This window comes from Leiobunum rupestre, chromosome 2 (assembly GCF_980474605.1).
Source record: "Leiobunum rupestre chromosome 2, qqLeiRupe1.1.hap1, whole genome shotgun sequence".
NCBI classification, from domain to species: Eukaryota; Metazoa; Arthropoda; class Arachnida; order Opiliones; family Sclerosomatidae; genus Leiobunum; species Leiobunum rupestre.
Genome location: NC_143385.1, coordinates 88,442,523 through 88,507,045, shown reverse-complemented (window position 1 = coordinate 88,507,045; position 64,523 = coordinate 88,442,523). Strand labels below are relative to the sequence as shown.

Genomic DNA, 64,523 nt, shown 5'->3' with positions numbered 1-64,523 from the left:
GAGGTTTAAACATACACCATTTCAGTACATTCTTAACTTATTCCATACGCTATTTAAAACACATGCGATAAAGATAACGAGGAAACAAGTTAACTCTGAACATATATGTTATGCTCTATACGTGAAGGATGTTGTAAGCTTAAATTCATAATGGTTAATGTGTAGTATTTTTCTACCTTTTTACATTTTATAGTATTTCTTAATCTATATTTGTGTGTATCGGAAATGTATTTTAACGTATCGAACGTAGAGTAAATTTTTTTTTATATTTTCTTTATATATTTGCGTATCAGAGTTGTGTGTTGTCGTATTAAAAGAAGAAAAAGGAACTTTTCATAGTGTTATTCTACCTATTTACATATCGGAAATGTATTTATATTTTACCGTATTTAAAATATAGGTAATTGTTTTTATTGGCTTGACTTAAATAAAGCGTGAAAGTTATTAGTTTCAAAATGATATTTACAAATCTTATCCACACAAATTTAATTTAATTTTAATTTTAGTGTTTTATAGTATCTTTCTGACTATATTTGTGTATAAGAATTATATTTTACCGTATTTAAATAGTAATAAAGCGAATTGAAAGTTTGAAGAAAATATGAATTAAGTTCGTAAATAAAATCCTTTTATAGTACTTTGAAGGACTCTTAATACGTTTTGAACTTGAATAAAATTAAAAACAATAATCTAAGATACCCTTTAAAGTTAAATTCCTTTAGAGTTTATCAGTAAAACCACTTTAAGTATTTTTTCAATCCTTATACCTATATTTACATATTGGAATTGTTACTAAAGGCTCTTTTAAACGTAACTTAGTACACTAATTAAGTATTTTTAATTTACCGTAATTAAAATATAGGTAAGTGGTTTTTATCTTATTTTATACCTACGGAAGCGATAAATAAATTAAAGCAATAAATTTTTGGAGTTTGGAGATGGGTGGAAAAAAAAGGCTCTTCGTTTTTCCAACTGCTTTTCTGATGCACCCAAAAAATGGACCAAAATAGACCAAAAGTACCCTTAAAACGACCAAAGTCACCATTTTCGGCCCTATGTACCGCATTTCGGACCAAAAGTACCCCAAACTGGACCTATTAGCTTTATTGTAATGTTACACTCCCATAGAGATTCCCCTAAAAGAAAAAAACTTGCGGTCCAATTTTGGGTACATGAATTATTTCGGAGAGGGAATCCATGTTTTAAATTCAAATTAACCGCGCGCCCGGGCAATCCGCGCCTCCCAGGTAATCCGCGCACGCGCGCGCTATCTTCCTGCCTAGGTTATTAATCATACAACTTACATAATTTCCACTTATTTCGTACGATAAAACGCGATCGAGATATTCGTTTTAAGAAATACTCGTGAGATTGGTTCAAGTGCCAAGCATATTTAAGTACTACAATGATATTAAAATGAAGTTTAAAAATATTTCCATTCTACTTTAACAACGAATATTCCATGACGTCAAAACACTCTTAAATTCAAATTAACCGCGTCCCCCGGGGTAATCTGCGCACGCGTCGCCTAGGTTATCAATTTTTACATCATTTCAACTTATTCCGTACGAAAACACTTGATAAGATATACGTTCAAGTATCTTTCGAGATAAGCGTAGATAAATGAACAAGTTGGCCTGGACATAATATGTTTATATATGAGAAAACAAATCGTCGCGAGAAATACCCTAAATACATTGACTTTTCGACGATTTAACCCCCATTTCACCCCTTAAATCCCGGACCCCGATCCCGAACCTGACCCCGACCCCGGGATCGATGCCACACCCTCACTTTCCTTCTACTGGCCCCCCTGGACTTTACAGTTTCGCCTATTGAAACTCCGTCTTTTATTGCAACGCCAAACATACTTGTCGGTGGTTCTCGTCTGTTTGCTAAGAACCATTAAGTCGTCGCACTTGGGACACGTTACATCTTTCGCAATTAGGTTGAGGCTTTGCAGCCACTCGATTAGTTTTAAGATCGTGGATTTCATACTGATTAAAGACTTTATTATTATATGTATATTGCGTTAAATAACGCTTTTAATCACTCTCCTCGACGCCAGAATTAACAGAATTAGAATCTTCCGAACTTAAGGAACTACGCGAAGACCCGGTATCGGACATGGTTAGCGGAAAATGAATACGGTTTGCGAAATGTCTCTTTCCTATCTGTATAGTAGCCCACCTTAATTTTAATCATTAACAAAAGGTTTGTTTCGGGCACCGTCAAGTTAATCCTTGTTACCCAAAAAATATGCCTGTAAATTTGTGCCTTACTTCTCTATTACACTATTACCTTTGTTTAACCTATCAATAAAAACAGGCATTTTCCCACAAAATGTTAAGAGGGCGGTGATTTCACCAATTTTTAAAAATGAGTTTAGGGACGACCCCGCCAACTATCGGCCAGTTATGGTACTTTGCTCCCTAGTCATGGTATTTGATTATATTATGCAGGACGACTTATATAATTGGTTTAAACGCTTTTTGCCGGAAACCCAACACGGTTTGTACAAGGATAGATCGGTTGAAACAAACTTGCTATCTTTTGTAAATTATGTAGAGCCTATCATCGCTAATCGAGGCCAAGTCGACACAATAGACAAAGCGTTTGATCGGGTTTCTCACCCACGATGTGTTCGAAATTTATCAGCATATGGATTATCTGGTACCGTTGTTGTATATTAAGTGTAATGGAGTTATATTGAACTCCATTATAAGGGTAAATTTGAAAGTAGGCTACATTTTGAGAAATAGAGCTAAAATAATGTTGCGGGAGGCAAATTCGCTCCCATCCTTCGAGAGGTGGAGATCGTACTTGCCAAGGTCGAACTCTGACCTTCAAAGTTGGAGCTTCGTGACGATAACTATTCCAAGAAATTTCCATCCCTCCCTCTCTTGAAGGGAACAGATGGAAATTAGAAATCTCGGAAGGAGGAATGAAATTGTTACTCCCAAATGGAGAAAAGTTATTAGTAGGCCCCAAATAGTCAACGCAAAATAGGAGTTTAAATTTAGTAAAATTAAATAATAACTTCGCAAACAAGAGGTTTTATTTCAAAATTAACACGACAATATCTGAAGTGGCAAAGGTAATAGGTTTTTCAGTCGGCCGGTTACCTAAACTTAGCTATCTCAGTTATCCCCTATTACGAATTAACAATTGCTATACTTCAAATACACCACCTGCTATGAAATGAATAATGTCAAACTTTCACAAATATGGTGTGGACAATATTTACTTTGTAAAAACTACCTCTCTTTAAAATATGTAGAAATTACAAATATTCAGTAGCTATATTATTTAAACATTTAATACTTCAAAAAGAGGTTTTTATTCAAATTTAGTTTTTATAATTGTTTTCTAAACGATAACTTAATCCTATGCTTGAAGTGAAATTGATCTAGTGGTAAGTTATGGATAGCGCGAAAATATTCTTTGTGTTCAGATATCTATGTATAGAAATTTTCATGGCGATCGGTTGTACGGTATAGAAATTGATGCGCTGCAGCGCCATCTATTGGCGAGTTAAAGACAAATGGATAGCATAAAGACCTTCTCTATGAAAAAAAATTTGAATGCGCCAACTTTTATTGTGATTGTTCAAACAATGTTCGAGTTTATCAATCTTATACATAATACAACCATTCATTTGTATATATAAAATAACACTAGGTAATTGTTTGAAATTTTGTAACAAAGTTATTTCATACCGAATAATTTTTGGTCACTGTATACCACACGCATAACTTGTGTTCGCCAACCAGGGCCGTAACCAGGGGGGGGGGGGGCGGTCGGGCCGTGCCCACCCTGGACCATATGGTTGTATGTACAATTTTTTATTTTTTTTTATTTGTTTCCATTGCGTGCCCACCCTGGAATCAAATCCTGGTTACGGTGCTGTCGCCAACTAATTATATATATGTATGTAGCCCATAATACGTATTATTACCTCAATATAATTACTGTAAAACATTCTGTAAATATATAGAATAACACCGTTTCACGGATTTCAGAGGTTGGATTTGTCATTTTTGAAGAATGTTATAAAAACTACCGTTCGCCTGCTAAGCATTTCTGAGATATTAACAGTTTAAAATCGTTAATTGCAAGTTACAGAAATATTTTTGTAAGAAGTACAATCCCATTGATAAAAGTTACAGACGTACACTGTGTATCGTTAAAACGATTTAGCTGTTTATTTTTCTTACAAAAAACACTTAAAAGGTTCTTACAATTGAATGTTTCAATATTGTAAAAAATCAGTAAGAAGTACAGCTATTTAACTCACGACGTCAGTGCAATGGAAGGTCATAATATATCTCTATTTATTTATATTTACATAAACCCATAAACTATCGTCACAATATATCAAACTATACATTATTTTTATATATACACCTTTAATCACATTTAATAATATACTTTTTCAAAATTAAATAAAAATCAAATTGAATTTCATATTGCCAAAACATATTATCATAAAAAAGAGACATATGACCAAGTCTTAAAGGACTTTTAGGCCTTGAACCCGACAGATATCGGCTTTCGTGTTACATTTATTTTATACTAGCCCTCAGCTAGTTGTGTGTTTCGAGGCACTTCACCCCACTAAGCCCTCCCTGCCTTTTTTCCCCATTCCAGAATTACCGGGGTACCCTTTTACCCCAGCAAAAATAACATAAAAACTCGCCTTTCTCTCTTTCCTCCCCCCAATGAGGCACCCCTCCCCCCTTTTTCCCATGCTGGCAGATTTGCTCCCCCTCATAACGAACAGAAACAAATACGCTCGTCCGTGAGCCCCGATTCCCCTCTGTCCGGCGCTGTTTATAGTCGAACCACCTCAGTAACGAAGAGAAAGTCAGTCACGGTTTCCCTCTGTTCCGCGGACCGCTGTCTCTTCGCCGCCCCGACTTTGGCTTCATGACAGACTAAGCCCGATTCCCCTCTGTCCGGCGCTGTTTATAGTCGAACCACCTCAGTAACGAAGCGAAAGGCAATCACGGTTTCCCTCTGTTCCGCGGACCGCTGTCTCTTCGCCGCCCCGCCTTTGGCTTCATGACAGACTAAGCAAACATTTCAGAAAGCTCGGACGTACGACCGAAGTACGAAGCCCTCCTTATATTATAGATATATATCACTAGTAAAGAATACATTCTTTCAAAACAGACTCGTTAATAAGTAGTACATATCGTTTAGTTTGAAAAATTCCGTAATTAATGTTATATTAACAATTTAAATTTAAACTGGTTAAAGTGTTATATAATTTAATGCCAGTGTAAAATAAAGAATTAATTTTTCTTAATGTGTTTGCCGAAGATACAATTAGTAGATCATTTGACCAAAGGTTATATGTATTGGTAGGGGCGAATTGAAAGATATCATTTTCTGGTTGGTTTAATCTAGGAGCAACAAACACAACAACCCACACAAGGAGAACGCAACCCGTCAAAAGTCGTGGATTTTCTTGCGTCTATTTTTCATTGGCTAGACGCTTTAGCACCTGCTGCCGTCGGAAGGGGAAAATTCGGAAATTGTCTTCCCCCCGCCCGTAAAACGTTCATCGTAAAGGCCCGTGACGCTCGTCCAATGAAATTCGTACACAACCCTTCGTTAGCGTGTTTAAAGGCTAGCTGCGTTCTCCTTGTGTTTGTTGCTCCTAGGTTTAATGAATTAAAGATAAAAATTAGACAGGTATATTTATATGGCTCTCTGATATTATACAATCCAAGTAATAAGAATATATTTCTAGTTGGCTGGTGGTATGGTTTTTTTATTGATTTTGACGATTCTTTTCTGTAGTTTGTGGATTCGGTCTTGGTTTACGTCTGATGTATTGCCCCAAGATGAAATACCAAAGATTATATGAGGATATATTAAGGCGTAGTATAGTTGCGTACTTAATTTTTCACTAAAAACATTACGGTTTTTGGTGATAGTGTACATGCTGTAAGCTATTTTTAGGGAAATCTTATCAATATGTACATTCCATGTGAATTTTCCATCGAACCAAATTCCGAAATATTTATACTTATCTTCTCTAATTATGGCTTTGTTTTAAATTGTGATATTAATGTTTTGAGGTATGATTTTGTTTTTGTTACAGAAAACCATATAGACGGTTTAAGTTACATTTAGTTCTAGAGCGTTACAAGTGAGCCATTTATAGATTTTATCTAATTTAGTGTATATATTATTAATTAAAAGTTTATTAATATATTTTTAAATAGCTCTAATAAATATTAATCCGTATTAGGTCAGGTTAATCGTATTGCTCTTGGTTTTCTTAAGCCTTGACTTAAATTAGTCTTACGTGTAGGTCTATTGCAGGGACCACTAATTTGGCCTGTTGCATTGATTCTAAATATATTCAATTATTGAACTTTGGGATACCAATGTACTACCCTGCAAACATTTTTGGGAAGTAGTAGAATGTGAAATTTCAAGGTAAAATTGTTGATCTGAACACAAATCCAATCATGAACCCTCTTAAATTTAGAAACAGTATCAACCCAGTCAAGTTACTTGGAGGTTGTGAAGAATGTTCTTTTTAATTAGAGAGAGCTAACAGAATTACAGAATGAAGCTGCTATTGCTACCACTCCCATAAAAACTTGTCTAGGTTAACGGTAATAGTTAGTGTAGGGAGCTGTTGGTTCGATCTCGTGGCATGCAGGGCTTGCCACCACCCTCCTACGCATTGTAACCCTCCACCTAAATTAAAAGGCTTTAAAAGTCGCTCGATGACTTAGGCCTAAGGTGGTGCCTTGGGTATTAGCCTAGCTGATTATTATTATTATTATTAGAGTTAGCGTTCTATCTAAATTTTCACTCGTTCCTCACAGCTCAGCTCAAGCTATCTGAAGGATTTTCCCTTCTTACGAACCTTACAAAGTGAAAAGAGACTTAAAACGGTTTTAAAATTCACAATTTATTTATTTAAAAAATCCAACGTTTCGGAGGAACTGTTCCTCCTTCTTCAGGGATTTTTACCAGTCTAGTAATGTGCTTCTCTCCTCTTCAACCTTACAAAGAACAACTACATTGCCGAAAATAAAAGTATATTGAATGAAAAAGATATGGAAATAGTTTTCATCCAAATTATTCAAGTATGACGTTTAAAAAATGGTTTTTTATATTTGATATTTGAATCTAATAAAAATCACTTTTTCGGGATATTATACCAAAATCCACCACAAAATATAATTTGCCACACTTGGCTCATTCTGTTTTAAGTAGAATGTTCGACGAAATTCTATCCTTGGCGTCGAAAGAGTACAATCAATGGTGTAAATTGCAACCTGACGTACATAAGTCTTCTTTGCCTGTTGATATACAAAAATAGATGATTAGAAAAGGATCGAGTCCTTGTTGGATTAGTCGTCATCAATAGATTTGGTTTTCTGGACATTTTTATCAGTTTCTTTTTAATTTTTGGTGGTTTTAATGAGATGAGGAGCATCAGAAATGAAATATAACCGTCTTTCTTCGTCCCTGGCAATCTTGTTATCCATAAAATCCTTCGATTTACCATTCATTTGGAAAAATTTGCGGTTAGTGGATGCTCCATCCCCAACGATAGCCAAAACACGACAACCCATTCCTTCCAACAGTTCAACTACACCCAGCAATATATGGTCAAGCATATCGGAACTTAAATTGTGTGTAGGGAAAAAAGCCAATGGAAATTTTATAGTTGATGATATTCCTTTCACCATTACTTGAAGCACGTGAGAGAGAAGGGTGTCTATCCGGTGAATGAGAATTTCATTCTCAATCACCGGATAGACACAAAGAGCTTGGCTCCCGCCGTTCACCCGCGCCTCTCCCGTTCCTCCCCCACCCGCGCCTCTCTCTCAATCACCAGAATTTCTAATCACCAGAATTTCTAATCACCAGAATTTCTAATCACCAGATTCTCCCGTTCACGGGTTGCTTTCCCCCAACCCCCATTCACTGGATACTTTATCTCTCGTTCACCAGCTCCTTTCCCCCATTGCTTTCACCCCTTCTAATCACCAGTTGCTTTCCCCCAACCCCCATTCACTGGATACTTTATCTCTCGTTCACCAGCTCCTTTCCCCCATTGCTTTCACCCCTTCTAATCACCAGTTGCTTTCCCCCATCTCTAGGCAATAAAAACAACCATAATTGTTATCTCTCATACTATCGATCCCAATCGCTAGAAATTGGCTTTTTCCCCATTCGCTATAAATCGCAGCAGTTTGCCAGAATTAGTTTTATCTCTCCGAAATAATTAATGTACCCAAAATTGAACCGCCAGTTTATTATTCTTTTTAGGGGAATCTCTATGGGAGTTTAACATTACAATAAAGCTAAAAGGTCCAGTTTGGGGTACATTTGGTCCGAAATGGGGTACATAGGGCCGAAAATGGTGACTTTGGTCGTTTTTGGGGTACATTTGGTCCATTTTGGTCCATTTTTGGGTACATCCCTGCTTTCCCCCATCCCCATTCTCCAAAATTAGTTTTCCTCGCGCAGATATCTGGAGATTAGATTTTTACCCGTTTGCTTATCGCTTTCGAACCCCTTAATTTCTAATCTCTAGGCAATAAAAACAAGTTATTTACATTTAATTTTTTATTTTAGAACTTTGTTTTACATGTTAGTAGGTACTATCAGATATTCCATTAGATGGTTATCTTGTACATTACACAATTAAAACAAATTAAAGTAGTTAAGTTTACAGGCATTTAAATGGGGTGAAACGATCTCCTGCAACTTAATTTAATTAAAAGTTCTAACTCACGTATTTGTAGTGTTTAGCAACAGTATCGTCTGACATCCGAGGGACAGTTACAAACGTCTTCTTCTGGTACAGGTGAGAAGCTTTTGTCAGGGACCGTAGTTGCTTTTGGCGTCGGGGGAATGTCCCATTCTAGCGAAAGGTACTTTTTTTCCGATGGTGAAATATCCCTAGCCGGACAGTTTGGAAAGAATCTAGCATGTTCAAGTTCTGGTACGTCTCCTGATTTCCATCCTTCTAATACGCCATGGCATTTGTAACATCGTACTTCATCGCCCCGCTGAATATAGTAGAATCCAGCCTTCGCTAGTTGCTCCTTAGTGACGTGCGGATTTTTCCAGTGACGAAACGTTTCAAGTCGATACACTTCAATGTCCATAGCTGATCTAGACCAAATACGTTCTATAGTTTCAAATGATACATTCTCTAAGCCTACATTTACCCCTAAGTCTACTAAACCTAATTTTATCAATATGGTTAAATTTCTACGCTAAAATTATCAATATAAATGCTTTTTTCAATATGCAAATTGTTTTAAATATGTCTAAAAATATAGTCTATTACCAAGAAAAAATAGTTACTTACTTTATGGGTAGAAATCCTTTGTCAAGCTGTAGAAAAGACTGAGCGAACCGTCAGCAGGTCTTTACTCGTCAATGTGCCGTAGAGAAATGACGCACGGAAGATTAATTTATTCCTATCTTGTTGAGAATAATTCATCACGTGATCTAAACTTCAAATAACCCTCAAATTCTATTGGCTGTCTCTCTCTGACAGTTTAAACTGCCTCTAATGATTGACGGCACATATTAACCCACTTGAGTATTTGGAAAAAACCCTTTGCTACTCAAGGAGAGTTTTGGAAATACCACGTTGACGATATCAAAATCGAGCTCTCACTTGAAAATGTTTACGGAAAACAATCCTCTTGGAAAATTGAGTTACGTAGAAGATTGCTAAAAAATGGCTATGTGTTAAGTTTTTTTCAATAATGAGTCTTATTTTTTACATTTTAAAGTATTTATTAAGAGTGAAAAATCCTATGACTACACTGACGGCATATCTTAAGTACCGGTGGAAAAATCCAGTGCTCAAAGTTCAGTTATCTTATTAAACGTGCGCGTGCACAGAAAAATGAACGAGTCACGTGATAGTAACTTAATTTCTACGCTAATCTTACCCCTACTAGACCTAATTTCTGTCTAATACATTTCCAATATATATATATAAAAGAATGCCTAAAAATTTCATTTTAAATATAATAAAATAGCCTAGCTGATTATTATTATTATAACTTACTTTTCAGCGTGACCTTCAATGACTATTCCCAATGCTAAGACTCTTTATTGAGATAACTAAGAATTGATTCCCATGACTACCCTGACGGCATATCTTAAGTACCAGTGGAAAAAAAAATCCATTGCTCAAAGTTCAGTTATCTTATTAATCGGGTGCGCGCGCACAGAAAATGAAAGTCACGTGAGAATCGGTACGTCACTGAAAATAGTGGAAGTGTCATCACTAGAGTTCTTTTATCAATATATTTAATTAAGGATTATTTCAAAGTTTAGATGGCGCCATGGTTCTCAAAGCAGTGATATTAAAAGATCTCAACGGGTGGAATTGGAGAAACGCTAAAAATATTATCGACATATTCATTCTCCCTAAGTATAAATAAATAAATAAATAAATAAATACATTCTTGGCATAGTAGTAGGATTTTAAGAAAAAAATTAAATACGGAAAATCAATTATTTTATTTTAAAGGTTTTGTGATTTCTCACCAAACAATTTCAACATCTTCAATGTAGGCTATCACATCAGGGGCATCTCAAAAATCTTTTTCCTCTGATCTCCTAGTTTCTGCCTCTGTCTTTAGTATTTATAAATATTTTCCTATCCATAAACCATTTCCTAACTGGTGGACATTGATAACACTAAAAGTTTACTTATAATAATATGCTGAAATACATTTTCCAATACGCAAAAAATTAAAGCTAGACCTAAAAACCTGTAAAGTGTAAATAGTTAAGACTAAATTTCTAAGCCTAGCCCATGAAAGTACATTTTCCGTAAATCATATCCTAACATGAATGCATTTGTTTTTTTTTAAAAATATGCTAATTAATTTCGTAAACAAGCATAAATTTTAGTTCGCCCTTCCTCCAAAATATCTAATAGAGCTAGTACATTCTCGATAAATATACATGTTCTTGGGGAATAAGAGACGTTTTTTATCAAAGTAAGCCAAGTTTAAAGCTTATTGTCATTGGTTCCATAACAAAAACCACATTCGGATCAAAATAAATTTATTTATTTTATTTTTATACAGATTTTTTTTCATTTTTTTTGCCTTAATTTCAATTTTGGGAGTCGGTACCCGTTTCACCGAAGATGAAGATGCTTCGTTTTATTCAGCGTTGGGTAAATCGCCGTGTAAAAAAAACATCTAGCATTGCATTAACTTTTTCCTCGTCCTCGTCCGAGACCCCTACAATACGTCTCTCGATCTATAAAGTAAAGAAATCAAAATAATAAGCTAAAAGATAATCCATACCTTCTATTCACTAGTTCAATTTATCACTGTCTCATATATCCACTATCGTACATACATACATTCATACACTAACTTACTAACGCTTTAGTCTCCGCAAGTTTTTATGTTGTATAATCAAAGTTTTGAATCGAATAATAATAATAATAATAATAATTAGATCAAAACAAATTTCAAGCTTACGTTAATGTATTCCCTTGAGTGAGGGCCCAATCTTTGAAAAATCTTCTCAATGACGACATGGGTAGCTAGATGGACGTCGATGTAACCTTCGTCCTCTTGCAGGTTCAATTCACGTAAATACCAGTTTTTATATTTTCTTAACATTATTTCTAACGTTCTAAACGAAAATTGTTTTTCGTTTGGCATATCAGGCTTAAAAGAAAACCTAAGAACTGCTTTAGTTACACGCATATCCACGTTATTTTCCATAGCTAATATTTAGCCCTTAAACTTGCTCGTAATTACGAAGAATGTAAAAATGTAGAATGCTCGCTCCTATATTTATGCCAAATCAGAAATCACTTGAAATAATAACTTCATTTGGTACTTAAAAAACGGTGAGAGGTGGGAGGAGGGGCTTGGTAATTTATAAATTTTTATAATCAAATGTACCTTAGCAAAAGTATATAAATAATACAAGAAGTGCACTAATTATTATTTTCGCTCGCCAGGTAATTTCGTTTGATTTCCGTTTCGCACGGACGCAGATAACATGGTAACGCGACTACAGCGAACCGATAAAGCTAATTAATAAAATATTGTCAACCATTTGATATTAGAAATGTTAAAATAAAACTTTTACAGATAAATCTAATTTATAAAATATTGCCAATTGAGGGTTTGCAAGTTAGTTTGATTATAGGTTTTGAGTGTTAGAATAGAAATAACGCTAAATACAGGGTTAAATTCAATTCAAAATAAAAGACCATGACAATAAAAAATAACCTTTAAAATATAAATCGCGAAGAAAATGAAGTAACGCGACTTTTAAAATTAGTATAAAATGTTTAATCCCTCTGAAAACGTGAAAATTCATATAGGACAAAACCCAAATACATGTTTACTGAGCTTAGCACTCTACTTTTTCAATCCTCTATTCTCAATGGTGGCCTCTATTTTTACCATCGTCTGCTTCGTAAACTTTATGGATGCATTGGAAGGGCTCAAATTAAGCTAAGTGGGTACACTTCTTGTTTAATTTATATACTTCTAACCATATTAAAGTATCAATTTTAATAAAAGGAATTCAACTTAAGTGTTGTTTTGCTATCTGAAATTCGAAAACAAAGAAGGTAGTACAGGGGTACTTAAGGTGATTTTAATATTTTTTTTAGAAATAACTTAAGTATACAGCGAAATAATTATTAGTGGTATCTAATTTTTTAAGTGCCCACATACTTCTCATCTCGTATAAAAGAGGGTCATTTTTGTACTATAAAACCATTCCATTCCTGAAATCCGCTACAGGAAAAAAGTTGATTAAGCTAAGCAATTTACGAGCGACGTCCTAGCGTACTTGTAATTAAGAAAGTAAGTACTTAGTTTTACGATTTTGCTTAAAACTATGATTTTAAATCGATAAAGTGAAACACGTAAAGTGTCCCTGACCAAAATTGTTTCACAAACATCTGTACCGTTTAATAAGATACGAGTATGATAACGATTTCTAGAGCCCTATGTTCGATAATGATTCATTAGGAAAATTTGAATATAGTTTAAATTTTTAATTACTTATTTTTTGGTTTGACTACCAATTTGGAGGACTACTGTTTTGATTTTGATAGAACTAAATTTGATTGGTTTTCGAAAAGTTTTCTCTTCTACCCCCGCCCCCAGTTTATAATTATGATGTCAGTTGTAAATTGTTTTTTTCGAGTATAAAAAGGGTAAACAGAAAAATTGAGAGATAGTATTAAGAAAACAGCCAATTCGAATTGTTTCGGAATCGGCTCGAGGGACTAAGTACGTAGATATACGTCAATTGTAAATTCTAAACTTTGTATATATATTATATTCATTCATTCATTCTTACTAATTTTATAGTAATGGATCCTATTTCCATAACTTTGGCCTCGGGAAATGAGTACGTCGGTACGACAACCGAATCTATGGTTTGCTTTCACTGCGGCGAATGTACGGAAGAATTGGCAGTAAGAGGCGGAGGACTCTTCTTTTGCTGGGGTCGAGAGTGCGCGCATTATCAAATGGGAGTAATTTTTCGAAATGGTAATGTCTATACCAAACACATCCCAGGGCATCTTATAAAGGAGTTCCCGCCCCATCTCCGCTGTACGTACTGTGGAAGAAGAGGGTCGAAGAGAAGCCGTCGACGGGAGGAGTGCTCAGCGTTCGATTTCATGGGATGCTGTCATTACCCTAAGCCTCCCAGAGACCGAACTGTAGTTCGTTTTATAAATAGATAAATAAATAAATAAAATTGCGAATAATTTACAAATAAATGTCTATTGACTTTTCTTCATCCTATAATATAAGTTTATTCCTAAATTTTTAAGCTTATTACAATAAGATTTCTTTAAGAGAGAGAGAGAGAGAGAGAAAAGAATTGCTTAAATTAGGAAGTAATAATGAATCTATTGAATCCAATGTAAAGAAAATGCATCAAGATATTAACTTGGAAAATCCAAAAGATGATTCACCAGTAAGCACTATTCAGTTAATTAAAAATCATAAACAAAAACCGACTGATTACGGTGCATCAAGATATAATATTTGTATATCTTCGAAAAAAGGTGAATCATTAAACATCAACAATGCGGTAATTTACTTATAATATATTTTATATGAAAATAATTAAAGGTTTTATAAATGATAAATTATATTATAGATTATAGGTGGATCTAATAGCAAAATAGTATACGTCCAGGTAAAGTATTGTTTTATTTAGAAGTTTAAATATTAAGTTAATGGTTTATTTTAGAATAACTATATGTTAAATGATTTATTTTAGAATAGCGTTGATACATATGGTGGTAGGACAACATTAGAAAGTAGGTATATTGATTTAAAAAAACTATCGATTAATTAAACATTTTAATAATATTTTTACATAGCTTCGATAGTATCCAGAGATTGTACGATTGTTATTACGAAATGAAACTAATTTATTTTATAATAAATATAGGTAGTAAAATGCTGCAAAAACCTCTGACTCTACGTTCAATACGTTAAAATAGATTACAATACGTAAATATAGGTGAAAAAATACTAGAAAAACACGCATACTATTATTTTTTTTAATTTTTGGAAATACACAACATCCACCAGTTACTTCGCAATGACGAACTGGCTGCTCTCTTTGTCCCAGGAGACATGACCAATGAGTTGGCAAAGTACGGAAAAGACTCGTACATCCAAGAATTGGCAACAGGTGGCGCAAAAATTTTTGCGCCACCTGTTGCCAATTCTTGGATTTCCAAAAATTAAAAAAAATAATAGTATGCGTGTTTTTCTAGTATTTTTTCACCTATATTTACGTATTGTAATCTATTTTAACGTATTGAACGTAGAGTCAGAGGTTTTTGCAGCATTTTACTACCTATATTTATTATAAAATAAATTAGTTTCATTTCGTAATAACAATCGTACAATCTCTGGATACTATCGAAGCTATGTAAAAATATTATTAAAATGTTTAATTAATCGATAGTTTTTTTAAATCAATATACCTACTTTCTAATGTTGTCCTACCACCATAGGTATCAACGCTATTCTAAAATAAATCATTTAACATATAGTTATTCTAAAATAAACCATTAACTTAATATTTAAACTTCTAAATAAAACAATACTTTACCTGGACGTATACTATTTTGCTATTAGATCCACCTATAATCTATAATATAATTTATCATTTATAAAACCTTTAATTATTTTCATATAAAATATATTATAAGTAAATTACCGCATTGTTGATGTTTAATGATTCACCTTTTTTCGAAGATATACAAATATTATATCTTGATGCACCGTAATCAGTCGGTTTTTGTTTATGATTTTTAATTAACTGAATACTGCTTACTGGTGAATCATCTTTTGGATTTTCCAAGTTAATATCTTGATGCATTTTCTTTACATTGGATTCAATAGATTCATTATTACTTCCTAATTTAAGCAATTCTTTTCTCTCTCTCTCTCTCTCTCTCTCTCTCTTAAAGAAATCTTATTGTAATAAGCTTAAAAATTTAGGAATAAACTTATATTATAGGATGAAGAAAAGTCAATAGACATTTATTTGTAAATTATTCGCAATTTTATTTATTTATTTATCTATTTATAAAACGAACTACAGTTCGGTCTCTGGGAGGCTTAGGGTAATGACAGCATCCCATGAAATCGAACGCTGAGCACTCCTCCCGTCGACGGCTTCTCTTCGACCCTCTTCTTCCACAGTACGTACAGCGGAGATGGGGCGGGAACTCCTTTATAAGATGCCCTGGGATGTGTTTGGTATAGACATTACCATGTCGAAAAATTACTCCCATTTGATAATGCGCGCACTCTCGACCCCAGCAAAAGAAGAGTCCTCCGCCTCTTACTGCCAATTCTTCCGTACATTCGCCGCAGTGAAAGCAAACCATAGATTCGGTTGTCGTACCGACGTACTCATTTCCCGAGGCCAAAGTTATGGAAATAGGATCCATTACTATAAAATTAGTAAGAATGAATGAATGAATATAATATATATACAAAGTTTAGAATTTACAATTGACGTATATCTACGTACTTAGTCCCTCGAGCCGATTCCGAAACAATTCGAATTGGCTGTTTTCTTAATACTATCTCTCAATTTTTCTGTTTACCCTTTTTATACTCGAAAAAAACAATTTACAACTGACATCATAATTATAAACTGGGGGCGGGGGTAGAAGAGAAAACTTTTCGAAAACCAATCAAATTTAGTTATATCAAAATCAAAACAGTAGTCCTCCAAATTGGTAGTCAAACCAAAAAATAAGTAATTAAAAATTTAAACTATATTCAAATTTTCCTAATGAATCATTATCGAACATAGGGCTCTAGAAATCGTTATCATACTCGTATCTTATTAAACGGTACAGATGTTTGTGAAACAATTTTGGTCAGGGACACTTTACGTGTTTCACTTTATCGATTTAAAATCATAGTTTTAAGCAAAATCGTAAAACTAAGTACTTACTTTCTTAATTACAAGTACGCTAGGACGTCGCTCGTAAATTGCTTAGCTTAATCAACTTTTTTCCTGTAGCGGATTTCAGGAATGGAATGGTTTTATAGTACAAAAATGACCCTCTTTTATACGAGATGAGAAGTATGTGGGCACTTAAAAAATTAGATACCACTAATGATTATTTCGCTGTATACTTAAGTTATTTCTAAAAAAAATATTAAAATCAACTTAAGTACCCCTGTACTACCTTCTTTGTTTTCGAATTTCAGATAGCAAAACAACACTTAAGTTGAATTCCTTTTATTAAAATTGATACTTTAATATGGTTAGAAGTATATAAATTAAACAAGAAGTGTACCCACTTAGCTTAATTTGAGCCCTTCCAATGCATCCATAAAGTTTACGAAGCAGACGATGGTAAAAATAGAGGCCACCATTGAGAATAGAGGATTGAAAAAGTAGAGTGCTAAGCTCAGTAAACATGTATTTGGGTTTTGTCCTATATGAATTTTCACGTTTTCAGAGGGATTAAACATTTTATACTAATTTTAAAAGTCGCGTTACTTCATTTTCTTCGCGATTTATATTTTAAAGGTTATTTTTTATTGTCATGGTCTTTTATTTTGAATTGAATTTAACCCTGTATTTAGCGTTATTTCTATTCTAACACTCAAAACCTATAATCAAACTAACTTGCAAACCCTCAATTGGCAATATTTTATAAATTAGATTTATCTGTAAAAGTTTTATTTTAACATTTCTAATATCAAATGGTTGACAATATTTTATTAATTAGCTTTATCGGTTCGCTGTAGTCGCGTTACCATGTTATCTGCGTCCGTGCGAAACGGAAATCAAACGAAATTACCTGGCGAGCGAAAATAATAATTAGTGCACTTCTTGTATTATTTATATACTTTTGCTATGGTACATTTGATTATAAAAATTTATAAATTACCAAGCCCCTCCTCCCACCTCTCACCGTTTTTTAAGTACCAAATGAAGTTATTATTTCAAGTGATTTCTGATTTGGCATAAATATAGGAGCGAGCATTCTACATTTTTACATTCTTCGTAATTACGAGCAAGTTTAAGGGCTAAATATTAGCTATGGAAAATAACGTGGATATGCGTGTAACTAAAGCTGTTCTTAGGTTTTCTTTTAAGCCTGATATGCCAAACGAAAAACAATTTTCGTTTAGAACGTTAGAAATAATGTTAAGAAAATATAAAAACTGGTATTTACGTGAATTGAACCTGCAAGAGGACGAAGGTTACATCGACGTCCATCTAGCTACCCATGTCGTCATTGAGAAGATTTTTCAAAGATTGGGCCCTCACTCAAGGGAATACATTAACGTAAGCTTGAAATTTGTTTTGATCTAATTATTATTATTATTATTATTATTCGATTCAAAACTTTGATTATACAACATAAAAACTTGCGGAGACTAAAGCGTTAGTAAGTTAGTGTATGAATGTATGTATGTACGATAGTGGATATATGAGACAGTGATAAATTGAACTAGTGAATAGAAGGTATGGATTATCTTTTAGCTTATTATTTTGATTTCTTTACTTTATAGATCGAGAGACGTATTGTAGGGGTCTCGGACGAGGACGAGGAAAAAGTTAATGCAATGCTAGATGTTTTTTTTACACGGCGATTTACCCAACGCTGAATAAAACGAAGCATCTTCATCTTCGGTGAAACGGGTACCGACTCCCAAAATTGAAATTAAGGCAAAAAAAATGAAAAAAAATCTGTATAAAAATAAAATAAATAAATTTATTTTGATCCGAATGTGGTTTTTGTTATGGAACCAATGACAATAAGCTTTAAACTTGGCTTACTTTGATAAAAAACGTCTCTTATTCCCCAAGAACATGTATATTTATCGAGAATGTACTAGCTCTATTAGATATTTTGGAGGAAGGGCGAACTAAAATTTATGCTTGTTTACGAAATTAATTAGCATATTTTTAAAAAAAAACAAATGCATTCATGTTAGGATATGATTTACGGAAAATGTACTTTCATGGGCTAGGCTTAGAAATTTAGTCTTAACTATTTACACTTTACAGGTTTTTAGGTCTAGCTTTAATTTTTTGCGTATTGGAAAATGTATTTCAGCATATTATTATAAGTAAACTTTTAGTGTTATCAATGTCCACCAGTTAGGAAATGGTTTATGGATAGGAAAATATTTATAAATACTAAAGACAGAGGCAGAAACTAGGAGATCAGAGGAAAAAGATTTTTGAGATGCCCCTGATGTGATAGCCTACATTGAAGATGTTGAAATTGTTTGGTGAGAAATCACAAAACCTTTAAAATAAAATAATTGATTTTCCGTATTTAATTTTTTTCTTAAAATCCTACTACTATGCCAAGAATGTATTTATTTATTTATTTATTTATTTATACTTAGGGAGAATGAATATGTCGATAATATTTTTAGCGTTTCTCCAATTCCACCCGTTGAGATCTTTTAATATCACTGCTTTGAGAACCATGGCGCCATCTAAACTTTGAAATAATCCTTAATTAAATATATTGATAAAAGAACTCTAGTGATGACACTTCCACTATTTTCAGTGACGTACCGATTCTCACGTGACTTTCATTTTCTGTGCGCGCGCACCCGATTAATAAGATAACTGAACTTTGAGCAATGGATTTTTTTTTCCACTGGTACTTAAGATATGCCGTCAGGGTAGTCATGGGAATCAATTCTTAGTTATCTCAATAAAGAGTCTTAGCATTGGGAATAGTCATTGAAGGTCACGCTGAAAAGTAAGTTATAATAATAATAATCAGCTAGGCTATTTTATTATATTTAAAATGAAATTTTTAGGCATTCTTTTATATATATATATTGGAAATGTATTAGACAGAAATTAGGTCTAGTAGGGGTAAGATTAGCGTAGAAATTAAGTTACTATCACGTGACTCGTTCATTTTTCTGTGCACGCGCACGTTTAATAAGATAACTGAACTTTGAGCACTGGATTTTTCCACCGGTACTTAAGATATGCCGTCAGTGTAGTCATAGGATTTTTCACTCTTAATAAATACTTTAAAATGTAAAAAATAAGACTCATTATTGAAAAAAACTTAACACATAGCCATTTTTTAGCAATCTTCTACGTAACTCAATTTTCCAAGAGGATTGTTTTCCGTAAACATTTTCAAGTGAGAGCTCGATTTTGATATCGTCAACGTGGTATTTCCAAAACTCTCCTTGAGTAGCAAAGGGTTTTTTCCAAATACTCAAGTGGGTTAAAATGTGCCGTCAATCATTAGAGGCAGTTTAAACTGTCAGAGAGAGACAGCCAATAGAATTTGAGGGTTATTTGAAGTTTAGATCACGTGATGAATTATTCTCAACAAGATAGGAATAAATTAATCTTCCGTGCGTCATTTCTCTACGGCACATTGACGAGTAAAGACCTGCTGACGGTTCGCTCAGTCTTTTCTACAGCTTGACAAAGGATTTCTACCCATAAAGTAAGTAACTATTTTTTCTTGGTAATAGACTATATTTTTAGACATATTTAAAACAATTTGCATATTGAAAAAAGCATTTATATTGATAATTTTAGCGTAGAAATTTAACCATATTGATAAAATTAGGTTTAGTAGACTTAGGGGTAAATGTAGGCTTAGAGAATGTATCATTTGAAACTATAGAACGTATTTGGTCTAGATCAGCTATGGACATTGAAGTGTATCGACTTGAAACGTTTCGTCACTGGAAAAATCCGCACGTCACTAAGGAGCAACTAGCGAAGGCTGGATTCTACTATATTCAGCGGGGCGATGAAGTACGATGTTACAAATGCCATGGCGTATTAGAAGGATGGAAATCAGGAGACGTACCAGAACTTGAACATGCTAGATTCTTTCCAAACTGTCCGGCTAGGGATAATTCACCATCGGAAAAAAAGTACCTTTCGCTAGAATGGGACATTCCCCCGACGCCAAAAGCAACTACGGTCTCTGACAAAAGCTTCTCACCTGTACCAGAAGAAGACGTTTGTAACTGTCCCTCGGATGTCAGACGATACTGTTGCTAAACACTACAAATACGTGAGTTAGAACTTTTAATTAAATTAAGTTGCAGGAGATCGTTTCACCCCATTTAAATGCCTGTAAACTTAACTACTTTAATTTGTTTTAATTGTGTAATGTACAAGATAACCATCTAATGGAATATCTGATAGTACCTACTAACATGTAAAACAAAGTTCTAAAATAAAAAATTAAATGTAAATAACTTGTTTTTATTGCCTAGAGATTAGAAATTAAGGGGTTCGAAAGCGATAAGCAAACGGGTAAAAATCTAATCTCCAGATATCTGCGCGAGGAAAACTAATTTTGGAGAATGGGGATGGGGGAAAGCAGGGATGTACCCAAAAATGGACCAAAATGGACCAAATGTACCCCAAAAACGACCAAAGTCACCATTTTCGGCCCTATGTACCCCATTTCGGACCAAATGTACCCCAAACTGGACCTTTTAGCTTTATTGTAATGTTAAACTCCCATAGAGATTCCCCTGAAAAGAATAATAAACTGGCGGTTCAATTTTGGGTACATTAATTATTTCGGAGAGATAAAACTAATTCTGGCAAACTGCTGCGATTTATAGCGAATGGGGAAAAAGCCAATTTCTAGCGATTGGGATCGATAGTATGAGAGATAACAATTATGGTTGTTTTTATTGCCTAGAGATGGGGGAAAGCAACTGGTGATTAGAAGGGGTGAAAGCAATGGGGGAAAGGAGCTGGTGAACGAGAGATAAAGTATCCAGTGAATGGGGGTTGGGGGAAAGCAACCCGTGAACGGGAGAATCTGGTGATTAGAAATTCTGGTGATTAGAAATTCTGGTGATTGAGAGAGAGGCGCGGGTGGGGGAGGAACGGGAGAGGCGCGGGTGAACGGCGGGAGCCAAGCTCTTTGTGTCTATCCGGTGATTGAGAATGAAATTCTCATTCACCGGATAGACACCCTTCTCTCTCACGTGAGGTGCCAAATCAAGCCCGATATTTTTTTACAAAGGTTTATTTAGTATTTAAACCAAAATAACGAGCAATAACGATCAGTCTGAGTGTTGCATATTCGCAATGCCTGTGTATTTTGCTGAACAGCGCGCTTTCATGGTCGAATTATTTTATGGTGAAGCTCATCAAAACGCTCGTAGGGTATGTCAACTTTTCAGAATGCGGTTTCCAGAACGATTTCCCAGTCACAACACTGTTCTCGAGATTTCCGGAACCATGGTGATGTCAATCCAAGATACCGAGGAGCTGGTCGTCAAAACATCGACGACGAAGAGCTCGTTTAAGCGTCCTTCTCGGCATATCCTCATGCAAGCATTCGAGGTGCAAACGTCGAGTTGGGTGTACCCAGAGCCCACATTTGGAAAATCCTTCACGCGCACAATTTCCATCCTTATCGGGCAACACTTCATCAAGCTCTTCATGACGGGGATATGGATATAGGTTTGAATTTTGTAACTGGTTGTGCAATATGGAGCGCGAATCTCTGGAATTTTTAAACTTACTTTTGGTGTCCGATGGATGTTCGTTCGGGAGAGCAGGGCCGTTTAATCACCATAACAATCACACGTGGAGTGATGTGAATCCACGATAGGGATTTCCTAACCACCACCAACAACAATTTCGGTTAAACGTGTGGGCGGGTCTGGTCGGAGATCGAGTCATCGGCCCTTTTTTTTTGCCTCACCGTTTAAATGGGCAGAGCTACTTAGCTTTGTTACAGAATGACGTCGCGGGCGCATTAGAAGACATTCGTTTAGCCAACTACAGACGACTCTGGTTCCAGCATGACGGTGTGCCTCCACATAAACCTAGAGCAGTGGTAGACTACCTTTCCGCTATGTGAATAAGCCTTGGTTCTTTGTATCGGCGGCGGCGGCGTTTAGCGGCGGCGCAAGCCTCTACAAGTATCGCGGCAGACGGAGGAATTATTAAACCCTTCTTGTAATGTCTCAACCTTTTCTTCGTTAGAAGTGATTAAAATGCTTTTGTGTGATTGGATAGAACTTTTTTATCGTTCTCTCATTTGTTAAACAACCCTTTGGCCTGCTATGGCCAACCTGTTTTTTCCTGACCTCATTATCTAGGAATAAAATAGGTCGATTTCGATCAAACCAACGCTATTTGTAGGTTTTCAGGTAGGCTCTTCAAATTTATCATTGAAATGTTTTTCCTACCACCTATCGGTCAGAAAATAAATTTTGAAAAAAAGGGAAAAGTAATTCGATTTACAATTTGAAACGTTCCCAACGCAATTCTCATACCCTGAAAGTTTCAAGATCATATCACAAATAGTTGTTGAGAAAAATGCCTGGTCAGAGCAAATTGGGCCACCCTGTATTTAGATTTTGTTAGACTTATAACTTCTTCTCCGTTTGAAAAGTAAAACTCTAAGTTGAGAACGGAAAACTATACAAAATTTGCATCGATTGCCCTTAGAAACGGGTGAAAATAATTGAATGCCCTTTGACGACCTAACAGCTTGTGTAACAGCACAAATAAATCCTTGGATAAATATTCACTTTTTAAATGCACATATGGATTTCCACAGCAAACTCGCCATTTATTAACTTCACTCAATATGTGTTTTAAAGCTTCCTGCGTTCTGATATTTCGTAATTTTTGTTTTGGAGGGTGATTTCCATCTATTTTTTCATTCAGAACATTTTGTGAAATGTAAAACTGTTCATAGAAATTGTCATCCCCCCTTCTCCGAGTTTGATAAATTCAAACTTAGAGGTTTAAAATTTTTTAAGCAAGCCTACAGGATATTCTTTAATATCATTAAGTTCACTGAGAGCCTTAGGTTCCTTCAGTTCTGCTGATGTTGTAAGAAGGTCCTATAAGGAGTTACCTTTTGTAGGTTTGTCCGTATCTATAAGTTCGATAGCCTCCAGTGTTTTTGGTGCTGCTGATAGCGTGCCGATTTCATATCCAGTATCCAGGTTTACTTGTAAGTTAGATATTTCTGTGCGTAGTTCCTCTTCCCTCAAAATTTGTGGTGATATTACCAGCTCACTGAGCTCAGGTTTTAGTTTTGTGCACACTACCACGTTCAAGTCAAAATGATTTGTGATCTCTTGTCGAGTACCATTTAATTTTTGGACCAATATACACATGTACCACTGTAGCACACGGGAGTCGGTTACGGGTCGATCTTGGGTGGGAAAGTCGGTTTTAGGTCCATGACCAAAAGCCGACTCCAAAAGTCTTAATCTTTTTCTAATAAAAAAAAATATGTACGTTTTTCAGTACATATTGTAGTGCAATTTCCGACTTCTTATGAGTTTCATGAACCCAAAATATTACAAATAATACTAAGCTAACTTTTTGAAAACGTATATAGATAAACGATTAAATCAATAAAATTTACTGTGCTAGCTTGTCCTATTTTGTTTATTTTAAATAACATTTATTGAAAAAGTTCTATGCATTGTCAAATTGCTTTACTTTAATCGCCTACAAGATTATAGATAAAACGAGTTGGTGACCGCCGTGATCGAAGAAATGACTAAAAATCTCTCACAGCTTTCGACTGACTTATTTTTCTTTAATTCTTAAACACTACTCGTCTGGTTCTAACACCTTAAGTAATTTTTGGGTTGAAAATAAGACTTATTACCTAGTCGGCCCACCGATGTTTCGGGGTACATACGACGAACATTTAGAGTCGGCAGAGGTCGAACATACGACGTCGGACCGACCCTAAAATAAGTAGGACATTTCGACCATAGATAGTGCAGTGGGCCAACGTCCACTCGACTCAGCGAATTACGTCTGCCGCCAACATCGGCCCGACTCCGATTTGCTTGACAATACAGTCTCTTATTTGCTGGTCTGAGGTTAACCACGTGCTCAACTCCCTTGTTCTATACAAAACCGAATTAATTTCTTGATATAAGTTTGTATTTGTAACAGAAATTAGAGAGGCGCGTGTATTAACAACTGTCAAATATTTTAGCGAATACAGACAAAACCATAGAGTAACTCACTCGCATAGCTTACTCTATGGTAAATGTTCTTCCCTTTAAGGTGGGGCTATTTCTAAGTATCTCAATTTTTGCATCGTACGTTTATGCTCTAAAAATTAAATAGCGTCTTGTTCCGTTCTTATAGGGGCCCCTTCTGTAGGTTAGCTTGTAAAAAAGTCAAATAACATATCAACGTGATTACGAAATAGATCTTTAAATTTTTCTGCTAATTGATCGGGGGTCTCTGCTTCACTATAGTTGCCAAACGTTTTATTACAATATTATTTCGTCTGATAGTGATATCCAGGTTTTCGAGTTTAAATCGATTTTTTCTATTTTAGGCTAAATCATTAATTTTATTCATTTTGAATTTTAAAACTGAAATAACTTCAACAGCTTCTTCTAACTCACGGTCACCAATTAGTTTATTTTGTACCGCCACGAGTAGTGATTCTCAATTTTTAACTTTTGTGTTGTTAGTGTCTATTTGCGCTGATATTGTAGTTAGTGCGTCATTTGTCATAGTGAACGTAGAGTCTATATTTTCGTTGAGTTTTCGGATTTCGGTGAGTATACAGTAGGGTCCATCGTTTCCGAGGGTATATTTAAAGTCGAGCCGGAGAGTTTTTCACACTAGCCAAAGTTTTCTCACCTAGAGACAAAATAAAATCCAGTTCGACAAAGTGAAACGATTGTAGTTGTTGTATGAACTCTGCCAGAGTGGAGGCGTTGATCACTTTACACCCTAATTTATAACTTCGGCAGATTACGTAGAGCCAGGTCATATGTTGAAACGTTTTTGGTAGAGTGATGATAAAGATCGAAAGGTTAAGATACTATGTATCATATACAGGGTGTCTTCATTTGATTCGCCCAGGCATTTTTCTCAAAAACTATACTTTCTAGAAATGTGAAATTTTCAGTATGTACTTTCTCGGGGAGATCGTTGCTATTTGTAAATTTCTGAGAAATCGTGAAATTTTTCACGGTTTTAGAAGTGTTAGTTTTTGAACGCTACGTGGTAGACGAAAAGTTTAATTTTTTTTGGTTTTTCAGGACCAATTATTTCAATGACGAAATGTCCGATTTCCACCATACCAATTCCATTATAGGTTTTCGAGTATGCTCTACAACTAGCTTATAGACACTTTTCGTCTACGACGTAGCGTTCAAAAACTAACACTTCTAAAACCGTGAAAAATTTCACGAATTTTCTGAAATTTACAAATAACAACGATCTCCCCCGAGATAGTACATACTGAAAATTTCACATTTCTAGAAAGTATAGTTTTTGAGAAAAATGCCTTAGCCGATCAAATGAAGACACGCTGTATGTACTTTGATTAAAATGATACGGCATAAAAGTCGGCGAGTGAATTGGCTTAGTACCTAAATTAAAATCTGAGGAAACAATCAATATACGCTATTATTTTAACACTTACGAGTAGCTTTTGAAGAGTTCCTCTTACAAAATATTGAAGATTCTTACAAGATTCTGAGAGACTCACTTACTACCAAGTCACTATATGTGGGTTCATGTGAAACTGCCGTTTACGTTAACGATCAGCATTTACTGGTATTTCCCAAGAATTAATATATTTTTTAACTAAATATTTCCTTTTTATAACGAGAATTTCATAAGTTATTAAAGTAATTAAATTTATATTGATTTTAATATTTCTATATTCCATAACATTACATTGAAATAATTTTAATTGAATTCGTGATTCTTCATAGTAATTTGAATTTTAACCGTAATACAAATATTAAGCAAGTGGCTAATAACGTTACGATTGTTATTCCCAATGTTATCCAAATATTTACGTAAACGTCGGTCTAGAAAGAAAATAACACATGATATATTTTTAATAAAAAAATCTTAGACAAAGCATTTAACGTGGGCCTAACGAAAACGAGATAAAACTAACAATTGTGTTATACAAAGAAAATGTTTTAAGGTTACCGTTTATATCCATTAAAGATTCACTAATCCATTTAAATTTAAAATAATATTCTTACTGATTTCATTCCGTAGCTAGCCAATATTTGTGTTCCAGAGACTCCACATGACCTTCTAGTCTCGTTGGCGCATTCTAATGAAATTATACATGAAAAAATATTTAATTTTGTGAAATAATACTAAGAAGTTAAGAAATTCTATTAAGGTGATATGATAAAGGTGGTGTTTTCTTTGCTACATTATCTGCATAAAGGAGGCACTAGCAGAAACCCCTTATTTATAAATTTTTGAGATTTTGTGAGGGCCGTTAACGATACGTTTTACTTTGAAGATTTTAAATATAAATTATCCGAACGAGCTTAAATTAAATGCGCAAAACATCGGAGATAAAATATTTAGATCGCATTAAAAATCTGTGTATCAGGAACTGACCGATTTTGTGAATCTGTTCCATTGCGCTGAATCCCATTCGACCAAAAAAAGCCGGACTTTGGCGGATTTAGGATTCGGTCTAATGGGATTGTCCCATTCGACCGAAAAACCCGCACTTCTCCGGGTTTAGGATTCGGTTTTATCCGTTTCAGCATCTGTCAGAACAGCATGCAATGTTACCTAACCTAACCTAACCTAACCTAAAGAAGTAGAAAGAAAAAGTATTTTTTTGGCGGTCGCTCAATTGTGAATATTGCGTCGGTCGATTAGAAAAATACAAAACCCGCCTTTGGGCTAATTTCATCAAAAACATTGGCGGAATTCGGTCTACTGGGATTCGGCGCAATGGGAAGATACCGATTTTGTAGCTTATAATTTTTTTTCCCTTTTGGAAAATAAGAAATTCATCATACGTTTGCTTAATTTGGTTTAAACAATTTAGTGTCTGAAAATTTAATTTCGTGTAAACAATACAAAGGGGAACAAAGTTACTCATACTTCCCAAGACTTTAAAATGACTCCATTGATTAGAAAACAGTCCTTGAATCGCGTAGTAGTCGATTGATATTGATTGAAAAAAATTTCCTAGCATATTGGACTCTCTACATCAAAGTAAATGAAAATTCTTACTTAATGCTTAAGTGGATAACACACAAGTAATAGAATGAATTCGGGGAATGATAGTCTGTCGAAATAGGAAGTTTCCGAACAGGAAACTCGTCCCTTCCTACTCTTTCCGTTGGCAAAATAGTTGGTTAGTTTGATGGCGAGAAATACGAGCGTACACGCGTTTAGTTTTGAAATTCGAAAAATAAACTATACTTCTGAAAAGCAGCGAGGGTTTAAATAGTTATTTTTATCTTCCGATTCAATAATTCATCATTATTTTCCAAAAGTAAGCGTTATTTACATTTTTGAAAGCATTTCAATTTTCAATAGGCCTTGAGTGAATAGGAAGTGTCATACTTATTTTATTAGTAGTAATGTGAAAGGAAAGTTATCAAATCGGGAAGCGCAATCTTTGTACTTGCCTGAAACGAACGAGAAACCCCGCCAAAAGCAATTTGAAAAAAAGAACAGAAGATAAAAACGGTCTCACGTAGGCTGGGTTCTTCACAACTGCAACACCCAAAATTCCTAGAATTTGTTTTTGAAATTAGGAAACACTAAAAAGGATTATGTAATTTCTGCATGATACGATAGATGTCGTTTAGGAGCTATTGGTTAAAATTTCAAAAATTTATTAACTTATATTTGCAACGGGGCATGTGACTTATTTATTCAAGTTCTAGTCTGATGACAGAGGCGGAGACTACACTCTTAAAAACATTTGTTCCTGTACAGCCCTCTGGCGTGATGGGCACCGCCTTTTGCCAGAATAAAATACTTTAGAACTTTAGAGTAACCCACTCGCCTAGAGTGGAAGGCCCTATGGAAGAGCGTGAAACAATAATCCTCACGGGCCCACTGATTTTCGAGGCGTTAATAAATATAGTCCGAAGAGCGATGGAGTTGTTTTTACATTTATTACAGCATAAACTTACCTTTGAAAACAAGACGTTGCGTATGAAAAGTATTAACAAGTTTCGCTGATAGCCTTCTACTCCACGTGAGTGGTTTACTCTATGCTCTCGGCTTGGAGTGTGTAGACGAAGAAGTGATTTTAGTCGCGACTTTAAAATATTCCGAAACAACTATTAGTCCTTTTGCCTTTCGCAATCAATCTATTGAAAGTGTATGTAAATGTACGATTCAGCTCTTATGAATATTTATATGACTAGAACTTTTATTCAACGACATTGATCGGATAAAGCGATTTGAAAGAATGCTCACCAATGAAGGAGGCCCCTCTGGTTCCAATCCATATTAAGAAGAAAAACAGAAGAAATGATTCCGCGCTAGAATAAAGTCCTGTAAAAGAGATTTCAGTATTTAAAATTTTTGTCTTCAACTCATTTCAACAAACAATAACAGGCCAGTTTTTGAGATTTATTTTTATGCTATATAAACTTGAGCTCATTTTATTCTGAAACATTTAAATTGATTAACTAGATTTAACTTGAAATGAAGTAATTTTCAACGATTGACTGTACACTATAGCACACTTTATTTTTAATCTTGAATTGTAGAAACGTTTGAGAACGGCGGCGTACTCGCCTAATAATGCCGAAACATGTAATGTAAACCTCATAATTTTGTTTTTAAAAATAAAGTGTGCTATAGTATACCGTAAATCGTTGAAAATTACTTAATTTCAAGTTAATTATATTTACACTAGTCAGAGTGATACAATTACAACTAGATTTAAATATTTAGTAGCCCCTAAGAAAATTGAACCCAATAATTCCTGTTAAAAATCATTTTGTTTCAATAAATAACAATAAATATTAATGATGACGTTGTAGTGCCAAGTAGAGCTCGGGAAAACGGAAAAATTAATCCCCAAAATTCGATTAACTGTTTATTTACTGATATTATTCACGACTGTTATACGATTTATTATGCAACAAATAAGTTTTTATTCGGATAATTTTCGGAGTTGGGTATAAAAGAAATGAACGGAAACTTTATTAACGGAACGCCAGACCCTAGTGCCAAGTCATCGCGCAACCTTCGAAATTCGACGTGGGGCGGAATAAAAACACAAATTTTAACCACAGAAACCAACTCTTGAAAGAGTTTCAGAGATCCTGCTAAGTTCTAATGAGAACCGAAAGCGGTCAACTGTTGGAACCTAAGGCTGAATTTGTGACATTGGTTGTAAATTAAATGGGTTACGTTTGAAAACCATACATGGCCATGATTTAAAGCTAGGCGTATTTATAAATAAACATGTTTTATGAATACGAATATGAAATGATTAACTGGTTGCGTGTAACTTCAGCATAACGACATATTAACATAACTAAAATCTAGACATTAACAACCCTAAACTTACGGTTCTGAGCATAGAGTAGCCCACTCGCATACCTTGGAAGGCCCTTTGGAAGCGCGTGAAACATTAATCCTAACGGTCCACCTTGTTTTCGAGGCGTGAATAAATATAGTGTAGTTTTTACATTTTTTACAGTATTAACTGACTTTTTAACCGGATATTGTACATTACCTTTAGGCCAACTTGTTTATTTCGCGCCTCGAAAACAAGACGTTGCGCACGAAGAGTGTTCACAAGTTTCGCTGATAGCCTTACTCTATGGTTCTGAGGTTCTGGCAATAGTAACACCATATTGACTAAAATAAAAATACCTTTGGTCTTTGTATATTGAAAAATGACTCACCTACTCCCCAGTAGAATATCGAACAATGAATAAATGTCAACATGAAACTGGAAAATAGCTTCGAATCGTGTTTTCGATTAGAAATAAATTTTTTCATTAAAAAAACTATACCACACTATATTAGCATAAGTAACATAATGTTATTATGTTACTTTAACTTATGCTATTAGTTATGTAACTCCGAAAACTGGTGATATCAGTAAATCTAATATAAAACTATTTTGTCCTATACAGGGTGTTTTAGAGAAGTCTGGCACAAATTTATAGGCGTGTTCTTTGGGTAACATGGAGTGAAAAATGTCCTAAGAAAAGATTTAATAAATTGGCCGTCAAAAATCGGCCTCCAAAACGTCGAAAAACGCGTAAATGCGCAGTTTTTATTTATTCCTTGGACCCAATTGTTTCCTTTCACTAAGCATTGGTTTCTTATCATTTCGATAAAATAAAAACGAGCATCAAAAGTGCGTTAATAAAATAAAAGAAATAAGCTACGTGTAGAAATACGTTTTCACAATAGCAAGGTGTTTCTAGGTGATTACGCATATTAAAAAAAGGGAATACTAGACTCTTGAACGCGCCTTCCCAATCGACCGCCATTACCTTACAGTCTACGGGGAGGGTGATGAAAAACCGGTTTTGGGGGGATGAAATTTCTGCGGTAGAGAGCTTGCTCGTTAGTTGTCTGTACGATAATGGCGGCGCCCAATAAACGTTTCTGAAAAGAGTGTATAGAATTTGCTTTTTTAATCTTCTAATGCCATAAGTAGGGCTTCTAACGATGATCTGAATGAGGCAATCTGATACTATTTATCATATAAGATATATCGCCGATAAAAAACCTGAATTCACTGGCTACCTGTTCCTTTTTTTATCTGACCCGCGGCAATCTAGTTTTGTTATCTCGTTTCGGAACCGACGAGGCCACAAATATAGAAAGCAGTTATTTTATCTGATAAGCGCGTAGATAACTGTCTATATGATGTCTACTTTCCGACATCTAGTTGAATGTTTTTTATTCTTTTAAATTTTTGTATAGCAACAAAAAAATGGCTTAGTTCCAAGAAGTCAATATAAAGATATACTAAAAAAGTATATCCGCCGTTATCGCGGGTTAAAGATACAATTTAAAAAACAGATCAACCCGTGAAAGTCATATAGGCTTGTCAGACAAGCGCAAAAGCGTATCCGCGTACTGCCGTTAGAGTGAAAAATCTGTTATCCGCTAAAGGTATCGGATTAAAAATAATCCAGTTCATCTGTGAAAGCATCAGACACCAGATCAGCGTTAGAAGCCCTAGCCATAAGGAAGTACAAATTTAACACCGTCAAATCAAATACGTTTTCTAGAGGTACGACACCCGAATTCACCCTTCACTCAAGTATGGTGTTTAATCAAACAGAAAGACCAACTGAACAGAAGCAACTTTTTAATAATTCGAGTGTTCTGTCAAAGAGCTATCCTACAAAAAGTGGTGCTTCATAATTGTATCTAATTTTAATTTTTGTAATCATAAAATCTAGTATAAGAGAAGTGTAGGAGTGGTTAGCAATGCCATATATCCAACGCCGCCGTCGCCAATCTTTTCTCCCGCACCGAACCGACGCCGCCGAGTCAATTACTATTCGGTGCGCCGCCGATATATTTTATTCCCGCCGCCGAAAATTTTGAGTTGTCCTACGTAACTTTTTTTTAACATTTTTGAAATTTTTTCGGAAGATAACTTTATATAAATATAACTTACTTCGATTCCGGTGCTTGCCAAAAGGAAACTCAGTGAATGATACAGTCCGTTATGGCACTCTCTTTCAACTATTGGCATTACCTCCAACATATTCTAAATAGAAACGTTACAGTCTTATGCAATTATGAATAATATAATCTAAATATAAAAAGTTTTGGGCACTAGGCAAACATATTTATTATGGAACAAATGTTTTGCGACTCTTAAATTATTGAATTATTATATAAAAAATAAATTTTGGTCGTTCATCTAAAAGTAAGATTTAGGGACGTCCACATGGTCCCATATTTCCCGAGTAATTTTTTTTTAAATTTTATTGACTGCTTATATCACAATAAGATAATCTATAGAAAAACTTGTAGTTCATTTAACAAAATCTATTTAGTTGAATTGTAGCAGTTCATATGCATATAGATTGGTAATACGCTACCTGTTATACAGGGTGTTTCAAAAGGTGATGCAAAAATTTGAAGGAGTTGTAGGGGTGAGTTGAGAAGGAGGCCTGTGTTTTCCCATATTCCTACGATGAGTAAAAAGAGGGCCAGGGACCTTCAAAGTGTGGCCTATTAGCCCCTGGAAGTAGGTTGCAACACCAAGCAGCAGGGACTTTAAATATTGTTTAAGTTTTTTTTACGCTGGTTACCTCGATTTGTTTACAAAGTCCTTTTTACCCAGCACACGAACCCAAATCTTAATGTTCGCATTTCCCTGCTGCTTGGTTTTGCGCTTGTTACAGCCTACTTCCATGAGCTAATAGGCCACACTTTAAAGCTCTCTGGCGCTCTTTTAACTCATCGTAGGAAAATGAAAAAAAAACAGGCATACTTCTCAACTCACACCCTACAACCCCTTAAAATTTTCTTAACCTTTTACATTCTGTATAATTACTCAAAGCTCGCAAAACGAGATTTGACGAGGAAGAGCGAAGTTCAAAATATTAGTTTGAAACGGAAAACATTTTATTGAGAGCCTAGAAAGGAGATCGGAAAAAAGTAGGCCCGCGAAATCCTGGCCTTGCGTTAAGTAGAAAACTAAGCGTTATAGCGCGAATTACTTTCTGTGGCTATTTCGCGCCCGTTTAATCGGTGGCGTTTTCTCCCGTAGACTGTAATTTACAGAGAAGCCTAAATAAGGCGAAAGCGGTGTGCTGTTAGAAATTCTATCTGGTTTCTATAATTTTGAATTCGCTTACGATTCGAAGGCCAGATTGGCCCGAGTTTCACGTCTCTCTTTTATTCTCAGATTTACCATAGCTTTAAATTATCCTTCATGCCCAGGGCACGATGGACGTTTCTATGCCTGGTTGGTAATTCTTTGATCTCAAGTCTAACGTATAAACATAACACAAAAATCCGCGGAAAACTATTTTAATCGAATGACTTTTTGAGTGGAAAAATATTTAATGTGCAATTTTGCAGAATTTTGCTCGTCGATTAAGGGCCCGATGCAGAGACGTTTTTAAGAATCGCAAAATAGCGATTCCTCGCTAAATTAACAAAAAGGGGGCGTGGTTTCGGAAAATCGCGAACCTCGCGTGAAATCTAAGTGCAGAGACATATGTCTATCCCAAAAATAACAGCAAAGCGTTCTGCTTATTTAGCGAGAGGTCAAGGGCAGTCGCTAGCCGCCTAAAAGCTCGCAAAGACAATGGCGGATTGTGGTACGAAAAGAGCTCAGGAAATTTATTGAGAAGTAAAAGCTTTTTACCTACTTTAATAAGGTAAATAATACAACACGATAGGTCAGAATCTTTTAAATTGTTAAAATTTTAGTCACTTAAGGAAAATGTGTACAAGATTCGGAATCAAGGAATCTTAGACTTGATTCTTGTTGATTCCAAAGATTCGTGATTCCACGTTGATTCAGCGATTCTACTCTGATTCTATGATTTCGCACTGATTAAGTGATTCCGTTATTCCAGCAAGATTCGGTATGATTCCAGCATGATTCGGTATGATTCCATGATTTGGGTATGATTCCAGATTCGGGGATGATTCTAGCGTTGATTCCGTGATTCGAAGTTGATTCGCTTATGATTCCATGATTCGAACACGATTTTTTGATTCGCTTATGATTCCATGATTCGAACACGATTTTTTGATTCGCTTATGATTCCATGATTCGAACACGATTTTTTGATTCGCTTATGATTCCATGATTCGAACACGATTTTTTGATTCGCTTATGATTCCATGATTCGAACACGATTTTTTGATTCGCTTATGATTCCATGATTCGAACACGATTTTTTGATTCGCTTATGATTCCATGATTCGAACACGATTTTTTGATTCGCTTATGATTCCATGATTCGAACACGATTTTTTGATTCGCTTATGATTCCATGATTCGAACACGATTTTTTGATTCGCTTATGATTCCATGATTCGAACACGATTTTTTGATTCGCTTATGATTCCATGATTCGAACACGATTTTTTGATTCGCTTATGATTCCATGATTCGAACACGATTTTTTGATTCGCTTATGATTCCATGATTCGAACACGATTTTTTGATTCGCTTATGATTCCATGATTCGAACACGATTTTTTGATTCGCTTATGATTCCATGATTCGAACACGATTTTTTGATTCGCTTATGATTCCATGATTCGAACACGATTTTTTGATTCGCTTATGATTCCATGATTCGAACACGATTTTTTGATTCGCTTATGATTCCATGATTCGAACACGATTTTTTGATTCGCTTATGAGTCCATGATTCGAACACGATTTTTTGATTCGCTTATGATTCCATGATTCGAACACGATTTTTTGATTCTGAAAAATTTATGATTCCCGCCTAGATTCTTTCGATTCGGAATCCAGGAATCAGGGCCTGTACATGATTGCTTGAAGTGAGGACCCCTCGTCATTATCGCTTTCCGAAAAATGTTTTTGTCAAATTATTGTCAGAACCAAGGCCTAATCACGATTAACGAAACACTAAAATAATGCAGCCACTCTTAGCAACTTTACAGGTAATGATAAATTATAATATAGGGAATCTTATACATTACTACTTTGGGTGTATTCTAAGCCTTGGTTTATTTATAGATCCTTATATGCTAGTAGTGTATGCAGTGGGTTTTAACTAATGAGTCAGCAATGACATCGGGAATTTGTTCCGTGTATCAAAGATCTTTAGCTATCAAACAGCGTTTATACCGATTCAAACAGTTTTCATCTACCCAGAAGAAACCATTCCTAAGGTAGACTAGGAGTTTCGATAAATATTGAAATATTCCAGTATATTTGTCATGAATCAAGAGCTTACCGAGCCAATTGGATGTATTACCTTAAAAAGTGTTACTACGTTAATTGCACACGCTTATCATATTTAAATGCCAGATAATTAGGTAGAACAGCAGGACCATTGTCTTACGTGTGATCAATATAGGATATGTAGCTGGAAATTGCTTTAGACAATTACCAATTTTTGTACACTCTTGAAATTGCTGTTTTTTTATTTATTGATGTATGTTATAACTAGATTTTTTTTTAATTGCTATCAGCTAAGTTTTGAAATAAATATGTTCCCAAAAACCAAATGATATGGTTCATTTTCTAACAGGAGAATTCTTTTCGGAAAATGTTGCCTTATAATAGTAATGAAACTTATTTTCATTGGTTTTTTTATATGCGTACAAACCATATCATAAAAGTATATTTTTAAAATAACAAAACCATTAAAAACTGTGTAATAAATGCAATAAATCTAATAAATAATAAGAGTGAGAAAATTCAGAAGAAACTAATTTTCATGCACTATTTTATTGCTTTAAAAAAGATTTTGGATAACCTCTCATTCTTCAAAAACTGATGTGCTGCCCTACGTGGCTATATTATATAAATATATTTTAAAAAATAACGGATTTAACTATACAAATTCTAAAACCTAATAATCAAATTAGAGTAAGAAAATTATTAATTGGAAGAGTCAGGCTTTCACTGTCAATATGCAAGCCAACCATAAACACGTGATAGCTTTTTGCATCAAAAATCGAGCTCTGCTATTGGTCCGTGACTTTGGTATAAAAATTCGGAAAAATAACAGCGTCGCCGATTAACAGGAATCGCTAAAACGTCTCTGCACCGCGATTTCGATTGCGAGGATCGCAAAATAAACAGCTCGCTAAATCTGAATCGCAAAATAGCGATTCCTGTAATCGCAAAACGTCTCTGCACCAGGCCCTAAAAGGTCAAACCGGTTTGTTGCCTGCATTGAAGTGGTCGCCAGTTCAAATTGCAACCTTGTTTTAGAGAGCCCTTTCATTCTCAATTGTCAAACTGTTGGTTTTAAGAGTTGTGGTTTCTTAGTTTCTTGGTATACGCATTTCCTGCGTCTATTTTAACTTTCCTTAACAAAAAAACGTGGACTAATTTATATAATATACGAACATTACTTTCACGAATGCATGCATCTGCTGATACAAAACAATAAAATACGTAAATTGCTGCTGATAAATCGAAGACTCTAGTGAGAGTCAATTCGGATAAATATCCAGTCATGACCACAATCAGTATTGTAATAATAAACAAGATCTGAAATAAAGTACAAATTGAAATAAATTTAATTCAACAATTTTACATTTTTAAAAAGTTCGAAATTAGAATATTTAACGCAACCATAATTTGGTTTTTGTTTTAGCTGTCACTTTAAATGTTTTTAAAAAGTCGAATTGTAACCCTTCAGGTTCACTTTCCCCCGCATACTTACTTTTTATTTTTTCTGTGTTTTATTTACTTTTGTCATTACATTTTCCCCCCGCACTCTTGACCCTCTATATTGACAGTTATTGTTAAGTATTCTTTAAGCCCCCTTCGTCAAATTTCTTAGAATTCCGAGCTCTATTTAATGAAACTAATCACCGTGTTAAATATAAATTAAATTTAATGATAAACTAAAAACTTAAATAACTTTTGAACCATACATACAAATTAAATATAGTTTATAAATCTGAGGAACTCAATGAACCCACACAATAAAATATAAAATTGAGAGAATTAATTAAACAGGGTACTTAATATAAATTATATTCTAAATCCCTGCCTTCAGCAATGTTAAAATTAAGAGCCCTTGACATATGGAGATAATTGGTGTCTTTTTCCACATTTTATTACTGGGCTACGCTACTCTCCGAACCGACCCCACCCAAATTTTCTCAGAAGCTTTGCCGAACTAATTCAGTAATATTCCCTCAATTCACAGCGATCCCATGGAACCTTTGTCATGTTAGCCGGCCTTTAGCCCACTATCGGGTAACCAGAAACCAACAAAAAGCGCACGTTTTCCAAGGCCAGGTCATAGGTCAAAAGTGTGCCTGGACATTTTCGCTTGACAACAAAATAAATATAACCTCGTGATTTCCTGGCATCTTCTCCCCCACAAAAACTGAGACCCCCGCAATCACGCGGAACCAACCCCAAGGGACCTTTTGTAAGTCAGACAACGTCATACGTCCCATGACAGGACACGAGTCTTGGGTGCACCAATGACCCAAATAAAATGGGAGGTCACCAATCACTTTTTATTTTTAACTCCACCCTAAAATCATCGGAACAAAACCAAGAGACAGAGCCCCAAGGAGACAGAACTGGACAGAGCTCGGCTTGTGCCAGAACTGGACAGAATTCTGATTCTGGAGAGAACTCAACTGGTACCAGGAAGGAAGGAAGTCCGCCTTCATTACCCGGATAACTCTGTTTCTCGGGCGAGAGAAAGACCATGTCGAGATAAATTTAGAATAATGCGCGATGAAGTCGCGCGTAGAAATTAATGAACCCTCAAAGCAGCCCTCATGACCGAAACAACCCTCACTGACTGCCTAGATGACCTACATCCATGACATTCCGACCGGAAGAGTATAAGCCGAGCAGTAATGAATCTGGGAAACATAATGCCCTCAACACCCTCGAATCACCTGTTGATCACCCAAAATCTAGACGTTCCGAGGGAAGAAAACCAGATGACGGAGACCGATTTCCTAGCCTAGCTGGACATTTCAGACCGAAACCCGAAGTACCTACGCCCCCGTCAGCTTGTGAAGTAAAAGAATATAGGACGAAACCCACAATCCGGCCGCCAAACCGTAAACGAGTGAATAAAGAGAAATAAAGAGAAAGTGTGAATAAAGAAAACGTGTAAACAAGCAGCCCCAAAGACGTCCCGTTCTGTGAAGTGCGTAAACCAAGGAACGAGAAAACCCGTAAACGAAGAGACGACAACGTAGCGGAGGACACCGAAATAACATGAGGAGTAGAATTTCCATCATAAAAACCCTTCCCCCACCATTGTACAGTACCTAGGGTTGAAATACGAAGTAGCCAGTGAGAAAAAGTTTTAGAAAGAGAGTTTAACCCCACGCTATTGTTCGAGAAAAAGATTTAAAGCAAGCCCCTCGAGGTTGAGAGTTCATTTCGCTTCGTGTATTTATACCGTTTGGACTATATTTTTAGTTCGCATTGTACCCTCGTTGTAGCCATTTTTCATTAGTTTTATTTTGAGTTAACATTGCCATTGTGTAATTTTCGAATCTCTAATTGTAGTAGTTTAATTGTAGTGTTTATTATTTAGTGTAAGTGTATATTTGTTTCTGCTCCCTCCGACTTTTGAGTCCAAGATGCCTGAGAGTAGGGATACTGGAACCGATCCCATAGAAAATCGTAAGCGATATTTTCATTAAGAAATATATGGTCAAAGAGTGTATATTTTCCTGTTTTAATTCCCCCTCTTATGTTTATGAAAAAGCTAAAAGAACCATAGTAGAGATGGCCTAACCATCACTAGAAGCAAAGTAAGATTATTCCCTCAGTTCCCCCCGAAATTTGGTTCATTTTTTTGTATTTTAGTGTTATTTTAAAAAATTGAGTGTTAAATAAAGATTTTGTGATTGATTAACGACAAAGGGTTTCCATTCTCAATTCGAATCTCCCCTTTTTTTATTTTTTCTTTCCCCTGTATGTAACCCCCTCTCTCAGATTTAATTCACACCACGAAAGGCCACGACTCGCATTTTGTCGCCATTTTCTCCCGCCTTGGGCTAGGAATATTTCTTATCAATTAATTATACGATTCAGGAATTTTCCCTAAAACGGTTGTAGAATCTATGTAAAGAAATATACTTATTCTATGTATTCTTGTATTTTTGTAAAGGAATAAAACTTATACTTACTGGGAACATACAATTGAACATCTTTCTTTTTGAAACGACGGTCGACCGCCAAAATAAGTATTTTATTTGCGTGCAGAATACAAAAAATACCCTAAAAAACAATGTATAGAAAAATTGTATTTACAAAGGCATCCTAATAAACTGTAGAGAGGGGTTAATGAAAATCTTTACGGCGGTAGACTATATTGATTCATCTTGAAATCTGCCCAATTTGACTGATAACGAAAGCATCAATAGTGAAACTAGGTATTATAAAGTAAAAGGCTTACGATATAACTTTTTTTTTATTCGGGATTGTAACGTGTGGGACAAATTCAGTCCGCTCGTCCACCTGATTAATCAGGGCGAGGTATGTGTAACGGCCACGCCAACGAGGGGATGCGTGGGGCCAACGGGGGGATACGTGGGGCCAACGGTGGGATACGTGGGGACAGCGGGGGGCACCCGCGGCGAAGTATTCCGACCACCCGTTGGGGGATTGGTGGTCGTCCTCACACGGCCATCCACAAACTCTGCCTCCCAGACGCTTGGGATTACAGGAGTACGCCACTACTCCCGGCGCTACGATATAATTATTGACTTCAATCGGTGCTTTTCTTTTACGAACCTTGGGTATAGGCCAACTAGCACTAAAATGTTTATGATTCGAAGATTTTTTTTGGGTTTGGTCGAACGCCCGTAACGTCACAGGTATTTTGGTAAATCCGTAACATTAGATATATAAAAATATAAGCTCACTTTAATTTAGTCAGTTCATGTTCATTTACCTGGGAAAAATTAATTTTATGGAATCAAGTAAAGTCACAATTTTTAAGAAATGAACCGATATAATTCTGGAAAGGTCATTTGGACGAATTTAGTTCGATAGCAATCTCAACATGCAGATGATCAAATTCACAAAACGATAGTGGAAATTAGCGAAAGGATAAAATTAATCGGTAATTTATTGAATTTATTCAAGGCGAAATAAATTAAAATTAAATGGCGCGTTTTGAACGTTCTAAAAGCGAGAAATAGAACTAGAGCTAAATACAAAGAAGAAACACAAAGTATTAATAAAGAGGTTTCTAGAAATGTTAGTTCGTATAAAAATGACAATTATAAAATTGTAATAATAGAATATAATGTAATGTAATGTAATAAACTCATAAGTTTCTTATGTGAAGAAATGTTAAATAAAACCATGTACAATTAGTATGTTTGAATGTAAGTTATTTGACACTGAATTGAATTAAATGTTATTGTTCCTTAAAGTGTTTTTTCTTTGTAGTTGCTTACCTTTATTTCGCGCTGAGCTTTAAATGTTAAAGTAATTGCTAGTCTTATTTTCACCTTAAAATAATTTGTGCCTAAGAAATATCTGTTACATTTGGTATATGCGTAAATATTTTGATCGTTGGTGGAAATGAAAACTAAGCTTGTTCTTGGACTGAAATGGCGTTTTTTGTGAACTTGCCTCAATATCCGCTTCGATGTCTTCCATTTTTGAATTGAGTTTTATACCCTTATTTTTCCATTTCGAAACATATTGATGACTCGTCAAGTTATAGGCGTAACAGATATCCTAAAAAGTAGAACACTAACACCTTAACTTTGACACAAATTTTATCTTTACTTTTGCAATGAATATTATTCATTAAGGCTCTTGTATGGGTGCTGGTTAAGGAATTGAAACCAGGCACCCACTAATTTTCTAGCTTCCCACACACCTTTGACGCAGGACAGCAATTCTGCCTTGTAGAATGTAAGGCAAATACGACGTGGAGAGTCAGTTCACACCTTCACCGACTCAACTTAGTAAGAAAGACTTCTCTCAGTGGTCATGATACTTTTTAAGTATTGAAATATTGAAATACAAATTTTTGGTATGATACCATCCACTTTCCCAATTATTATAAAACTGTCAACATAGCGTTACTCGCCTGTGCTTCATTTTTCTCTAATTGAATATCTTCGCGGAGTCGTACGCATGAGCCAATGGAAGCTAGTCGTGCATATGGACCAATAAAAGCAGATCGTGCGCATGTGCCATTGAAAGCAGGTCGTGCGCATGAGTCAGTGAAAGCGGGTCGTGCATATGGACCAATAAAAACTTGTCAGGCGCATGAACCATTGAAAACAGGTCGTACGCATGAGCCAGTGAAAGCGGGTCATGCGCATGGGCCATTGAAAGCAGGACGTGCGCATGGAATAATAAAAACCTGTCAGGCGCATGAACCATTGAAAGCAGGTCGTGCGCCTGAGCCAGTGAAAGCGGGTCGTGCATATGGACCAATAAAAACTTGTCAGGCGCATGAACCATTGAAAACAGGTCGTACGCATGAGCCAGTGAAAGCGGGTCATGCGCATGGGCCATTGAAAGCAGGACGTGCGCATGGAATAATAAAAACCTGGCAGGCGCATGAGCCATTGAAAGCAGGTCGTACGTATCAGCCAATGAAAACGGGTCGTGCATATGGACCAATAAAAATCTGTCAGCCGCATAAGCCATTGAAAGCAAGTTGTGTGCATGAGTCATTGAAAACAGGACGTGCGCATGGAATAATGAAACCTGTCAGGCATATGAGCCATTGAAACAGTGCCCCCGCCAGCAGTAGGCACAAGTAGGCACGTGCCTATGTTCAAAAATTTTAGGCCTATTTTAGGGGCCTCTAAAAGTTTAAAAAGATTGCCTCTGGGGTCTCCAAATGTGATTTTTAAATTTTATTTATTTTTAAAAATTGGTCATCTAGCCCCCTAAAAAAAGAACTCCCATTCAATTCCAATTTCCAAGAGTCCTAAATGGCCCTAACAAAACGTCCCCTTTTGAACCACCTATACTCGAAATCAATATTACTTGAGTACACAAACAAAGGCAGCGAACTCTGTGGTTTCTGCTTTTGGTAGTGTACTCTGTTAACATTGATATAGAGTATATCCATGGGACGGGGAAGTCCGTCGTGCAAGGAAAGCAGCAAAAAAAAACCCCACCTGTTCGCCTCAGTGATAACTTAGCTCCAACCAACACGATAAACATAAGCTTAGTTTCTAGGAATTCTACAAAAGGGGAAATAAAGTGAGAAACTGGATTTCTTTAACACGACTTAAACCGTTGCAACGCTTAAACGAAGGGAAATCCCAGCGGAGCTGAAGTCGAAGCGTAAAGCATCGTACCAGTCACTACTTTGAATAGAGAGCGACCTGGGGAAAAGGGTTTTTTCTTTTTTACTCCTTGTCCCTTTTGCGAAATCACGTGATATTAGTGACCACTGATCGTAGAGAAAGGACCTAGACCTTCGGTGGTCGGACTTGTCCCAGATAACGCGCGTTTCTTCATTTCGTTTTCTGCTCCTGAACAAACAGGTAGTTCTCAATTTCGATTCTCTCACAGTCAAATTTTTTCTAAGTCTCTTCCGAGACTAACTTTGCCAATACAGCCTTTTTAAAGGCTATTTAGCTGTTTTACGCTAATTTTTAAACAGCCTTTTTCAAGGCTAATTAGCTATTCTAGCTAAATTATTCAAAAAGCCCTTTTCAAGGCTAATTAGCTATTCTAGCTAAATTATTCAAAAAGCCTTTTTCAAGGCCAATTAGCTATTCTAGAAAAAATATTCAAACCCCTTTTTTCTGGGCTTTGATATAGCTGGTATTATTAAAAAGTCTGTTTGAAGACTACATAGCTTTAACTAAGCTTTATTTTCTTAAACCTTTTTAAGGTTATTTCGCTATTAGTATATAATAGTAGCATTTTCAAATATGAGAACCAGAAAATTTTTATCTGGGTCCCAAAAATGAGTAAATGGAAAAGGGAAGATAGTTTCGTTAGTAATCAGAAAGGTGCAATGGCACGTTTTTTGAAATCGTCGGCGCAAAGCCATAACTATAGTTCTGAGAAAAACCTAGTCAAAGAATTGAGAAAGGGTTTAGAATCCTTGGAGACTGATAACAGTCACTGTTTTAGTAATACTGCTGAAGTTCTTCCAAACGTCAGTACTGATATGGAAATGGAACTGACTCATGAAGGAGAAATTGCAGAAGTAATTGCAAACCCCAACTCTAACCATGCACAAAATACATCAAACAATACATCGAAACTAGACAATGGCCACTGTAGTCTTCCCCCTTAACAATGGGGGAGACAAGCCTAAATAAGTAGTTGATGAATTTGGTTAAAGAGGTAATCGTAGGGTGGAATTCTTCGATTAAAAGTAAAGTTGGTAATATTTATTTGTAAATAATATACTTAATAATAAAAAATTTTTAATTTAATAATAATAAACTTTTATTAATTTAATAATAATAAAACTTTTATTAATTTAATAATAATAAACTTTTATTAATTTAATAATAATAAAACTTTTATTAATTTAATAATAATAAAACTTTTATTAATTTAATAATAATAACATTTTTATTAATTTAATAATGATAAAATTTTTATTAATTTAATAATAATAACATTTTTATTAATTTAATAATGATAACATTTTTATTAATTTAATAATAATAAAATTTTTATTAATTTAATAATAATAAAACTTTGACTGATTTAATAATAATAAAATTTTTAAATAATTATATACAATTTGGCTAGTTAAAGAACAACAAAAATTACAAAGGAGTTTTTTATGGGGGCCTCTTAATCACGCAGTGCCTACTCGCGAAAAAATCCTGGCGGGGCTACTGCATTGAAAGCAGGTCGTGCGCAACAAACACAACACCCCACACAAGGAGAACGCAACCCGTCAAAAGTCGTGGATTTTCTTGTGTACATTTTTCATTGGCTAGACGCCGTCGGAAGGGGAAAATTCGGAAATTGTCTACCCCCCGCCTGTAAAACGTTCAGCGTAAAGGCTCGTGACGCTCGTCCAATGAAATTCGTACACAACCCTACGTTAGCGTGTTTAAAGGCTAGCTGCGTTCTCCTTGTGTTTGTTGCTCCTAGGTGCGCATGGGCTATTGAAAGCTGGTCGTATACATGAGCCAATGAAGGCAGGTTGTGAGTAGTATAGCACACCATGCGATCCTGTCCCTCTAAAACAGGAAACCATGTGAAATGGTTAAAATTAAGAGATTTTCTCGTATAATGTCGCCCTCGTCTTCTTGATGTTAATGATAGAGTTATTAAATTTTAGAAATTAGACAGATATGCTTTCACCAAATTTCTCCTCTTATCGCTATGGCACGGATTCGCCATATATGTAAAATATGTATTAATTACAATAATGCACAACGAAGAGCTATTGTTTCGTACGACCAATTGTTGATAGCCCAAGGACAGAAACGCTTATATACAGCGAGGACGGTTACTCTGATTTCCAGCTGCAGTTACCCCTTAAATATTTTATCATGAGGCACTTGACCAAAGATATGTCTAAATAGTTAACGTTAGCAGCTAGCCCAATATCCAAAGCTTTCGTTCAAAGGTTGATGGCCTTCGGCAAATTGGTTGTGTAATATCTTAATGGAAGAAAGTCTTAGTGACAGGTAATTGAGGAATAATAGAGTGCCATTTCTCAGATTCAGGTGGAAAATGTTTGGTTGACTGTCAGCTTTATTATGTTAGGTCTTAGGGCTTTGGTTAGAAATAGGTCTTTCCGATTCTTAAATACCGCACGCTTAGTGACTGGAAAAACGTCTTCAATGTTTCCACTGGCCGAAACGATGTTCGGAGTTAAAACTCATGCGAAATATTTGTTTAACAATGATGATTATTCTTTACCCTTTGACCAAACCAATTACATTGTAGCATTTTTCACTACGCCCTAGAACTAAATCTTTGAACGGTTTGTTTACCACTTACGGGAGGAAAATAAATATTCTAAACCGGTGAGATATTTTTGAAATTAGAAAGGTTCGTAATTCTAGATAATATACTTTTTGAGAACAGTGGTGTGTTTGAGAAAATTGAGACAACCCGCATATTTTCTGGTTGAAACCATGTTTAAGAAAATTACTTTTTATCTCACCTTAAGAGTGTGCAAGGAATTCGATTCTGGGTTACACTTGGACAATATGTTCATGAAAAGATCCGCTGGATTGACAAAATGTGTACAGTGATATCCTAATCTAAAATCGTTACGATAAAATTAGTTTACAACTAACACCGACATTATCAAATATACATTTTTTTTTGGAATGCGTAGTATAGCTGGCTCGTATTTAGCTTAGTTTCCATTAGCGAGCGTAATAATCTATTTGACAGGGTCCGTGAGCGATATGAATTGGTCAGTCTCATAAGGTGGTACCAAACGAAACTTTCAGGGCTGATAGATGATCGTATGGGGAAAAAAAATCTTTATGCACTTTCAAATCCGATACTTCTCAAAATGGCGGTCGTTTAAAGATTGCGTCCAAGCGATATTGTAAATAAGCCAAATCCGAAATGGGTTTGCTATACGTCATGTGAAAGCTCTTTTAATGCGCTTGATGTTGTGACAAATAACTTTACTATCTATGTATCTGTACCGGTTTTGAAGACACGCCAATTTCAAGTCGTCACCGCCTACTTCCGGCCAGTGTTCCAGCTTTTTCAAGATATAAAAATCAATATTTAATTTGGAATAGAAAATATTTGTCTTAATTTTAGCTATTTTTCATAGAAATTGAACAATTAGGAGCATAAGCTATGTTAATTTTATTTTAAAAAAACGTTTGTTAAAAACTAAATAAAATGAGCAAATTTAAAGCTAGTGGCGGCTCGACGTTAAGTAGCTCTTTTTCAATAGATGTCGCTAGCTTCGAAATCAAAAAAGCGGTACCTATAATTACCCCTCGAGTTGATTGGATCGTTTGAAAAATGGTCAATAGCATAAATTACAATGGCTCTCCGACGACATTATCATTTTGCTATTTTTAATTTTAGATTCCTTTGCTATAAATAGATGGCACCACGTTCTTCAAAAAAGTCGCGTTTTTCGAAGAATCGGAGAATAGCAAAGGCCTTCTCATAAACCAGGGGGGCAATGATAGAGCCGCCACTTGCTTTAGTGTAAATCAATCATTTAAAACTAATTTAACTTTTAATTTGAAAATTTGAAGTCGGATTGTACGTTTGAAAAACAACTTGGTATTCAGTATCTTACGGTTTAGAGGCTACACCTAATTAGATAACGTCACAGCTACAAGGGCAGAGCCGCAGAGTAAGAAATTGTTCTAAGGCCAGAGAGTCGCTTTCCACGAACGCATGTTATAATGATATTTTTTATGCGGCAAAAAATAAATGTAGAGCCAAAGTTGTGGAACGCGACATTACGCACACCAGTTTAAGGCATTGTTTATCCTGGATCAACGGCGTATTTAGTCCGTTCAACGGTAGAAATCCTCCGTCGAAATGGTTTTCAGTCATAATGGGGTGGTGCATAACTGAGTTTGAATCCCACCCGATGTTCCGAGAGGGTCGTCACTCGAAAAATAATTGTACACTTGATTACTGATTTTCGAAAATCATTCGTTGATTTGCACTGATTTCTCGGTGATTTCTAATGATTTATTAAAATTTCTCCCTGAATTACAGTGATTTTCTTAAGCAATTTCCAGTGATTACCTACGATTTGTACACTTGATTACTGATTTTCGAAAATCATTCGTTGATTTGCACTGATTTCTCGGTGATTTCTAATGATTTATTAAAATTTCTCCCTGAATTACAGTGATTTTCTTAAGCAATTTCCAGTGATTACCTACGATTTGTACACCTGATTACTGATTTTCGAAAATCATTCGTTGATTTGCACTGATTTCTCGGTGATTTCTAATGATTTATTAAAATTTCTCCCTGAATTACAGTGATTTTCTTAAGCAATTTCCAGTGATTACCTACGATTTGTACACTTGATTACTGATTTTCGAAAATCATTCGTTGATTTGCACTGATTTCTCGGTGATTTCTAATGATTTATTAAAATTTCTCCCTGAATTACAGTGATTTTCTTAAGCAATTTCCAGTGATTACCTACGATTTGTACACTTGATTACTGATTTTCGAAAATCATTCGTTGATTTGCACTGATTTATCGGTGATTTCTAATGATTTATTAAAATTTCTCCCTGAATTACAGTGATTTTCTTAAGCAATTTCCAGTGATTACCTACGATTTGTACACTTGATTACTGATTTTCGAAAATCATTCGTTGATTTGCACTGATTTCTCGGTGATTTCTAATGATTTATTAAAATTTCTCCCTGAATTACAGTGATTTTCTTAAGCAATTTCCAGTGATTACCTACGATTTGTACACTTGATTACTGATTTTCGAAAATCATTCGTTGATTTGCACTGATTTCTCGGTGATTTCTAATGATTTATTAAAATTTCTCCCTGAATTACAGTGATTTTCTTAAGCAATTTCCAGTGATTACCTACGATTTGTACACTTGATTACTGATTTTCGAAAATCATTCGTTGATTTGCACTGATTTCTCGGTGATTTCTAATGATTTATTAAAATTTCTCCCTGAATTACAGTGATTTTCTTAAGCAATTTCCAGTGATTACCTACGATTTGTACACTTGATTACTGATTTTCGAAAATCATTCGTTGATTTGCACTGATTTCTCGGTGATTTCTAATGATTTATTAAAATTTCTCCCTGAATTACAGTGATTTTCTTAAGCAATTTCCAGTGATTACCTACGATTTGTACACTTGATTACTGATTTTCGAAAATCATTCGTTGATTTGCACTGATTTCTCGGTGATTTCTAATGATTTATTAAAATTTCTCCCTGAATTACAGTGATTTTCTTAAGCAATTTCCAGTGATTACCTACGATTTGTACACTTGATTACTGATTTTCGAAAATCATTCGTTGATTTCCACTGATTTCTCGGTGATTTCTAATGATTTATTAAAATTTCTCCCTGAATTACAGTGATTTTCTTAAGCAATTTCCAGTGATTACCTACGATTTGTACACCTGATTACTGATTTTCGAAAATCATTCGTTGATTTGCACTGATTTCTCGGTGATTTCTAACGATTTATTAAAATTTCTCCCTGAATTACAGTGATTTTCTTAAGCAATTTCCAGTGATTACCTACGATTTGTACACCTGATTACGAAAGTGACTACCCCTTCGCGATTTCCAATCCCTAATACGCCCTTGCCCATATATGCTCGTTTTCGTTATCTTTTTCTCCATTTTAAAAACCTTATTTGTAGCACCACTTATAGCTAAGTCAGCAAGGACCACATTGGGGTGCTTGCTATCTGTATTAATTCTTCTAAGCGAAAATTGCGAACAGTATCGGTTTAAATGAAAAGTGATTTAAGTTTCAGTCCCGATTGCAATTTGACGGAACTAACCTCTAGCCTTTCAAGGACAAATATTTTAGGGGAGTGTCAAACATCTCTTCCGTTTCGGTTTCGTTTTACGTTTCAGTTAAAAACACTGTTAGAGCTGCAAAAGAGCTCTGATAGCTGAAACATCAAAGGTCCAATATATTAACTACTCTTTTGTTTAAGCGAAAATTTAAGTTTCGGTTTTTGGTTCGAATTTCATCGAAATACGTTTATAGGAAATTATTCTGCGCAAGTTTCCATACCAGAGTGACTAAGATAAATCCTCTCACCTTGAGGTTAACGCTAATAGTAAGTGTACAGAGCTGTTGGCTCGCGTAGCATGCAGGGCTTGCCTCCTACCTCCTACGCATTGTAACCCGGCCACCTGAATTAATGGCTTTAAAAGTCGCTTGATGACTTAGGCCTAAGGTGGTGCTTTGGGTATTAGCCTAGCTGATTATTATTATTATTATTACTTCCAATTAACTACGAAACGGAAAGAAACGAAACTTTATATTCGGTATTTTAAACATACGCGCTTTGTTTAATAACAAAATTGAACGAATAATTTGCAACTTACTCTTTAGTATTAATTTTCTAAATATTTGTTTTGAAATATTTATATTTAATTCACTTCCCCGCAATCTAAGCCATTGTTGAGGTCATAAATTGTTGCGGAGAGAAAGAAATTAGAAGATTTCCTACCTAATTCCTTCCAATCTAGTTTTTGTTAGGATTAAATACGTTAATAAAATTGTGTTGACTCTTTGGGCGCGCGCTCTTAATATTTCAGAGGTGGAGTGTGCACGGCTCGCGTGATTTTGCGCGCTGCCTTCAAAAATATAAAATAACAAGACGTACGACGGTCGGAATACACACAATCCTTCTAATGTGTTAAGTTTGTTTGAGCTATTCACAGCAACCTGCAACGCCGGTATCGCAACCAAAATATATCCACGGTCACACATATAAACATATTTACACTTATTTGTTACTTCTAGTCATACTTTGAAAGCATCGAAAATTTCTTCGATCAGTGTCACTTTTATTTTTTACTTCTGATCACACTTATTTGTTACTACTAGTCAGCCGTTGAGTGTCACACTTATTTCTTCTAGTAACTTATTAGTTACTTCTGATCACACTTAATTGTTACTTCTGATCACACTTAATTGTTACTTCTGATCACACTTATTTGTTACTTCTGGTCATACGCCGAAGACTAGGCCGTTCAGTGTCATACTTAATTGTTACTTCTGCTCATATGTTGAAAGCGCCTTGAAAAACGCCAGAGGGAAACGGGCGCGTAGACCTCTATAAACACGCGGATTTACAATGTTGGAAATTGCGGGGGTCCGTATACGCTGCCCAAAAAACCTTACTTAGAATTAAATTTAAGGAACGTATTTGCAATTCTAGGTTAAGTGTAAACCACAGCTATTCAAAAATATAACTTTCATGAAAATCGGACTTCAATTAAGGAACGTTATGTCGACTTTCAGGCGGAAATATAAAACCACGAACATTGGGGTCCGGTAAATAACCCCGAAAACTATACTTAAATTTAATATTTACTGATATAACCGAAGTTGTATTTCAAGTGAATCCTAACCTATCCAATAATATTTTTTTTAACGTTATCGGACTTAATTTTAAAGAAAATATCTACCACATAAAGGAAATCACCGAAAATAGTAAATTGGTCAAATGCCCAACTTCTTGGGCTCCGATTTGAAAACTTTATGAAAGGCTATCAATGGCGATGTCGGTACATTCGAACGAGATATCATTGACTCTTCTAGCCCTAACCGTTGAAGAGGTAGGCGTGACACGGCGGCATCGGCAACGGCTACACTGTACGTGAGACTAATACACACAAATCCTTAGGATTGTGTGTAAAAACGAGCGCGCTCATTAACTTTAATAAGGCCCGTTTTCATGAGCGCGATTTGCGAGAAAAAATCCAGCGATTTGCGAGAGATATGTTCAAAAGTTGCGCGAGAAAATTTCTTGTCGTTTTCATGGTAGCGATATTGCAAAGCGGGAAGAGGGAAAATGCCGAGTGAGGCCGATTTCCACTTTGTCCCCTCGGAGAGGTAAAAAGCGGACAAGAGTATGATGAAGAACCTTTCAACTCCAGTTAAATGGCATTTTTTTCCAAATGCTTCCATTTTTAAAGGCTGTAGTTAGTATTAAAATTAAACTAAAATTAAAATCAACGACGGATACTTCATGGTTAAAACATTTTTAAAAATAAAAATGTTTTAACCATGAAGTATCCGTCGTTGATTTTAATTTTAGTTTATACATCGAGACCATGGTCATAAAATTTAATTTATACGATTAGTATTAAAATTATTACGTAAAGATTCAATTTTAAAATTAATATGCTGTTAATGTTCATATAACATCTTATGATCTTCAAATTATATTCGCGAAGATGCCTGCGGTGGGAACGAAAACATTGATGAATCAGTTTCTACAATAATGGAGCCAGAAGTAATAAATAATAACGATTTCTATTGTTCATTTACTATTCATATAAAATCAAAGATTGTATTATTTATTGAAAAATATTTTTATTTTGGTTTCAAGGAGATATTTATGTTATAATAGTTTTTATCTTTGAAATGGTCCATTTAATAAATTCCAAATAACCAGGCATGCAAACTTATTTAAATACTAAATTAATAATTAGGGTTAATAATATATCTAACTTCATTTTACTTTGTGGGTTTATTTTTCCTGTATATTTTGATATGGGAAGTTTTTGTTAAAACCTTAAAAAAATATTAAATTTTCTGTAGGGTTGTTTTTAATTAATTAATATTTCTGTTTAAGGTTATTCCTATTGGTCACCAAGAATTGGTGATTACTGAACCTGATGTAAGCCAAAATAAAGAAGTTACTAGTTCTCCAAGTTCCAATTTGAAAATAAAACCTGTATCAAAGCCCTCAAAAAAATAAGAAAACATATCTGATATAATGGATTTCTTTTTGGCTGAAATGTCAAAACTTGAAAAGTAATAATATACGACAATGTAAATAATATAAATTATTGGTAATTATTTTATATGTTTAGATAAATAAATGCATGTAAAATGAGCCACAAACCCCAGGTTTCTTAATGTATGCCACTGAGCTTATGGATAATGTCCCATCAGCCGAGAAAAGAAAATGTCAAAATGACATTGTCAACATAATTAATAATTGCATAGATGATGAACTAGGGTCGACAAACAGATCCCAGTGGCAAGATACTTATTTGAGCATTTTAACGAACTGTTTCCTCGTCTTAAATGAACTTGATTAATATTTACCTTTACGTCAGCGCCAACATTAAACCTGGTGGAATTGGATCACTAATAACTTTTTTCTTAACAATTGATAACAAAGGGTTGAATTGTTCTGATGTATGTTTTGAACATGGAAGGATCATGTTATAAAAAGCATTGAAATTTTAACATGGCAAATTGTCATGCCTGTTTTTGCATTACATATTTTTAAATTACCAATGTTTCTTAATCCCCTTCGCAAATAGGATTTTGCCACCAGCTTTAAGGTGTATATTTTCTTTTCTTAATAAAAGTTATATAATAACTTATTCGAAGAAATAAAAGTTTTTTCTTCAAGAGAAATTTGAGCAAACGGCTCCTCCGGTTAAAGGCCGCCATTTTAAAAAAGGCAAAAAACGCTTTTCGAATGTTCTCGCAACAAAATATCGCCATAACGAAAACGGAACGCTATCGCGATTTCCTAACTTGTAGTAATTCGCAAGCACAATTAATCGCTCCCGATATCGCTGGATTTTTTTAAAGCTCTCGCTTCCGAAAATTGCGCGAAAAATCACGGGTCTTTAACAGTGCGAAAACCACCAATATTTTTCGAAATATTTTATCGTATGTTTTGAACAAAAGATATTGATTTATGTTTTTTGATAATTGAATTCCTTTTACGTAAAACAATTAAATGATTTTATTAAAAGTACAATAACGATTCCGATGTCGTATTAGTGTTCTCCATAAGGGTTAAAATAATGTTTGAAAATCCCAAAGTTAGGCTTCAGATATAAGGTTTCAATCTAAACATTCAGCTTGCTCTAGAAGCAACCAATATAAACATCTACCCGCAAATGACATCAACAATAGGCACCAAAGAAATGCAGAGATGCCTACCTTTCAATTTAAAAACTTTAATTTGCTAGTGAATCATTCTTATTAGAGTAAAATCGTCATTACCATTATTATTATCATTATCAGGAATTCATAACTCTACTTGGAATACCTATCCTGCCGTATCGCGTATGGTAAGATCACTCTGACGGCTTTTACCCAGCCTACGAGATAAAAAATCCCCTTTGAGCGCGCTCCCCTCTCACGTTGTTGTTTGTTAAGTTAACATAGTGACGTCAAAAAAACCATTAGACACATCGAGACGAAAATCTGCCACGATAAGCATTCCAAGTAGAGATATGGATTCCTTCCATTTTCTATTTATATACCCCATGCAAAAATCTAATACACCAAGAAAATGCTAACACTATCTTTTTAACCGAAAATTAATGTTGACAGAAGAAGTGAAACTGAAGCTGCTCTTAGAATTTACTACTCTACCCTACATCGCTATGCCTCAGATGGAATGAATCGTTGTAAGAAAGTTACCTGTCAAAAAATGTGAGTCCGCCCTGAAGAGAACCAAAATACGCGAGTCTGCCTTGAGCCAGAAGATAAATGCCGTTGAAGCTCTGAAACATCTGCGATGACGGCTGATGAATCGAAAACAAGACCGTCGTGCCCTCTTGCGCCAAACTCTTGAGCAGAGCCACGACTTCAGATGCCAAGAAGTAGTCCAGTCCAGTCGTAGGCTCGTCGCATATTAAAATTGGCCTTTTTGACATTATCTACAAATTAGCGGAAATAACTAACATTGTAAGTCGTCGTTGTAAAGTTCATGCCAAAAAAAAGGAATCATTTCAAGCTATTAGAAATCTGGGAATATAATAAGGGTCCACAACAGATAAAATTGAAATGCAGGTGGTAGGAAGGGTACAAATCCCGTTTGATATTCATAGTCATACAGTTAATCTATTTAGTGGTATCATGAATATATTCATTTCAACCATGAATATCGAACTGCATTAGGTAGTCTGACCTCAGTCGCTAGGATGGGGAGGGGCTTAGCTATCATGACGTCGGTCACGCGCCGCCGCTAAAAAATTGTATTGAAGGGCAACGTTTTGAAACTTGACTAACTTTCAGTGCCAAGGCTTAGCGTTAAATTTTGTTTCTAAAATTTTAATACACATCTTTTTGACTGAACGAAAATAAGTAGGTATATGAATAACAAATTCCTTTATTTATGATTATCAATTAATTTTGTAATAGTAGAGGTATTTTCCTAAGAATCACGAGTCATTTTCTTCGCCGGTTAAATCACGCAATCCCGGAAACGTTTTGTGGATCGAGTCAATGACAAATGTCTGTCTCCTGATTGGCTCAAGTGATTACATAAAACCGCCCATCTTAGTCCCAGATGGTAGAAAGGGTAATGATATAGTTCGATATTTAGGGTTGAAATGAATATATTCATGGTGGTATCCCTTTTCATAAAAACATAGTGCCCTTATTTTCAAAATGAAAAATGGAAATGTTGTGATATTTCTAATTTAAAGGGAGTAGAACCCTCCTTGTTTGGTAGGGTGCGCATTAGCTTTTCTCTTTTCTCGCTCATGGCGCTAGTCTAGAACGATAGCAGAAACACCCAATTCTTCTATTACAGGAAGCGTGCCCGCCCTGAAGAGGTTTTCTCACTTGAAACCTTTATTGTTTCATATTTAGTGTTTATTTTTTAAATGCACCCTTCATTAACATATAAACAACAATACTCCGAGCTATAACTTAATTACTTTAAATATAATTTGGATATTTATTCAAATATAATTTCTTAATAATGAGGTACGAGGTTTTAGATTCACGAAAGGCTTTGTAGTATATATGAGAATATTAAAGCACTACCAAAGCGAGGATACTTTTAGTGGGATAATACTCAAAAACCACTGTATTTCACACTACGTATAACAAGTGGTTAGAAAAATTAGGGGAGGGAATTATGTATTGCCCCAAATTCCTGAAAAGGTTATTCTCCCTTTAATTCCGTGTTTTTAATTACGCGTAACAAAATAGTCACCTTACTTGAGTTGCAATTGATAATCTCTTTACTTGACCTCCCGAAATACGTTGGTTAGTATGAAAATTCGACACGCAAGTGTTCTGACAAGAGCTCAATTGAGTCTGAAATTAAGAATTTAATATTAGTAAATTTGATTGTGATCTGCAAGTTTAACTTGTTAAGCCCGCATTTGCACTCTCAAATTTAGGCTTTGTCCCTAACAGCCTTTGCCTTTATTAAAAGGTTACTTAATTACGGAAATTTCATGAGATGGTTATTTAATTTGAAATTTATTTAAAATCCATTTAAATATACTTAGTGCTAGAATGACATTCAACGTTCCCGACAGTACGTTTCGGATCTCACAAGATCCTTTGTCAAGTGTAAAGTAACATTGTCAAACATGCTTATTTATTAGTATTGTACATTAGATATAATGACGTTATGTTTCTAGTTTTATATTAATATAATAGATAAGTGTTATTTAATTAAACCTACAACCTTTCCCTCAAGCTCAACGCTGCTGGAGAAAAATAATAATAATAATAAAAATAATCAGCTAGGCTAATATCAAAGGCACCACCTCGGGCCTAAGTCATCAAGCGACTTTTAAACCCATTAATCCAGGTGGCCGGGTTACAATGCGTAGGAGGGTGATGGCAAGCCCTTTATGCCACGCGAGCCAACAGCTCCCTACACTTACTATTACCGTTAACCCCAACAAGTTTTTATGGAAGGGGAAACCGAAGATCTCGAGGGAAAACCCCTTTAAACAGTGAAGAGAGAACTTGCAAACTCAACGCGGAATGAGTGGTTCCGAGTTGTCACACAGTACAACAATGTCCATATCGCCGGTCATACCCTGGAAAAAGTTCCATATTACAAGTATCTGGGCCTTTGGATAGACGAATCATTAAACTGGTCAAAGCATGTGGATTATGTCGCTAAAAGAATTACCACCAATATATACGCTATCTCTCGCAATCGTCTTTTGTTTAGTACTAAAATTATGTTAAATTTATATTACGCTTTAATATATTCATATGTCAACTACTGCACCTTTATTTGGGGTAACACAACCCAAGAAAATATCAATAGACTATTTATATTTTGTTCGTGTTTTTGCTAAAAAGGACTATTATGAACATACAGCCCCGATCTTTCAATCTCTAAATATCTTTACGGCGTCTCAAATTATGATTTACATTTATTTGGTCTTTATTTTCAATTCTATAAATAATGAAATCCACAATGTTTTTACTCTGAATGACAACAATCCTATATATGAGCTAAGACAGACCAATGAGCTAAAAATAACTAAATCCCGAGGGGCAGGTCACTTCCATTTTGAGTGCGTCTTAATCATAGTAAAATGATTAAATCAGGGTAATCAAGATTAAAAAATCTAATCACGATTTAAACGAGATTTAATCATTCTAATCATGATCTAATCTTTTTAATCAGGATTTAATCATTTAAACGAGATTTAATAATTCTAATCATGATCTAATATTTTTAATTAGATTTAATCATTTTAATTAAATTTAATCATTTTAATTAAATTTAATCATTTTAATTAAATTTAATCATTTTAATTAAATTTAATCATTTTAATTAAATTTAATCATTTTAATTAAATTTAATCATTTTAATTCAATTTAATCATTTTAATTAAATTTAATCATTTTAATTAAATTTAATCATTTTAATTAAATTTAATCATTTTAATTAAATTTAATCATTTTAATTAAATTTAATCATTTTAATTAAATTTAATCATTTTAATCACGATTTAATCAATAAAATCGGTCGAATCGAGAATTTATCATTAAAATCAAAACTAAAGTACGATTTAATCATGATATAATATTTTTAATCAGGATTTAATCATTTTAAACAGATTTAATCATTTTAATCATTTAATCATGATTAAATCAGATTTAAACATTCTAATCATGATTAAACGTGATTTAATCAACTTAATCGTGATTAAATTGAATTTAATCAAAATAATCACGATTAAATAGGATTTAGTCTTTTGAGGGGTGCGTCGTTAATCAAGGAAGTGACCTGCCCCTCGCTAAATCCAAACTGAAGCGCAAGCTTAACTCAGTGTTTCATAAGGGAACAAATTTATTGAATTCCCTACAATCTGACCATATCTCTTGATTTAAGAGCTGCTAAACGAACTAGGTCTCCTGCTTATTTTCTATATAAATTTTTGCCTTGACTATATACATATCTGGTTTTTATACATGTATTAACCAGGCTTAAAAATCTGCAAAGACTTAGCCCTGTCCCTCGTATGTACTTCAAAAATGTATTATTATTATTACTACAACAAGCTGGGATCGAACCCGGCTCGTCTTGCTGCGAGGCAAAAGTGCTAACCACTCCGCCACCACACCAATATGACTCATTCTCACTCGAGTTGTCCACGTTCAGAATTCTCCGAAAGTGGCGACCTATGACCCGAAGGTTTAAAAACGGGGTCCATTCACCGATGACGCTTACTATTGCACTACAGTGAGTCCGCTAAGATTTCTAGGCGGGCTTTCTTCAGCAGCCAATTAGGTTGGAGATCGATTGCGTCATCCACGGGGGCCCACTATATGGGCGTTGGGAAAGTATGTTCAGAATGAAGCAGACATTTTTGAAAGGAGGGCAAACTTCATACATAGTCAAAGTTTAAATATACTGATATAAGTGTGAAAATTGTAATCCGGTTCATTTAACCAATAAGGGTGTAACATTTGAATTTTGGGCTACGGTATTTTCAATTTTTAACAAAAATCCGGGATTTTCTTTGAAGGATTTTAACATAAAGTCTATGGGAAGGAAATTCACGGATTTTGTATTTGAGGATATTTACGAGACTTTGGTCAATGTCCGACCGCGATAATCTGTAATTATTTCATTTATATTATTCTTATATTTTCTTCATCAAATTTTGCTAGTATATTTCAAAAAATATTCTATTAGAAATAAACAAAATATCGACCTTCAGGTTGGTGACTTAGAAAAATACCAAATTAAGTGATACTTTTTTACTGTGCCATTTTCCCATTTTTACTTGACTATCACTCATAAACAACCGAGAAAGCAGTGTTGCCGTTCATAATTTGGACGAAATGGCCGCGGCCACATTTTGGCGCGAAATAAAGTCTAAACCATTGAAATGGAATAGACCTATGATGAAAGTTGGGGGGGGGGGGGGGGGCGAAAATTAACATTTTTACCTGGCAACTCAGCATTTGGACGGAACATCCGTTTAATTACTTCCGCCTGTATATTGCAATGGCGGTCACGTAGTTCAAAACGTCACAAACAGGATGTTCCGTCCAGAGGTCTCACTTAAGCCTCGTCTGCGGCCCCTCTTTTGTTATGGGTCTATAGTACCGCTAGAATGACATAGGCACGTTCGGGAGTCGTGGTTTCGCGAAACAAATTCTGAAATTACAAGTCGGCGCACTCCAAGGTTCCTAGGAAAAAGCTACGCTTACAATTAGGTTGGCGCATAAAGCCCCTTTTCAAACGAGAAAATGTAAAACTCGCGAAGGAGAGAAAAGGGGGAAGACATCGATTTATTCCCCGAAAGAAACGTCACTGGATGTCAGACAACAAGTCGTCGCTGTTCCTTTTTTACGAGAATTTGAATCTTTGACTGCGCACGTGCGACTCGGCCACACTGAGGCTAAAAGCTGTTGGCAGGTGGGATTCCTTTACAATGGTGCTCTTGATACTTCTAGCATTGGTCACTTGACAGCGGAATTTACGCCAGTAAAAGTTCTTTGTCACTGATTTCAATAGATATACATCTGCCTCTATTGTTAGCCCCAAGAAAGTGTTTCGAAAAAGGAACAGTTTCACTTTCAGTCTTCGTTTCTTCTTCCTTCGTAAAGTTTAAAATTTAGCCGTTATGGCTTGATTTACAGGAGCCGTGCATTTAGTACAAGAAATTACTCAGAGTTCTGTCCTAAGTATAATTTTTTTATATTAATATTTTGAGAATGAACAATCTCTTCAGCACTAAGAAAATTAAAATTAAAATCAAATATAGGATTATTTATTTAACGTAACAATATTTACCAAAGATGAAAACGAAGATATCATAATAATTTGATAATGATAAAAAATTCAATTAATTGAATTTTAAACTCATATATTTAATAATTAAGTGTTTTATTTATAAATTTTATAATTATTAGTGTTTTAATTATATATTTCATAATTATTAGTGTTTTAATTATATATTTCATAATTAATAGTATTTTATTTATATATTTAATTATTAATAGTGTTTTATTTTTAAATTTAATGGTCCAAACTAATTAAAATAGGACAAAGCTAAATATTTGATGTATGCTGTGTTTAATCTATTCTAATTAAACTTTGAAAATTTTCCCAAATAGCGGTCTAATATTTACGACTGCTACGTGACAACGGAGGTGACAGACCAATACAGGTAAGCCGAAAAGGTCCCCCTTAATAGAAAGCGACAGCCAGTGACACCACTCACGTCTGCGCAAGAGAAGGAAGGGAAGAACGAGCATTTTCAGCAGAAGAGCACCTTTTTTCGAATGCGCCCCCGTTGGGCGCACTCAGCCGTCAAATCTATCATTATAGTGTGGCGCCATCTATCACTTTCAAAGTACATTAGTACTATTAATTCAATTGTATAGGAAAGATTTCTCAATTTCAATGAATTATAAAACATTTTATTAACTGATTATTTATGGATATTATTACACGATTTAATATGCAACAACTAAGTTTTATTCGGATAATTTTCGGATATGGATATAAAAGAAATGAACGGGAAATTCCCTATCCGAACGCCGAGCCCTAGATTTTTCTATCGATAATGAAGATGATTTTCAACGTTAATTGTATTTAATTTAAGCGTGCTTAAAATATAAAAGCTCACCGAAAGAAATTTCTAGCTTTCGCTTATAGGGAGTTAACATCCGAGGGGTAAAAAAAAGATTACGTAGAGGTTTTTTTTTCGCTGGCAATTTTGGCGCCATCTCTCGTGAATTTGTATTAACTATAGTATCCGCCATATTGGGTAGAAACGTAGATTAAGTTGAATAACCTAGTCATGGGTAGGACTAAGAAAGTAAAGGAAGATGTTCCTTCAGATTATGTTAATGAACTCCCTGATCATGTTAAAAAGAGGTACCTTGAAAAAATGAAATTAATCAACAATATCGATCCGTATAAAATGAATTCCGACGATTTGAAACAAGTTCAGGGGATGGAGAACATAGAGGTGTAGGGTTTGGTTTTGAACATTTGCCGCCTACAGAATATGGGCATCTTTATCATTATTTAATTCACGGTATTTCACCATTTACTGAGGACCAATTAAATAATCGAAAAAGCCTTTTAGCCTATAATAATTTTGAGAATGGGTTTGTCCGTGATGTTCAATCGAAACAGAGAGGTAAAAACTACATCGTGAAATGCTCGGTAAGTTCTTTCTGATTAATTTCTTCAAAGAAACTATTACTCAATGTAGTGCTGTTATAGGTTTTACATTCACAATCCCTACGAGATGAGCCATTACATTGCTGGGTTATTACTGATGAAACAGGACGCATTTTGGGTGACCACTGCACGTGTGTTGCAGGGTTAGATGAGTGTTGTACACATGTAGCCTCTCTACTATACTACATTGAGTATGCCGTGAGGTTTCGGGAACTAAAGAGCTGCACTGGTGAAAGAAGGAAATGGGGTGTCCCCACTGCAAATTCTCAGGCTAATCCTTTATATTTTAACTCGCCCAATAAAATAAATTCAAAGAAAACCCTAACATACTGTTACTGCGGAGGTAATGATGAAGGTGAAATGATTGGTTGCGATGCTGAAAATTGTGTACTGCAGTGGTTTCATTTAGAGTGTTTAAAGATAAATGTAAATGATGTTCCAAAAGGGAAATGGTTTTGCCCTGATTGTGTTAAAGTTAATCGATCAAATAAGCGTAAAAAAACCATAGTAAAAAATAAAAGAAAATGAAGTTGTTTAAAACTATCACTTGATATTTATTTACAAATTTTTCCAGGTTATACGAGCAAGATTTTAATTTTGAAAATTATTTTAATCAAATGGCACAACTGATTGGCAAAGATTAGTTACTACGGCAATTTTATCTATAGTTGCTACTTTCTCCCCATCTGTGGTGTGTAGCAACTCAATTGGAAGCTTAGAGAATAAAATAGGGTACTTCTGTCTTACAGTACCTATCACCCTTTCAACATGGATACGGACATTTGCCATTTTCCTCGTTGACTCTACTTTATGGGGATCTATCTGTTTTTTCCCTCTATCACGAAATGCCGCAATTTTCAGAGTTGCGTAATACAATCCTACGGAATCTTCGATTGTAAACCCACGGTCTGCGAGAATTACATCACCAGGCGTGAGCTTATCCAAAAAACCACAATTCTCTGTTAAGCGTTTATCGCTTACTCTTCCAACCCATCCTTTAGAAAGATAACAAACTGTTCCTTGCGGGGTTATTCCAATGAGGAATTTTACTGTAACTAGACCATGTTTCGGCTTTTGTTAGTATATTTGATGGTTTTTCCATAAAAACTTCAAAACAGTCGATGATAACTGCAACCTTTTGACCAAATTTATCTCTGAAGCACATAGGCATTGTTTTTTGTAGCTCGTCTCTATCTGGCCAGTGAATAAATTTTGTCATACGTTTGTATAACGCATTCAAACAGTTATAAAATAATCTTGATATTGTCATTTCGGAAACGTTGAACCTATACGCTAGGTCTCTGTTGTTGGACCCAAGCCGGAGTTTCATCAAAGTCAAAATTAACTGCTGGAAAGGGGTCAGTTTGGAATTTTGAAACAAGTAGCTTTTGATTCCGTTAAACAATGTCAAGAGAGTTGAGTAGGTTTCTAGTCCGGTAAAAAACCTTGTGCGGGAATCATCATTGACGAATGTTGATTGAACGAAGTTTCTTAAGTTCAGTTCATTTTGAAGTTTCTCTAATTTACAAATTAGCTGAACATTGTCTTCAAACAAATTTTTAATTTTATCTTCTGCCTCTTTAATTGATGCTTTCAATTTTTCAGCTTCGGTGAAAGATTCTTCAACTTTGAGCTTGCTTGCTTCAAATTCAAACCTTTCAATAACCCTGAAGAGCGTTTGGGTTTCATTTTCCATAATTTCAACTTTCATTGTTTGAGTATCAGAACTTGCTTTTGGAGCGATATCTGTTGGCCCGCTGAAGTCGCACACTTCTTTTCCAACCGTTACCTGGGCACTGAAATCCTTCCGTACCATATAAGTTTGCGTTCCAAAATCATTGGAAATGTTTTTTAAATAAGATTTCGAAACTTCAGATAAGCTTATTTCATTAAACGTGCTATTCATAACCAAAGAAGTATCAACTCCTAACTCCGATTCTTGTAATGATAACCCAAGTGCGCTATCTTCGAGGATGTTGGTGCTTATGTTAGAAATATCTAATTGTGAAGCTTTGACTTTTCTTCTTTTAGCGTTGGGTAGTTGTTCTGGGCACGCTCGTTTAAGTCTTCTTTCAAAACGTTGCAGGTTTGAACTGTTGACGCTTTCATATTTTTCATTGCCATTTACGAATCTAGACGGGAGCCTGTCTGGATTAGAAGTGTCAAACAATGACGATGGTGCTGTAATATGTTGGATATATTTTAGAATACTTATTTAATTAACCAAAATATTTGTTAACCTTTACCTCCAGAGAGAAAGTGTTTTGAGCATATCCTCATATGTTCACTGTAGGCTTCAGGTGCAAGGCTTAAAAATCTAAGCCATTTACGATTTCTTTCTTAAACCTTGGTGTTTTACTACGCAAGGGATCCTGAAAAATCCTATCTTACTCTCATTATCTATCGCCCCAAAAACACTTTTACACCCCTTGACACCGCAACTTTTAACCATCTTTAGAGCTCCGACTGTAAACAGATAATTTCTACCCAATATGGCCGACCACAGCTTTATTATGAAATATAGTTCGCGGATGCCTCGAGAGATGGCGTGTAAATCGCGCCGATTTTTGAAAATGACGTCAAACCTATGTCAGTTGTTAACTCCCTATATATAAATTTGAGAAATCAGAAACATACCTTTTTCAACACATCAAGTATAATTTTCACCTGCTTTGATTTTTTTTCAAGAGGAAACTCCATTTGGCACTGAAAAACATTTATGAAGTCAGGCGATGCTTAAGCGTTGTTAAAAATAAATAATTACGCGTTCTAAAAATTGTTGTAAGTAAAATAATGAAATTAAGTGTTTTAACTATTGTAAAAAAAATATTGTTGTAAATAAGCGTAAAGTTAAAAAAAAACAATCTTATAACGTTTACTTCAGAGAGAAAATCCTCTCTGTAGGGTTATTCTCTATTGTCAGCCGTGTTGTAAAAAGTAAAATGCTTGTATCGTGTCTACGAAAATTGCGGAAAAACCCAAAGGTATTTCGACATTTTGGCAATCCCTCCTAGAGGTCGTGGGGATTAGAATACGTGGTCAACCTGCCGCCTTTCTTCTTCCCAAAAATTCCAGGATTCGCCGGGCCACGTATTCACTCTCCCCGTTGAAAGGAGGGGTTTTTAGAAAGGCCCTGTTAGAGCTAAAATTTTGGTAGTCAGAATAAGCTTTCGGAGCATACAGTTGTAACTCTGCCAAAGTTGGAATAGTCAGTCGTTTCCAAAAGAAACAGTTTCTAACTCTGCCAAAGCAGAGATAGTCGGTCGTTTCCAAAAGAAACTGTTGTAATCAGCAAATAATAAAGTTGTTATTGTTATCGAAATTAGAGTAATGCACAAAAAATTATCTTCGTCCAACCTTGGATTAATAATATGTTACATATTATTAATCCAAGGTCCAACAAGGTTCCTACTGTTTCAGTGCGGTAGGAATCTATTCAATTCAATTCTCTCCCTCTCGCCAAAAACGCCCGACATTGCCAGAGAATTTCTTCAAGCGTTAACTATTTCTAAGACATTACCGGTAATCGAACAAAGTAAATTAAAGACTAATGTACACTCCAAATATTTAACTTATTAAATAAAAATATTTTAGTTTCCCCAAACGTTGTTGTCTTTTTTACCTCTGCGATCGTGTTCAATGAATACTCCAAATATTTGTTTACAACAGCTATATTAAGTGCATACTCACTTGAAACCAAAGATGTTCTTTAACTGTCAGAAAATTAATGTGCGATTGAAACTGAGGAACATACGCGATGTGTTTCTTCGCGTCCTCGGCGCTGACCTCAACGCCATCGACCTTCACTTTCCCGGAATATTTCAAACTATCACATCCTCGACCGGATAACACGTCCAATAAGGTCGTCTTTCCGCATCCACTCGAGCCCATAATCGCTAACAAAGCGCCTGGTCTTGCTACGCCACTTACTGTAATAACAAGTCAAAGATAACAAAGTAGATTAATTAAATATGTAACACTTCCTGTCGATATTCTACTTCTTAACACGAGATATATAATAGAGAGTTTCAGTAAACCCATTTCTAGGCGTTTATTCGAACGTCTGCAACGTTCAGGAAATTGGTAAACGTTCGCGTAAACACCTAGAAATGGGATTGCTGAAACTCTCTATTACATTTTGGTAACTTACGATTATGGAGAATTTGCGTGGGATTAGTGGTTTTATTTCCGTTAGTATAAGCATTAATATTAGTCCATTGTAATTCCATTTCTCTTAACAGTAACGAATAATGAATGGATAAAGAGTGATTTCAACGATATCTACGTATTAATAGAATCAGCCCAGTTTGACAAAAATTAAGTACACGGAAACTCGCTTGTTTATGAACGCTCGCATCCTCACCAACACGGTGTCTACTTCCTGACAGCTGTTGGGCTGCTGCTTTTGACTTCCTGTATGAATCGAATATTCGTGCACGTACTTTGAAAAAATCGCTACAGGTACCGGATTAT

The 64,523-nt window shown here is 35.1% G+C and overlaps 2 protein-coding genes across 2 annotated transcripts; both read right to left on the bottom strand.

The window, feature by feature from the left end:
* Positions 1 to 8,718: 8,718 nt before the first annotated feature.
* On the bottom strand, positions 8,719 to 9,370 carry LOC149960277 (death-associated inhibitor of apoptosis 2-like). The gene is made up of 2 exons (XM_090165214.1): positions 9,359 to 9,370; positions 8,719 to 9,159 (listed from the first exon to the last, which is right to left on the bottom strand). Exon 2 carries the CDS (start codon positions 9,150 to 9,152, stop codon positions 8,790 to 8,792), a length of 363 nt encoding a protein of 120 aa, XP_090021340.1. The 5' UTR covers positions 9,153 to 9,159; positions 9,359 to 9,370; the 3' UTR covers positions 8,719 to 8,789.
* Positions 9,371 to 26,264: 16,894 nt separating this feature from the next.
* Positions 26,265 to 39,889, bottom strand: LOC149960276 (uncharacterized). The gene is made up of 9 exons (XM_090165213.1): positions 39,865 to 39,889; positions 39,127 to 39,217; positions 31,946 to 32,038; positions 30,204 to 30,261; positions 28,759 to 28,836; positions 27,953 to 28,062; positions 27,424 to 27,523; positions 26,553 to 26,626; positions 26,265 to 26,369 (listed from the first exon to the last, which is right to left on the bottom strand). The coding sequence occupies exons 2-9, from the start codon at positions 39,145 to 39,147 to the stop codon at positions 26,265 to 26,267; spliced, it is 639 nt and encodes a 212-aa protein (XP_090021339.1). The 5' UTR covers positions 39,148 to 39,217; positions 39,865 to 39,889.
* Between the last annotated feature and the right edge of the window lie 24,634 nt (positions 39,890 to 64,523).

What these genes read in the sequence shown, in the direction of transcription:
- LOC149960276 (XM_090165213.1), bottom strand. Translation starts at nt 39,147, where the DNA reads ATGTTCAATTGTATGTTCCCA. An exon ending in TGGCAAGCACCGGAATCGAA is followed by an intron (nt 30,262 to 31,945) that starts GTAAGTTATATT and finishes CACGATTCGAAG; the next exon opens with CTATTTTCCAGTTTCATGTT. An exon ending in CTAGCTACGGAATGAAATCA is followed by an intron (nt 26,370 to 26,552) that starts GTAAGAATATTA and finishes TTTTCTTTCTAG; the next exon opens with ACCGACGTTTACGTAAATAT.
- LOC149960277 (XM_090165214.1), bottom strand. Translation starts at nt 9,152, where the DNA reads ATGGACATTGAAGTGTATCGACTTGAAACGTTTCGTCACTGGAAAAAT.